This window comes from Podarcis cretensis, assembly GCF_951804945.1.
Source record: "Podarcis cretensis genome assembly, chromosome: 12".
Lineage (NCBI taxonomy): Eukaryota > Metazoa > Chordata > Lepidosauria > Squamata > Lacertidae > Podarcis > Podarcis cretensis.
In genome coordinates this window covers 4,253,656-4,323,187 of record NC_137181.1, presented here as the reverse complement: position 1 = coordinate 4,323,187, position 69,532 = coordinate 4,253,656, and the positions used below count along the sequence as shown (strand labels likewise).

At 46.8% G+C, this 69,532-nt stretch overlaps 4 protein-coding genes across 4 annotated transcripts; 1 reads left to right on the top strand and 3 right to left on the bottom strand.

Annotated features, from left to right (window-relative positions):
- Positions 1 to 4,827: 4,827 nt before the first annotated feature.
- LOC307199293 (cathelicidin-related peptide Oh-Cath-like) lies at positions 4,828 to 9,181 on the bottom strand. Its single transcript, XM_079947105.1, has 3 exons — positions 8,984 to 9,181; positions 7,329 to 7,436; positions 4,828 to 4,947 (listed from the first exon to the last, which is right to left on the bottom strand). The coding sequence occupies exons 1-3, from the start codon at positions 9,167 to 9,169 to the stop codon at positions 4,843 to 4,845; spliced, it is 399 nt and encodes a 132-aa protein (XP_079803231.1). The 5' UTR covers positions 9,170 to 9,181; the 3' UTR covers positions 4,828 to 4,842.
- An 8,527-nt stretch (positions 9,182 to 17,708) lies between these two features.
- Positions 17,709 to 37,700, top strand: LOC307199181 (cytochrome P450 2C25-like). Its single transcript, XM_079946919.1, has 9 exons — positions 17,709 to 17,929; positions 23,609 to 23,771; positions 25,940 to 26,089; positions 27,895 to 28,055; positions 30,493 to 30,669; positions 31,396 to 31,537; positions 32,339 to 32,526; positions 33,753 to 33,894; positions 36,533 to 37,700. The coding sequence occupies exons 1-9, from the start codon at positions 17,759 to 17,761 to the stop codon at positions 36,712 to 36,714; spliced, it is 1,476 nt and encodes a 491-aa protein (XP_079803045.1). The 5' UTR covers positions 17,709 to 17,758; the 3' UTR covers positions 36,715 to 37,700.
- Positions 37,701 to 39,558: 1,858 nt separating this feature from the next.
- On the bottom strand, positions 39,559 to 47,052 carry LOC307199289 (cathelicidin-2-like). Its single transcript, XM_079947101.1, has 4 exons — positions 46,600 to 47,052; positions 44,656 to 44,763; positions 41,881 to 41,964; positions 39,559 to 40,011 (listed from the first exon to the last, which is right to left on the bottom strand). Exons 1-4 carry the CDS (start codon positions 46,783 to 46,785, stop codon positions 39,904 to 39,906), a joined length of 486 nt encoding a protein of 161 aa, XP_079803227.1. The 5' UTR covers positions 46,786 to 47,052; the 3' UTR covers positions 39,559 to 39,903.
- Positions 47,053 to 53,166: 6,114 nt separating this feature from the next.
- LOC307199283 (cathelicidin-related peptide Oh-Cath-like) lies at positions 53,167 to 59,490 on the bottom strand. The gene is made up of 4 exons (XM_079947092.1): positions 59,239 to 59,490; positions 56,707 to 56,814; positions 55,501 to 55,584; positions 53,167 to 54,969 (listed from the first exon to the last, which is right to left on the bottom strand). The coding sequence occupies exons 1-4, from the start codon at positions 59,428 to 59,430 to the stop codon at positions 54,838 to 54,840; spliced, it is 516 nt and encodes a 171-aa protein (XP_079803218.1). The 5' UTR covers positions 59,431 to 59,490; the 3' UTR covers positions 53,167 to 54,837.
- Positions 59,491 to 69,532: the final 10,042 nt, after the last annotated feature.

The window sequence follows — 69,532 nt, the reverse complement described above, 5'->3', positions numbered from 1 at the left end:
GTCGTGTCCAACTCTTCATGACCCCAACTACCTTGTGGCAAACCAACACCAAACCCGTTGCCAGGATTAGTTAATAGTTAATCCAAGGGTTATGTGGTTTGCTTAGTTGAAATAAGAAATAATACCATTGCCCTATGTGTCAGTAATGATCCAAAACTGGGTCTGGCAACAAGCCAACATTTCATTGACCTGCTCAGTGGCAAAATGCAAACACAGCCGTCCCACAGATTCTTGCCACAATGGACTTCATCATCTGCACAATTTAAAATATTCAGTTTTGTTATATCTGTCATTGCTTAGGTGACTATGTTTTTAGAGCTTGTGTGTCAGGGACTCAGCGGGAGCGCAGGGAGGAGAGGAGATGGAGAGCGAGGGGGAGCAATCCGAGGGCAGCGTAGGAGAGGATGACAGCAGCCCGATAGATTCCGTTAGCCTCTCCAGCGAATCGGAAGATTCACAGAAGGGGGCGCCGATGGGCAGGGCAAGGGGGGACCCAAGGGGGACACCCCAGAAACAAGGGGCCAGCGGGGACTCCCAGAGCAGCAGTTGGAAATCAGGACCAGCTTCCCCACCAGAGCGTAGTGGGGGGGAGGAGTCCCAGGTATCAGAGACCACATATTCACCACAAGCGAGAGAAGATGAGTCAGGGGTGGCCATAACTACAGTCTAGCGTTGGTCCTCTGTGAGCTGGGACCTAGAGGCAGCTCTGACATTGTGAAACAATATCCCACAACCAGATGGTTGGTGTTCTTGCTGTGAAGTGTTTTGTAAGTACTATAAATACTTTGACAAATTCCACATGACTAGGGAGGCAGGGTAAAATTGGCCTGGCTACGTCAGGTGCACTGGTTATAAAATGAGCAAGTCTGCGGTTAAAATGCACACGGTCGACGGGACCCAAAGACCTATGGCAAAAAAAATTTCCCCATGACAATAAAATGTTGGGTTAAGCCCAAGAAAGATGTTAAATTATTTTTGTATGCCACAACAGCCACCCAAATATTACTTGCTAAAAACTGGAAAACACAAGAACTACCAACAGTGGAAGATTGGCAGATGAAGATGATGTATTTTTTTGGAGCTAGCTGACCTGACCGGAAGAATCCGCGACCAGAAAGAAGAGGCGTTTCAAGAGGACTGGAGGAAATTCAAGGACTATTTGAATAAATATTGTAATATAAAAAATTAGAAATTAATTAATAATAATTATTATTTAATTATTATTAACAGTTATTTAATTAATAATTAAATAAATGGGATTTAGAATGTTAAGAAAAGTGAATAAGATGGACTATAATTGGAAATTGTTTTAGTTTAATAATGATATTGGAACGCTGTTACTTTTAATTACAAGGAAACTCAGAAGGGAGGGATTTGAGGAAGTCAACCAAGATGTTTAAAAGGTTGGATTTGTGAAGAATTAAGTTATTGTTTATCTGTTTATTGTCCCCCCTTTTTTCTTTTTCCTCTTTCTTATTTTTTCTTTTTCCTGTTTTTGTGTATCATATTGCTTTGTGGTTTGTGTTATCATGGTGGGAAATCTTATAAAACTGTCAAACAGCTCTTACTGTCAGGAAGTTCTTCCTAATGTTTAGGTGGAATCTTCTTTCTTGTAGTTTGGAACCATTGCTCCGTGTCCGCTTCTCTGGAGCAGCAGAAAACAACCTTTCTCCCTCCTCCATCCTTTTATATATTTGAACATGGCTATCATATCACCCCTTAACCTCCTCTTCTCCAGGCTAAACATGCCCAGCTCCCTTAGCCGTTCCTCATAAGGCATCGTTTCCAGGCCTTTGACCATTACAGGGAAGGAGATTCCAACTCACCGCCAGTAAGAACTTTCTGATAGTAACGACAGTTCAATAGTGGAACAGAGTTCTTCAGGAGGTTGTGAGTTTTCCCCGACATTTCAGCTTACAAGGGCTGAAAACGGGCTGTGTCTGTGAATTTCCGAAAATACTGTAACCCTATTTTTAAGCAGAGGTTAGATGGCCATCTGCCATGGATGCTTTAGCTGAGATTCCTCCATTCCAAGGAGGCTGGACTAGATCATAGCTGTCAACTTTTCCCTTTTCTTGCGAGGAATCCTATTCGGAATAAGGGAATTTCCCTTAAAAAAAGCGAAATGTTGACAGCTATGGACTAGGTGACTTCCAACTCTACGATACTATGATATACCGTATTTTTCGCTCTATAAGACGCACCAGACAACAAGACGCACCTAGTTTTCGGAGGAGGAAAACAAGAAAAAAAAATATTCTGAATCTCAGAAGCCGGAACAGCAAGAGGGATCTCTGCGCAGTGAAAGCAGCAATCCCTCTTGCTGTTCTGGCTTCTGGGATAGCTGTGCAGCCTGCATTCACTCCATAAGACGGCACACACATTTCCCCTTACTTTTTAGGAGGGAAAAAGTGAGTCTTATAGAGCAAAAAATACGGTATATATTCTTTTTTGCAAAAGACAGGCCTGCTCTCGTGAAAATGAGTAGTGCGGAGGAACAGCAGGATTCAAACATCGCAATAATTTATTTTGAACATATAACAAGCAGGCGGGAAATCAAAGGCAGGATTTGAAAGGCCTGCTCAGCATTCAGCAGAAGAAACTGCTTTGCAGGTCGGATCCTGCCTTGCGTCTTCTCCCTTGGGCGGCAACATCCCTGTGGAGATTCAGAACTTACAGGGTTAAGATGTTCTGAGTGACGCCTCACATTCTGACGTCAGGTTTGGAAGAAGGGAGGAGTTTAATTCTCTGTCTTCTTTGTTCTCTGGAGGAGAAGGCAGCCATGAGTGCTAGCAGCCCAGGAGAATCTGAGAAATGTTGAGCTGTAATTATTCTGCTGTAATAAAGGCTAATAAATAAGCACACAAATGCCTGGTGTGTTTGCAAGGATCTGAAGCAACAGTTTTTTCCGCTGTGTTTTACTCTGCAAGGCGTGACGGAGCGAAGCAGATCGGCGCATCTGAGAGGGAAACGTGCCGGACCGCTATAAACTGCACCTAATTGGGGTCGTAAACCAATTAGTCACGCTTAATTATTCAACAATCCCCATCTTCTCATGCAATCCGTCCACGATGTCGCCAACCTCCCGCGTGGGCAATCACAGAGAAACTTCCCGGCAGATGCTTCCTGAACTTCTTCTTGACTTTCTTTACTAAATTACGAATCACACCCCTCCTGGCACGAATCCGCTAGAGGAAGAAGAGAAGCAGAGTTAGTACAGTGGTACCTTGGTATATATTATAAATTATTATTATTGGTTCTGAGAGATCTGCATTGGCTCCCAGTACGTTTCCAAGCACAATTCAAAGTGTTGGTGCTGACCTTTAGAGCTCTAAATGGCCTCGGTCCAGTATACCTGAAGGAGCGTCTCCACCCCCATCATTCTGCACGGACACTGAGGTCCAGCTCCGAGGGTCTTCTGGCAGTTCCCTCCCTATGAGAAGTGAGGTTACAGGGAACCAGACAGAGGGCCTTCTCGGTGGTGGCGCCTGCCCTGTGGAACGCCCTCCCTTCAGATGTGAAGGAAATAAGCAGCTCATATTAAAAAGCAGAGACATCACCTTGCCAACAAAGGTCCGTATAGTTAAAGCTATGGTTTTCCCAGTCGTGATGTATGGAAGTGAGAGCTGGACCATAAAGAAGGCTGATCGCCAAAGAATTGGTGCTTTTGAATTCTGGTGCTGGAGGAGACTCTTGAGAGTCCCATGGACTACAAGAAGATCAAACCTATCTATTCTGAAGGAAATCAGCCCTGAGTGCTCACTGGAAGGACAGATCCTGAAGCTGAGGCTCCAGTCCTTTGGCCACCTCATGAGAAGAGAAGACTCCCTGGAAAATACCCTAATGTTGGGAAAGAGAAGGGGAAGGGGACGACAGAGGACAAGATGGCTGGACAGTGTTCTCGAAGCTACCAGCATGAGTTTGACCAAACTGCGGGAGGCAGTGGAAGACAGGAGTGCCTGGCGTGCTCTGGTCCAGGGGGTCACGAAGAGTTGGACATGACTAAACAACAACAACAATTGAGTATTGATTTGCGAGTAGGGACCACTCCTACTATTGAAAGTTATATTAGCCAGAGTTCTTCGTGTGCTTTTTTCTTGGTATATTTAATAACAAGAACTCCAACTTATTTAAATTAAAAAGTAAGCCGCCTTTGGGCTGAGCCGAGCCAACGGTTGTCTGACCAGCTCAGAGCAGAGGATGCCCGGAGCCTGGAGAATATTCCAGAATCAAAGTGGCCGTTTTGATCTTAGTCACGCAACCTCTCTTCCTCTGCTTCAAGTGTACGGGGCGAGTTTCTCCTCTGAGAAAATCTCATTTATGTGGCATGTGGAGGATCGTCAAAGAGTGCCCTGGGAGACGGTGCCCTTGTCCCTGCTGTGAAACAAGCCTTGTCCACCTCTGCCACACTGCAAGACAGGTTTCGCTAACCTGAGGCCTGCCAGGTGTTGGACTACAACTCCCATCATGCAGTGACTGGCGCTGATGGGAGTTGTAGTCTAAAATATATTTGGGAGACAGGTTGGCAAAGGCGGCTTTCCCAGTATTGTGCTTCCTATCGACATCCATGCATAATCCTCATAGAACTCTAGCCCAATGGTTCCCATTAATTTGATTCTGAATTGATTTTAGAATGTATTCCAATTAATTGATTGTGATTTTATGTAAACTGTGTTACTTTTACTGTTGTTAGCCGCTCTGACCCCGGCTTCGGCTGGGGAGGGCAGGATATAAATAAAAATTATTATTATTATTATTATACAGATCTAAGGTTTTTTATCCATGCGCTAAATTTCCGGTTTCGTGCCTCTGGGCACTTAGGAGAGAAAATCAACTCCACATTTACTCCTGAGGTAAACTTGCCTTCTTCTGACCCACAGGGTCACAACTGAGCTGGACAGGAATCTGATGCTGGATGGAGAATGTTGCGGAACACTCCTTCACCACCTGTGGAAATTCAATAAATTCAATTAATAATAATAATAGGACAACAAACTGATTGGTTCAAAATTGGGAAAGGAGTACGACAAGACTGTATACTGTCCCCTGCTTAATTAACTTACATGCAGAATTCATCATGTGAAAGGCTGGGCTGGATGAATCCCTAGCCGGAATTAAGATTGCTGGAAGAAATATCAACAACCTCAGATATGCTGATAACACAACCTTGATGGCAGAAAGTGAGGAGGAATTAAAGAACCTTTTAATGAGGGTGAAAGAGGAGAGCGCAAAATATGGTCCGAAGCTCAACATCAAAAAAACGAAGATCATGGCCACTGGGCCCATCACCTCCTGGCAAATAGAAGGGGAAGAAATGGAGGCAGTGAGAGAATTTACTTTCTTGGGTTCCATGATCACTGCATATGGTGACAGCAGTCACAAAATTAAATGACGCCTGCTTCTTGGGAGAAAAGCAATGACAAACCTAGACAGCATCTTAAAAAGCAGAGATATCGCCTTGCCGACAAAGGTCCGTATAGATCAAGCTCTGGTTTTCCCAGTAGTGATGTATGGAAGTGAAAGCAGGACCATAAAGAAGGCTGATTGCTGAAGAATGGATGCTTTTGAATTCTGATGCTGGAGGAGACTCTTGAGAGTCCTATGGACTGCAAGAAGATCAAACGTATCCATTCTGAAGGAAATCAGCCCTGAGTGCTCACTGGAAGGACAGATCCTGAAGCTGAGGCTCCAAGACTTTGGCCACCTCAGGAGAAGAGAAGACTCCCTGGAAAAGACCCTGATGTTGGGAAAGATGGAGGGCACAAGGAGAAGGGGACGACAGAGGACGAGATGGTTGGACAGTGTTCTCGAAGCTACCAGCATGAGTTTGACCAAACTGCGGGAGGCAGTGGAAGACAGGAGTGCCTGGCATGCTCTGGTCCATGGGGTCACGAAGAGTCGGACACGACTAAACAACAACAACACATTTTGCATGGACTGGTTGCACGGCAACATGTGCAAATGGCTTTAGATACTTATTAGGTCCATAAATTACTATATAGCACAGGGGTTGGCAAGGTTTTACCTGCCTGGGCTGGTCAAGACCCGTAGAGATCTCTCTGTGGTCTGGATCGCGTGTGCGTGATTTCCGGCATCTGGGCATGTACAGACGCGATTTCCGGTGCCGTGGAAGTGAGTCCCTGAGCTGCACTACTTTAGCACAGCGTGTGGGGACTCGCCGAGTGGGTGGCTCAGTTTGGGGGCAGTTCAGGGGCTGGTTAAACTGTCCTCATGGGCCAGTTGCGGCCCATGGGCTGCAGGTTGCTGACCGCTGATATAGCATATATTCAACATAATAAACCAGGGGTCAGCAAACTTTTTCAGCAGGGGGCCGGGCCTCTGTCCCTCAGACCTTGTGGAGGGCTGGACTATATTTTTTTTGGGGGGGGGATGAATGAATTCCTATGCCCCACAAATAACCCAGAAATGCCTTTTAAATAAAAGGGCACATTCTACTCATGTGAAAACACCAGGCAGGCCCCCACAAATAACCCAGAGATGCATTTTAAATAAAAGGGCACATTCTACTCATGTAAAAACACACTGATTCCTGGAACGTCCGCGGGCTGGATTGAGAAGGCGATTGGGCTGGATCTGGGCCCCGAGCCTTAGTTTGCCTGTCCATGCATTAAACAGCGACAATTTGTTGTTGACAAAGGACAGCTGGACATAGAAAGGGCCCCATGACCTTCAGTAGCTTAGGGCCTCATCAAACCTAAATCCGGCCCTGGCCCTGATATGCCTGTTTGCCAACCTGGTGCCCTCCAGCTGTTTGGCACCACAACCTCCATCAGCCTCGGCCAACGTGGTTGCACGATGCTGGGGTCGATGGGAGTTGTGGTCCAATTGGGGAAGGCTCAACTATAGGGTTAGTGATGTATGGAAGTGAGAGCTGGACCATAAAGAAGGCTGATCGCCGAAGAATGGATGCTTTTGAATTATGGTGCTTCAGGAGACTCTTGAGAGTCCCATGGACTGCAAGAAGATCAAACCTCTCCATTCTGAAGGAAATCAGCCCTGAGTGCTCACTGGAAGGACAGATCCTGAAGCTGAGGCTCCAGTCCTTTGGCAGCCTCATGAGAAGAGAAGACTCCCTGGAAAAGACCCTAATGCTGGGAAAGATGGAGGGCACAAGGAGAAGGGGACGACAGAGGACGAGATGGTTGGACAGTGTTGTCGAAGCTACAAACATGAGTTTGACCAAACTGCGGGAGGCAGTGGAAGACAGGAGTGCCTGGCGTGCTCTGGTCCAGGGGGTCACAAAGAGGCAGACACGACTAAACGACTAAACAACAACAGCTATAGGGGAAATACGTGGGGCCGCTTACCCCATCTTCCTTGAAGTCGCAGTCGGCCGCAGTCAGCAGCTTAGCAGCTGAGCACATCGTCTCTTTCACAGTGAATTCCAGATCCTGAGGCTCTTCGCTCCGGGGGTCCTAAGAAGAAGGCGGACATTCCCAGGGAGATAACCGTGAATTCTGGGAACAGCTCCATCTTTCCAGTCCCTGGCGGGGATTAATTTCTGAGCATCACAGCCAGCCGCTCTGCTCAACAGCTCTTTGAAGCTCTTTTTAATTTTGGAGCTGAGTCGGTTCCAAGTGGAACAGCTCTTCTTCAGAACCACTGTGGGAATTGGCTTCCGATCAAACTTAGACAAGTGCCTTGCATTTTATTATTATTAATTGTTTGCATCGAGGCAGCTCGGTGCAAAGGACGTGCCCATTTTGACTCACGACAGCCCAGTCCAGAAATTTAAACTGCTGGTGTGTTTTGTAGTTTATGGCTGGTTTTTCCCCCAAAAAATAAAAAAAATAAAAAAAAAATTTAATGTTTTGCGGAATCGATCTTGCTGTTTTATCCTTTCTATAAACAGAACTGAGGTTTTCCACAGTTAGGCATGTTGAATGGTTTCTTTAAATGTAAAGGTTCATCATTGTTCCACCTGATGTGTATGTCTTTAAGGGGCCAGAGCAAAATAACGAGACAGCTTTACAGCTGTGAAACATAGCAGGTAATGCTCAGTTAAGCTGTGTCAGCAATTGGGTGTAGTATATAAGGAGCAGCGCCTAGCTCTCCCATCACCCTGAGGGATGGGTTGGTGGTTGGGCCTGGTTTGTTGTTGATGTATTTAGTGTAAATGGAGTTTTTGTTTTTGTAATTAAAACCTTGTTTAAGTACTTTTTGAGTCCCTTTTTAATGCATGGTCTCCCCAGCAAGCTCTCTGCAGCTTCTACACTGCAAATAGCCATCAGGGCAGTATATAAATTTTACGAAATGAAATAGAACAACTTTAGGTTGTATGCTATACAAAATTTGTGGGATTTGATGCCAGAGACTTACCTACCGGGGGGGTCGCTAGTTGGTTTTTTTGGGTCTTTTGGTCCTTTTTGATGCTATTAAAATCATACACACACACAGAAACGTATACATGAGCACTAGCGAGCATTGCAATAATCCAGTGTAGAATATACCAGAGGGACGCGGGTGGAGCTGTGGGTTAAACCACAGAGCCTAGGACTTGCCGATCAGAAGGTCGGCAGTTCAAATCCCCGCGACGGGGTGAGCTCCCGTTGCTCGGTCCCTGCTCCTGCCAACCTAGCAGTTCGAAAGCACACCAGTGCAAGTAGATAAATAGGTACTGCTCCGGCGGGAAGGTAAACGGCGTTTCCGTGCACTGCTCTGGTTCGCCAGAAGCGGCTTAGTCATGCTGGCCACATGACCCGGAAGCTGTACGCCGGCTCCCTCGGCCAATAAAGCGAGATGAGCGCCGCAACCCCAGAGTCGGCCACAACTGGACCTAATGGTCAGGGTCCCTTTACCTTTTTAGAATATACCAGAGTATAGTTAACGGGCCCATTTTACAGAAGAAAACCGAGGGAGGGAGGGAGGCACCGGTTGGCCCCAAATCACATAAGGTCCCAAGTCAAGCACTGTTCAGAGGACAGCACTCTGCACAGCACAGCAAATCCGGCCACTCACTTACCCAGTCTGGCTGTGGCTTGGCTTCCAGAAGCCGGAAGGCAAAAGCCACCTCTGCAGTTTGTCTGTAGAGTTCAGCGGTTAAGGAAACGGCTTCCTCGTAGCTCAGCTCCACTTGCTCAGGGGCCAGAGCAACGGCAGCTGCAGAAAAGCCAAAGATGAATAAGATTCTCCAAAGGCAGCTCATCATCTTGAGGGCAACTTGGCTCTCTGTTTTGGTCCCCAAAGAAGGTCCTTTTTAAATGCTACTTAAATGCTGAGGTTCTCTGGGTGGGGAGAGGGTTTCATAAGTCCCTGGGAAAGCCCTCGAGGGGACTTTCCCAACTGATACCACCACCCCCCCGGCCCTCTCGCAAGACATGCGTGCCAGTCAAGGCGTCACTGAGCCAGCAGAGCATCCTCAGAAGGAATTTCCCAATTTTCTCTTTCCTCTGCTCAAAAAGGAAATTGCAATAGTCCAGAAATTTTTTTGTGGGGGGATTTCTGCAACTTCAAAGGTGAAGCAATGCATTCCTTCCTGTCTAATGATTCCCACTGATGATTGTTCCTATTTCTTTTAGCTGCAGAACATAAAGAACACCAGCTGTGGGCCTTATTTTTTAAATTTTATTTTTTTAAAAAACAAACCACACAAACACTCAGTTGTGGGGCCGGCAAAACTACACAAAGTTCCCCGACCACAAAGCACTCAGGTGTAAGAGACCAGCAGCAGTTCAAGAGAAGAACCCCCATCTCCTGTTATCGGAATTTATGAGGGGGGGTGTTTCAAGTTAAACCCCCAGACCATGCCCCAAACTGACACCATTCAATTTTATAAATATCCCCATAACAAATGAAAATGATTTGTAAAAATGTTACATGGGGGGGGGGGACACATGATAGAGAGACACTTTTGTAAATCAACAAAATCTTTAATAAAAAATAATCTTTTTAAAAAATATCCCCATAAAACCCACCACAGTTTTGCTACATTGAATCTTGTTCAAGATTACATAGTATTTGCCTTCCCTTGTGGCAGAAAACCTTCAGAAATTCATATAAAATCAATCCAGTGTTGGATTTACGCCACTCCAATGCAGGTGGCGCTGTGGGTTAAAGCCTCAGCGCCTAGGGCTTGCCGATCGAAAGGTCGGCGGTTCGAATCCCTGCGGCGGGGTGCGCTCCCGCTGCTCGGTCCCAGCGCCTGCCAACCTAGCAGTTCGAAAGCACCTCCGGGTGCAAGTAGATAAATAGGGACCGCTTACCAGCGGGAAGGTAAACGGCGTTTCCGTGTGCGGCTCTGGCTCGCCAGAGCAGCGATGTCACGCTGGCCACGTGACCCGGAAGTGTCTCCGGACAGCGCTGGCCTCTGGCCTCTTAAGTGAGATGGGCGCACAACCCCAGAGTCTGTCAAGACTGGCCCGTACGGGCAGGGGTACCTTTACCTTTACCTTTTTAATGTTGTTCTGTTCAGAAAGGAAAAGGCTATCAAGGGGGGGGGGAGCTTGGGACAGCCATAGTCCCGAAAGCATGAGCCCACATACTCAGCAGCTCCTCTGCCTAGATGATAATCTCTGGCCACATATCCAACTCAATGGTGTAACGTTGGAAAATGTTGATCATTTCTCTTTCCACAGAGGCCGACATTGATGTTGAAATCCAGCATCGCCCGAGTTCTGAGAGTGTGGCTTTCTTCCGATTGAAGTGCAGAGTGTTTGAGGACCAGGACGTTCGCAGGGAAACCAAAAGGCTTTTTTACAAAGCTATTGTACTGGTTGGACAGTGTTCTTGAAGCTTCCAGCCTGAATTTGACCAAATTGCGGGAAGACAGAAGTGCCTGGCGTGCTCTGGTCCAGGGGGTCACGAAGAATCGGACACGACTAAATGACTAAACAACAACAACACAACTCCACTAGCATCTCCTGGTATTGTGAATAACACCAAACTCACCTTTTGTTGGTATCCTCATGAACTTATCTAAAAGACTGAATTAAGCCTTTGAAAAATCTATTGAAACCAGAAATTATAAATTCATTTCAGGTTGGGTAGCTCACAAGTCTCTGTTGCTTTGTTTAATGTTTTCTATTTTTCTCAGAAGGTTGATAAAGTATTGTTACGGTAAAATCTGGGTGCGAGGCTGCTCTGCCACCCAGCTCGTCGGACCAAATCCGCGGGTCCCTGCGGAGGAAAATGAGCTCAGCCGGAGACAGGAGCAAGCAGCAGAAGATCCAAGTTTATTGCGCAACAGGTTCAAGGCGAGATTGAACAGCGAGAAAGGGGTGACATGAGTTTTTGAAACTTCCCTCCATGTCCCAGAATACAGTGCAAAATACATCATAGTTACATCATGAATACATTAAAGAGAGGTTGGGTTACAGAGATTAACATACCGAGGAGGGAGGGGGAATATGCAGAGCTGGAGATATGCGCGGATAAGCGCTTCCTGAGTATCGGTGATGAGAGGACAATAGTCCAAATATGTAAAGTCTGCCACCTGGCATTGCCCGGAGGAAAGGTTGGCAGAGTGATTTGACAGGATTAGGGTCTTGACACCTTGCTTGAGGAATTATGGAGGACAGGGGAGGTGTCATGGAGTCCTAGAGAAATTGAGCAAATTGGCACGTTGAGTTTCTATGAATTTTATAGATTTTAGTTCCTTTCGACATTGACAGTTGGAAATAAATGGATATATTGTGAAGAAGACATGCCCCCCTCCTTCCGTATCAGTATGCATAATTATTGTTCTGTGTATTTTAATCACCAACGTGTTGCATGAGTCACACTACTTCTGTTAGCATCACAGATTGCATTTTTCTAGCATTCTGGAGACAATAGCAAACCCAGGTCAAGACAAGAGTGTGATTAAGTTGGCTGGGAAACAGGAACCTTGTATTACTTAATGGGTGTGAGGTGGAGGTCAAGAGAGGGACAGGGGAAAACCTGATACTCAGGTATCTGTCAGAAAACCCCTCCCGATTTGTGACATGGTTACGATGTATGTGTGATGTTTTATTCAGGGTGTTATGGGTAGTTTAAAGGTAAAGGTAAAGGGACCCCTGACCATTAGGTCCAGTCGTGGACGACTCTGGGGTTGCAGCGCTCATCTCGCTTTATTGGCCGAGGGAGCCGGTGTACAGCTTCCGGGTCATGTGGCCAGCATGACTAAGCCGTTTCTGGCGAACCAGAGCAACGCACGGAAACGCCGTTTACCTTCCCGCCAGAGCGGTACCTATTTATCTACTTGCACTTTGACATTCTTTCGAACTGCTAGGTTGGCAGGAGCAGGGACCGAGCAATGGGAGCTCACCCCGTAGCGGGTATTCGAGCCGCCGACCTTCTGATTGGCAAGTCCTAGGCTCTGTGGTTTAACCCACAGTGCCACCTGCGTCCCCATGGGTAGTTTAGGAAACTTATAAAAAGGGGAGCCATCCTTTGTTCTGGGCCTCTTCCTGATTCTTCCATGTTGTGGATGAAGATTAAGTCTACTGGCTGCTGTTTGGCTCCTATATTCTTGGCTGGTGTCTTTGTTTGGCAATCCCAGTGAGCCGAAGGATTATCCTATAACACCCCAAAACACCTTTAGCTTAATGGGGCACAATATTCGAGCAGAAAGTGACCTTGGAGGTTAGCTATTGGACACCCCCACACCCCCACATCAGAATGCAGGACCTGGAACGTAGAACCACGTTGCAAATCAGGTGCAAATCAGGTGCGACGCTCAGGTCACAAATCCAAAAGTTTCTTTTAGCATTCTTTACAGCTTTGCAACAGATCCTGGGCCAAAGGGTGGGGTGGAGACCTCTCAGATCTCAGTGCCCAACTATTGTTATTGTAATTAACTAATTAACTAATTAATTAATAACTTGATTGATTGTTAAATTTATTGCCCAAGGCAACTCAAAGCAACTTGCAAACAGTTCTTTGCCTCAGTCTGGCCAGACCTTTGGAAGTGCAAAGTTCCAAAAACCCCCGAACTAAGATCATGGCCACTGGGCCAGTCACCTCCTGGCAAATAGAAGGGGAAGAAATGGAGGCAGTGATAGATTTTACTTTCTTGGGCTCCATGATCACTGCAGATGGTGACAGCAGCCACGAAATTAAAAGACGCCTGCTTCTTGGGAGAAAGGCAATGACAAACCTAGACAGCATCTTAAAAAGCAGAGACATCACCTTGCCAACAAAGGTCCATATAGTTTAAGCTATGGTTTTCCCAGTAGTGATGAATGGAAGTGAGAGCTGGACCATAAAGAAGGCTGATCGCCGAAGAATGGATGCTTTTGAATTCTGGTGCTGGAGGAGACTCTTGAAAGTCCCATGGACTGCAAGAAGATCAAACCTCTCCATTCTGAAGGAAATCAGCCCTGAGTGCTCACTGGAAGGACAGATCCTGAAGCTGAGGCTCCAAGACTTTGGCCACCTCATGAGAAGAGAAGACTCCCTGGAAAAGACCCTGATGTTGGGAAAGATGGAGGGCACAAGGAGAAGGGGATGACAGAGGACAAGATGGTGGGACAGTGTTCTTGAAGCTACCAGCATGAGTTTGAGCAAACTGCGGGAGGCAGTGGAAGACAGGAGAGCCTGGCGTGTTCTGGTCCATGCGGTCCAGAAGAGTCGGACACGACTAAACAACAACAACAACAGGAATTCTAAGGTCTTATATATAAAAAATAAATGTTCATAAATGTACAAGGCAAAGACATACATAAGCATATAAACCACTTGTCTGAAATAGTACAGGAGAACAGTCCTAAAGCCATTTTGACTCTTTCAGTGACCTCAAATATTCCTCTGCGGTTTCGATGGAAATGGAAAAAGCCTCTCCATTGTCTCTGTGCTCGCAAATCCTGCTATTTGGGTATGAATAGAGTGAGCCTGTGACCTGGACTCAGGAATTAAGTATTTATCATCACAAAAGAATGGCCAGGCTGCCCAGGTAATCCATGGTTCAGCAAACTAAGGCCCAGGGGCTGGATCCGGCCCAATTTTTAGAGGGGGGGAATTATCCAAGCTTCAGATATATTCTTGCAACCATGAGGTTGCAAAACTGTTACGTTGGTCACATCTTTTAAATCACAATAAAAAGAAAACATTTAAACTTCCTTCAGCATACCTTTAGATTATTTTTGCAAGGAAGATCAAACTAGATAGCAGACAAATAGTAGAATGCTAATTGAAGCCCAAATAATAATAGTTTTAAAAAAACAAAATATTGTGTAAAGAAGCAAGCAAGTATTACATTAGTCATTGGGAAATTGTCAGTTTGGATTCCTCTCAAAACTGGAAGAAATAAGAGGAACTGAAAGTAATAGATGCGTAATAACTTAGTGACCTGTGTTCTTTTCTCCACATTTCCACATCTATTTGCACTTTTAAAAAAGTTCACCCCTTGCCACTGCCACAAGTGCGGCAGATCTGGAACTATATCTGATAACTGGATGCCATTAATGTTATTTACTTGGACTTTGTCATTTCAACCCAAGTGCAACTATTTCATAGTTTTCATCTTATAACCACAACCCTGAGATGAAGAGTCTCATGCTCTATGGACTGAGATAATAATAATAATAATAATAATAATAATAATAATAATAATTTTTAGCCGGGCCAGGGCAGCTAACACCAGTAAAATTACAGTAAAAACATAATACAGCGGTGCCTCGCAAGACGAAATTAATCCGTTCCGCAAGTCTCTTTGTCTAGCGGTTTTTTCGTCTTGCGAAGCAAGCCCATTGACGGCTTAGCGGATTAGCGCTATTAGCAGCTTTTAGCGGCTTAGCGGATAAGCAGATAAGCGGCTTAGCGGCTTAGAAAAAGGGGGGGGAGGGGAAAAAACCCGCAGGAACTCGCAAGACATTTTCGTCTTGCGAAGCAAGCCCATAGGGAAATTCGTTTTGCGAAGCGCCTCCAAAACGGAAAACCCTTTCGTCTAGCGGGTTTTCCGTCTTGCGAGGCATTCGTCTTGTGGGGCACCACTGTAGGGGGGAAAACCAATTTAAAATACAGGTTAAAAAGCAATTCAAAATGCAGCCTCATTTATCGCTCCTGTTCAGAGTCATTTTTCAACAATGCAGAGACAATGAAAGGTGGGATCATGGAATCATAGAGTTGAAAGGGACCTCTAGGGTCATCTAGTCAAACCCCCAGCAATGCAGGGGTCTCAAACGAAAGCACCCCTGACAGATGGCCATCCAGCCTCTGCTTAACAACCTTCAAGGAAGGAGAAGAAGAAGAAGAAGAGTTTGGATTTGATATCCCGCTTTATCACTACCCGAAGGAGTCTCAAAGCGGCTAACATTCTCCTTTCCCTTCCTCCCCCACAACAAACACTCCGTGAGGTGAGTGGGGCTGAGAGACTTCAGAGAAGTGTGACTGGCCCAAGGTCACCCAGCAGCTGCATGTGGAGGAGCGGGGAATCGAACCCAGTTCACCAGATTACGAGTCCACCGCTCTTAACCACTACACCACACTGGCTCTCAAGAATCCACAACATCCCATGGGAGACTGTTCCACCGGCAAACAGCTCTTACTTTCAGAAAGTTTCCCCCGTATGTTTAGATGGAATTTCCTTTCTTGCAACTGGGAGCCATTGCACTTTGAGAGCATACAGGCAAGGATGATGTAATGGTTCTAGGGGTTGCTTGTGCGTAAATCGGCGCCACACCTGGCTGGGTTGTCTGAGTGAAGCCTTTCTGTCCGGACAGCCACTCACCCGTGGCTGTCTCAATGGCTGGCAGAATCCGTCAGTGGGCGTTTCTTGAACTTCTTCCAGCAAAGAAGCTCTTTGACGCCAAGTCTACGCCTACTTTCCCTGCGCGGAAGTCTTCTGCGCAGGGAGGGTGTGGGCAGCGGAGGACCCGTGCTCTCCCCGCTGGTCTCCGGCGAGGAGTCATGGAGCCACCTCGCCGATTCCCCCATCTGCCTGCCTTCTCCACTAGTGTTACGCTGATTTCCTTCCCCAGAAGATGGGCTGCTTCTCTCCCTCCCGGTACGCTCTCCAGAATCCCTCTGGAGCCCTCCCTCTCCCTCTGGCTCCGATGGCAGTTCCCTGACAGATGATGATGATGATGACGATGATTTATTATTATTTATAACCCACCCATCTGGCTGGGTTTCCCCAGCCGCTCTGGCCAGTTCCCAACAGAATATTAAAAACACGATACAACATCAAAGATTTAAAACTTCCCTAAACAGGGCTGCCTTCAGATATCTTCTAAAAATCAGATAGTTTCCGCCCTCCCTTCCCTGCCAGGTGGGCTGGGTTTGTGGCACTGAGCTGGGCTGTCCCCTGGGCTGGTGCCACCCACCTGCTTGGGCCGGCCTTTGACCCACCCTCGGCCAGGGAGGACAATGGACGGCCGGCCAGGGGTGGGGTTAAGGCCAAAGAAAAGAGGCCTCTTTTGGTTTTCTTCCTTCCAGGATCACCCACCCACCCTCCCTCTAATTAATAATTTCTTGCCTCTATCATTTCATCTTAGGTCAACGATCTTCAGGTTAATGATTCTTTCCTTAAAGGTAAAGGTAAAGGTACCCCTGCCCGTACGGGCCAGTCTTGACAGACTCTGGGGTTGTGCGCCCATCTCACTCAAGAGGCCGGGGGCCAGCGCTGTCCGGAGACACTTCCGGGTCACGTGGCCAGCGTGACATCGCTGCTCTGGCGAGCCAGAGCCGCACACGGAAACGCCGTTTACCTTCCCGCTGGTAAGCGGTCCCTATTTATCTACTTGCACCCGGAGGTGCTTTCGAACTGCTAGGTTGGCAGGCGCTGGGACCGAGCAGCGGGAGCGCACCCCGCCGCAGGGATTCGAACCGCCGACCTTTCGATCGGCAAGTCCTAGGATTCTTTCCTTACAGGCTAATATTTTGCATTCCAGGTCAGCGGGCGCTGCTGCGGTCATAAGAAGGTTGCTGTGTTCTGAACTGGGAAAGAATTTTCCCTGCATTGGCAGGTTTCGCCTTCCCAGTAGCATTTCGTCACAACTTTGGCGGTTTTAGGCCTTGGCAAGGTATCCTTTAGTCTAACATCAAGTTGGGGGGGATGCACTCATGCTCCCTCCCCATGCGGCGGCGCTTGCAGGGCCCGTTAAAGGGCACAACCGGGAGTCCCTGGCCCTAGAGTGGTGGCATGTACGTCAAACTCCCGGGACGAGGTCGGTGGAAGGACAAGCTGTGTAAGTTTGCGCTTTGCAGTCCCCTCTCACTGAACCTCACCTGCCTGCATATCCTCAGCCAGGTGGGCTGAGAGGGTTGCCTGCCAAGGCCTGTGCCAAGTTTCCAACTTCTGAAGCTCAATAAAGTTGTGGCCAATTCGAACCCATGCTCTGGTCTCTTGTCTCATTATTTGGGGAAAGGGGTAGGCACCACAGACAGGGTTTAGCGAGTGTGCCCTCAATTGTTTATTTCCTTGACATCTGGTGGGAGGGCGTTCCACAGGGCAGGTGCCACCACCGAGAAGGCCCTCTGCCTGGTTCCCTGTAGCTTCACTTCTCGCAGGGAGGGAACCGCCAGAAGGCCCTCAGAGCTGGACCTCAGTGTCTGGGCAGAACGATGGGGGTGGAGACGCTTCCTTCCCTAGTTAACCCCAGAGAACAGCTTTCAGTAGAGACAAGTCCTGAAAAGCACAACATGTTTAGAGGGCTTATGTAACAACCTTTGGACAAACTGGCAGGGTTTGCAAACCGGCCTCCCGCCCTGTTGGCTCACGGCACTGGCTCTGATTCTGATGTTTGGAGAATATAATCTCTGGACTGTAGACTTTTCCTCGTCTGGAGATAGGAGCCTCCAGCTGTTACCTGCTGCAGCAATGGATCTACTGGGGAGCGCGACAATCTTCTTGGTCATCTGCCTGGTCTTCCTCTTGGTTTGGGGGACGAGACCTAAGGCGAAAAACTTGCCTCCGGGGCCAACACCTCTTCCGTTGGTCGGGAACCTCCTGCAGCTGAAGGTGCAGAACCTGGTTGGAAACTTCCGAGAGGTAAGGATTGGGGCCTCGTCTAAGCCGTATCCCAGGCTCCCTGACCCACTGGGAATTTAGGCAATCCTTGTCTCCGGGCTATCTGTTTAAGTCACCTGCATGCCTAGGAAAAAAATGTAAAAAAACCAGGTCAAACATATGTTGGAAATGTAAAGAAAAAGAAGGGACTTTTTATCACATGTGGTGGGAATGTAGAGAAGTTTTAAAAAATCGGAAAATGATATACAATGAATTGAAAAAATGTTTAAAATGACATTTGTAAAAAACAAAAAAACCAGAAGCATTTCTGTTAGGGATTGTAGGACAAGACCTGCCAAGAAAAACAAAGAACTTATTTATGTAAGCTACAGCAGGGATGGAAGAATGAGGAAACCCCGACAAAAGAACAGTAGCAAGAAAAACGGATGAACTATGCAGAGCTGGCTAAATTGACATATAAATTGCGGGACAAGGACAACTGCGACTTTAAGGAAGAATGGGAGCTTTTTACAAATTATCTAAAAAGACAACAAAATGAATTGGACTCCTTGGCAGGTTTTGAATAAACATACACAAATGTATTGGTTGATAACGTGGTAGATAGATAATGTAAGGACATGTATAATTTTATAACAGGCAGAGAATAATATGTGCTGAGAAATCAGAGAGTGGAGCTGCAGGAAGTCTCTGGGGGGGAGGTTGAAGGGGGGGAAGGGGGGAAATAATGAATATGATATGTTTTGATAATCTGTTATGTTGAAATTGCTAATAAAAGACATTTTTTTTAAAGTCACCTGCATGCCAGTTCCCCCAGGCCCAGCCTTCTCTGAGTGCTTTACAGCCATGTAGCTCAGAGCACGGTGAAATAATAATAATAATAATAATAATAATAATAATAATAATTTATTATTTATACCCCGCCCATCTGGCTGGGCCTCCCCAGCCACTCTGGGCGGCTTCCATAGAAACCAAAAATACAGTAAAATATCACACGTTAAAAACTTCCCTGAACAGGGCTGCCTTAAGATGTCTTCTGAATGTCAGGTAGTTGTTTATCGTTTTGACATCTGCTGGAAGGGCGTTCCACAGGGCGGGTGCCACCACCGAGAAGGCCCTCTGCCTGGTTCCCTGTAGCTTTGCTTCTAGCAATGAGGGAACCGCCAGAAGGCCCTCGGCGCTGGACCTCAGCGTCCGGGCAGAATGATGGGGGTGGAGACGCTCCTTCAGGTATACTGGGCCGAGGCCGTTTAGGGCTTTAAAGGTCAACACCAGCACTTTGAATTGTGCTCAGAAACGTACTGGGAGCCAATGTAGGTCTTTCAAGACCGGTGTTATATGGTCTCGGCGGCCGCCCCCAGTCACCAGTCTAGCTGCCGCATTCTGGATTAGTTGTAGTTTCTGAGTCACCTTCAAAGGTAGCCCCACGTAGAGTGCATTGCAGTAGTCCAAGCAGGAGATAACTAGAGCGTGCACCACTCCGGCAAGACAGTCCGCGGGCAGGTAGGGTCTCAGCCTACGTACCAGATGGAGCTGGTAAACAGCTGCCCTGGACACAGATTTGTCCTGTGCCTCCATGGACAGCTGTGAGTCCAAAATGACTCCCAAGCTGCACACCTGGTCCTTCAGGGGCACAGTTACCCCATTCAGGACCAGGGAATCCTCCACACCAGCCCGCCCCCTGTCCCCCAAAAACAGAAATAACATTTTGGAAACCTCCTCAGATGACGGAACAAGACTGCAAACAGCTGCAGGCAAGGATTCAGAAGGAGACATCTGGCAGCAGCTGGGGAGGCAGGCTGGGCCAGAGGGTGCCGTTTGGAGGATGAGAGAAAATGGTAGCATTTTTTTTTAAAAAAAAATTAATTTATTTAACATACAGTAATTGTTACAAAGGGGGACGCGGGTGGCACTGTGGGTTAAACCACAGAGCCTACGACTTGCCAATCTGAAGGTCGGTGGTTTGAATCCCTGCAACGGGGTGAGCTCCTGTTGCTCGGTCTCTGCTCCTGCCAACCTAGCAATTCGAAAGCACATCAAAGTGCAAGTAGATAAATAGGTACCACTCCGGCAGGAAGGTAAACGGCATTTCCGTGCACTGCTCTGTTTCGCCAGAAGCGGCTTAGTCATGCTGGCCACATGACCCGGAAGCTGTACGCCGGCTCCATCGGCCAGTAAAGCGAGATGAGCGCCACAACCTCAGAGTCGTTTGTGACTGGACCTAATGGTCAGGGGTCCCTTTACCTTTGCCTTTAATTGTTACAAAATATAAGCAAAATATTGCAAATACATACATACATATATATTTCAAATAAGCACATATATGAAAAAAGGAACAAAAGAGAAAAGAAGAAAAGAAAAAAGAAGAAAAAATAAAGAAGAAAAGTTGGAAGAATTTCTTCCAAGTTTATTCTACAAATATCTCAATATGAAAATAATAATAAAATTTCATTGATTGGCTTCCCTCGCTTATACTGCACTTCCTATATACATTTTAAACAAGATTGTATCTGTCGTTCCATATTTTCCCCATACAATCTGACACAAATATTCTAATCAATGTTTTCTAAATCTTTCATAAATCTGTTCTAAACGCAACCAATACCTTACATTTAATCCTTGTCTACATGGTTGCATTTTTTGAAAGGAAGAGAGTCCAGGTTCCTCGGCTAGGTGCCCTGGGACTACAACTCCCAAAAGCAATGGCCGGGGCTGGTGGGAGTTGTAGTTCGAAAACTCTGGTGCAGAGCACTAGGTTTGGGGAAGGAGCAAGAGCGAAGGAGCTGGGAAACAAAGAGGCTCTTTGTGGGGATAAACATGTTTTCATAACCAAAAGTCTCATGATCTGCCCTGTTCGTGACCCTCCTTTTTCTCTCTTTCCACACTCTGTGATTTGTTTGCATGGAGCTTATGCAACGGCAGATGTTTATCGAGCATCTATTCCAATGTGCGGCGAACAGATGGCACCGGGCCAATCAGTCGTCCCATATTCTCAGAGCATTGCCTCATCGCTTCTCTAAATGCAAAAAAAAGTCAAGTTTCATTTCCCCCCCAGATGGAACAAACTGCATCTCCATTGCTTAACCAACATGGGCTTGAACCCCACTGTTATGTACTGAGTTGAACAGGATCCAAAATGCAGCAGTCTGATTGGTCCTAGGACAATGGGATCCAGAATGCAGCAGTCTGATTGGTCCTAGAACAATGGGATTCAGAATGCAGCAGCCTGATTGGTCCTAGAACAATGGGATTCAGAATGCAGCAGTCTGATTGGTCCTAGAACAATAGGATTCAGAATGCAGCAGTCTGATTGGTCCTAGAACAATAGGATTCAGAATGCAGCAGTGGTCCTAGAACAATAGGATTCAGAATGCAGCAGTATGATTGGTCCTAGAACAAGAATGCAGCAGTCTGATTGGTCCTAGAACAATAGGATTCAGAAAGCAGCAGTCTGATTGGTCCTAGAACAATAGGATTCAGAATGCAGCAGTATGATTGGTCCACAGGAGCCACCCAATCCAGCTCCACGTGGAAGTGAATCCGCAACCTGATTGGCCTACAGGAGAATCCCGGAATCAGCCAATCACGCGGGGCCCATTGTGTAAATAATGTATATAAAGCAGACATTCTGGGGGAACTTCCATTCCTAATCACCACTATGAGCTGAATAAAGAGCATGAAATCCACGCTTGGCTTCGAGTATATTTCACCCACCTACAAATCTTGATGTGGTCGAAGCAACCTAACTCTCTTCCTCAAAGCTTGCACCTACTCTGAAAGCAAACCACCCCCCCGACCCCCGTTCAAAGGGTTGTGTACCACGACTGCATCCTCATACAACCCTCCAAGTATCCCGATTTTCCAGGATTAGTCCCATCCCGGTTTCCGATGTGATCCCGGAATGTCCCGATTTCCCCCTCCAGTGCCACTAGTCCAACCCCCTCCAATGCAGGAATCTTTGCCCGAGGTGGGACTCGAACCCACAACCCTGAAATTAAAAGTCTCATGCTGTTGGAAGAAAAGAATGTACGGTAATTAAGATCTGGCCTTAAAGGTACCCCTGACCATTAGGTCCAGTCGTGGCCGACTCTGGGGTTGCGGCGCTCATCTCACTTTACTGGCCGAGGGAGCCGACGTACAGCTTCCGGGTCATGTGGCCAGCATGACTAAGCCGCTTCTGGCGAACCAGAGCAGCGCACAGAAACACCGTTTACCTTCCCGCCGGAGCGGTACCTATTTATCTACTTGCACTTTGACGTGCTTTCGAACTGCTAAGTTGGCAGGAGCAGGGACCGGGCAACGGGAGCTCACCCTGTCGTGGGGATTCGAACTGCCGACCTTCCGATCAGCAAGTCCTAAGCTCTGTGGTTTATCCCACAGCGCCACCTGCGTCCCTAGTTCAGGCCTTATGAGGAACTAAAAGATAAATTATCAAGTTGGATGGAGTACCATCCAATGAATGACATTTCTCAAAAGACAAAAAAACCAAGAGGTTTTGAACAAACAAGATCAATAGTAGAAATTGCAGTACAATGGTACCTCGGGTTAAGAACTTAATTTGTTCTGGAGGTCTGTTCTTAACCTGAAACTGTTCTTAACCTGGGTACCACTTTAGCTAATGGGCCTCCTGCTGCCGCCGCACAATTTCTGTTCTCATCCTGAAGCAAAGTTCTTAACCCGAGGTACTATTTCTGGGTTAGCGGAGTCTGTAACCTGAAGCGTCTGTAACCTGAAGCGTCTGTAAGCCCGAGGTACCACTATACTGGAAAAGACAGTCCCGGTCTTCAGTTTTTACAATAATACAAAGACGCAACACAAAAGGGGAGCCGACTGGGAGGGAGGAGGAAAGAAGCAAACTCAGGTGTCTATAACCCGAGATACCACTGTACTACAAAACAACACAAAAACACTGTCTAAGGTCTATGGGTTTTTACTAGAATGGCGCACAAAAGATGAATTAAAAGTCTCATGCTCTACTGACTGAATCAGGGGTCAGCAACAAATTTTAGCCGCGGGCCAGTCCACTGTCCCTCAGATCTTGTGACCGGCCTGAGAAGCGGTACTTGGTGGGAGCTGCAAGAAGAGGTGAGGGGGGCAAGTCCAGAATGCGGCAGCTAGACTGGTGACTGGGAGTGGCTGCCAAGACCATATAACACCAGTCCTGAAAGACCTATATTGGCTCCCAGTACATTTCCAAGCACAATTCAAAGTGTTGGTGTTGACCTTTCAAGCCCTAAATGGCCTCGGCCCAGTATACCAGAAGGAGCGTCTCCACCCCCATCGTTCTGCCCGGACACTGAGGTCCAGCTCTGAGGGCCTTCTGGCGGTTCCCTCCCTGTGAGAAGCAAAGCTACAGGGAACCAGGCAGAGGGCCTTCTTGGTAGTGGCACCCGCCCTGTGGAACGCCCTCCCATCAGATGTCAAAGAGAAAAATAACTACCAGACTTTTAGAAGACATCTGAAGGCAGCCCTGTTTAGGGAAGCTTTTAATGTTTTATAGGTTATTGTATTTTAGTGTTTTGTTGGAAACCGCCCAGAGTGGCTGGAGAAACCCAGCCAGATGGGTGGGGTACAAATAATAAATTATTATTATTATTATTATTACACCCCAAAATCTAACCTATGGCCACCACTTCCGCTAGTCTTCTGCAATCACCAGCACCCTGATGCCTGCTCCCTCTCTTCCCTGCTTTGTCTTTGCAGATGAGCAAAAAATACGGGCCGATCTTCACCGTGTATTTTGGCTCAGACCAGGCTGTGGTTCTCTTTGGTTATGACTTGGTGAAGAAGGTCCTCGTTGATCGTGGAGATGAGTTTCTCGACCGAGGCAGCTTCCCGTCAGCAGATAAGACCAACAGAGGACTAGGTATTGCATCTGTTACATGAGGGGGGGCACCGTTAGCCTGGGTGGAAAAGTGGAAAGGGTCTCTGATCGGGAGGAATTTACTTCGTAGGAATCCGGGTCTGGCCGCCACGGCAAAGGCGGAGACCCACTAGAAATCACAGGCAGGTGAAGCCTGTGAACGTGGGATTCGGCTGGCACCTTTTGCGCCTCCCCTACTCATGGGGAAACCCAGTTTCGGGGATCCGGAGCGACATGGGGTGAGCGGCGCGGTGCTTCGAATTGACTGCTTCTTCCATGGAGCGAAGCTGCATAGCCGTTGCCGGAGAGCGCTGACTTTTTCCTGTGGACAATTTGATCTTAAAGCAACTACCCGTGAGTAGAGCGTAGAATTGGATTTTTAAACGTCTTAATTTGGTGCCGAAACGGGGAGGTCTAAAACAGGAAGTCCACCTTCCCCTTTTGTAAATAGATTGAAGCAATGAGGATGCAAGCTGAAGTCTCGGAAAACCTATTGTAAAGGACTAAATCTCCATCAGTAAAAAATACTAAACCCCCCTTGGTGGCAGGAGAAGAGGGGGGAAAGTTTTGGACTGAGTATACCTGCAGGAGAGAGCGAACAGAGTTAATATACCACCGCTCCGATCCTGGAAACGGGCTGCCAACAGGACTGACCGTAATTAGAACGTTCACTGACAGTTAGTTAAATAAGAGGAATACATTGTTTTCATGGTCTCCGTCTGCGTTTAAAAAGGAGTAAAAGTAACAGAAAATTGAAACTAACTTTATTGTTTGAATTGAGTTTAAAAGGACTAATACAAAAAGAAACTGTTTCCCTCTAGAGGAACTGTTTCCCTCTAGAGGAAGCTTTTGAAACTGTCACAAGAGTTGAGCTGGGGGAATTTCCAGCTGCAAGATAAAAACCTGTGAGATTCTGGGGACCTTGAATTGGTTAAGAATGTTAACAGAAGAGGCCTTAGTGGTTGTATTATGTAAGATAAGTGACTCACTGGAACAGCTTCACAAAAAGGTGGATGTGGTAACTACCAAAATTGACAATTTGGGACAAAAAGTGAACACCAATATAGAAACTATTCAGAAACTGACACAGGAATCTACTTTGACATGGCAAACTGCGGAGAAGGCTAGGGAGTAAGTTATTGCCGTTGAACGTAAAGTAACACAACTGGAGAGAGAGAGAGAGTCCCAGCCTTACAGATGCAATTTGATGACCATAAGTTGATGCCTGCTATGATTGAATTTAAAGAAAATCAGATTTCGAGGATCAGAGCCCTACCTGAACTGGAGAAGGAAAGTTTGATAGATTTTCTTACACAGGAATTTGATGACTTTTGGGACCGGGACTTGGGTCAAGAAGAGATTAAAACTGTGAGGGCTCTCGGACTTGGAAGAGGAGGAAAAAAAGAGAAGAACAAAATAAGAGACTATTGGAACTACCAGAGGAACTTAGAAGAACAACAGTCAAGAGTGGAAATTTTGAAAGACGTCCTGAAATACCTTTCGGATCTTAGATTTAACTACGGAGATTTGGTTGCCCTGTCGAGAAGGAATAAAATCATCTTTAGGTGGGAGTTTCCCCGAGATCTACTCTTTAGCCTCAAAGGAAGGAAAAGGAAAATAAGATCAGTGGAAGACAAAGTAAAGTTCATGTATAAATATGAAGAAGACTCGCAGAAGGGACTTGGAAAAGAGTTAAGAGCATCGGACAGAAGATCACCAGCTTGATGGACTATAGGGAATTGGCGGATATGACTGGCAGAATCCGGGACCAGGGAGAAGAGTCGGTGGAAGAAGATTGGAAAAAGTTTAAAGACTCTATGTGAAGGCAACTGGTACAAAGAAACAGGAAACCAGTAATAACGACATCCGTCTCCCGTGAGACTTCCAGCAGTCTGGAATCTCTGGAATGTAAACAGAGTCTTATGACTCCAAGCACTGCACAGTGGCACAAACAGAAACCTAACATAGACTACAGGGTGGCTCTAGACACAGGACAAAAACTCTATGAATAAGTCATAAATTAGATTGTTATAGCAAAAGAAAGAAATCCCTATAGGAAAGAGCGTTTTAAAATGTCCTGCTCTCTGGCACCATCTGGTGTTGCTTGTTTATAGCGCATTTGATTCGCCTTTTCTTTACTAATGTAGCCGAGTCCTATGTTTCTTCTGCAGGGATCATCATGTCCAATGGCGAGCGCTGGCTCCAGCTCCGCCGCTTCTCCCTCACCACCATGAGGAACTTTGGGATGGGGAAGAAGAACATTGAGGAGAAGATCCAGGAAGAGGCAGAGTACCTGATGAAGGAGCTCAGGGCCAAAAACGGTGAGTATGTGTGTAGGATGTGAAACACAAGAGCAGTCAAGTACAACATTCCTAGAGTGAACATGTTTGCACATGGGGAGGGATGTTTGTCCAGCCAGCAGGTAAACTTCCTGTTTCATTCTGGGCTGGGACAGACTTCCTCTGCATGTGACTAGAGGTGGGTGTGGCCTCACCTGTGCAGGTAACGACAAAAGCACAGGGCAGGGCAGCCATCTCTCTCTCTCTTTGACTACATGCATCGAAGAAGCAACATCTGCTTAGCCAAAGATGCTCTCTTGACCTCCAGCCAAGAGAGGACAAAGGGACTGTCTTCTTATGAGATAGATTCCAAGTGTATGTTACTTTTCTAAGCTAAGTCTGCCTTCTGGGATCTGATTGTGAACAGAATGTGAGTAAATTCTTTTTATACTTTTGTAGAAGACTGTGTCGTCTCTTATCCTTTGTGAGGGAATAAGGGGAAAATAGCAGAACAGTTATTATAGAGGCTTTAGCGAGCCTGAGCAAACGCAGCTGCTGCAAATTTAAAAGAAGGGAATGTTACTTTGCTGAAATTGTGGAACTTGTTAAGTTGGATAAGGATATAATCAGACAATATATCCTCTCCTGCATCCTTGAGCATTCCCACAACGTGCAAATAGGTTGCCCTTTGAAATCTCCGGGGGATGCATTTTTAATATATAAAAATCTAGACTAAGTAATACTGTGTTGGGGGGGGGGGACTTTGCTTCTTCGTCTTGTTTCTTGTAATAAAGATCACCTGCTCATTCTCTGTTACGATTACAGGTAACTAACGTCTTATTTCACGTATGCGATCACAGCTTTGCGTGGGCAGGAATAAATAAATGGGGAGCAAATGAAAGCCACTTTCTATTTCCCTCCTGTGCAAAGCTGTGATCGAGCTTCGGTGTGAGGGCTCTGCTAAGGCCCTGGAGCAGGCATAGGCAAACTCCGGCCCTTCAGATGTTTGGAACTACAATTCCCATCATCCCTGACCACTGGTCCTGTTAGCTACGGATGATGGGAATTGTAGTCCCAAACATCTGGAGGGGCGGAGTTTGCCTATGCCTGCCCTAGAGCTTTTCTTACCCTGCTGGATAAAGAATCAGGGAACAGCAACCTGGGAAGTAAGTTTAAATACTTACTTTACTTACTATCTTGTAATGGTTCACAGCAACAGTAGCAGTAAAAACTATGAAGGCAAAATACTTATGTAGTGAAGTTAGGAAATCTTTGTAGGTTAAACTTTGGTTCATGTAGGCATGAGGCATTGTGGGAGAGTTAAAACTGTGGATTTCTGGGAAATGGAGGTCTGGTCTCTTTAACTGTAGACTCCCTGTCTTTGGAGGTGTGGATCAAGTTGCCGCCTCTCTCTGGGCAGGAAGGAGATGTTATCTGAGTTGTAAATTCTGGCAGCTGGGAGGCTCGGATGTGGATTGGTGTGAAAAGGCTACCAGGCAATTTGCAACTCAAAAAGCCTGGTACTAGTCTGGGAACAAAAGGAGAGTCTTTGATCCCAAGGTCTCTGAGACTAAACAGAGTTCAGCTGTCCTAGTCTCCTGAAAATCAGGAGTTATTGTCTCCGCATACAGCCATTGGCAAATTGGTAATTAACCTGATAAACTGATTGGTCCCTAAACCCCTTCTCCACCTGGGATTCTCAAGAATAAAGGTTTGGGGAATTGAGATGCAAATTGCAGACCACATTGCCCTGGTGCTTTGCGCTTGACCAGCAAATAAATCTTAATGACTTGTGTTTTGAACTGTTACTTTGACACCATCCCTCCTGACTCCAATTCCTTTGCCAGGCCAGCCCTTCAACCCAACCGTCCTGTTCAGCTGCGCAACGGGCAACGTGGTCAGTCACATCCTCCTCGGAGAACGGTTCGATTACAATGACCCGGAGTACCGCCGAATTCTCAGCTTGCTGGTCGAAAGCTTCCGGTTGGAGAGTTCCACTGCAGGGCAGGTGAGGAGGACCCTGGGTAAAAGAGGAAGGAGTGTCTCCACCCCCATTGTTCAGCCTGGACACTGAGGTCCAGCTCCGAGGGCCTCCTGGCGCTTCCCTCCCTGCGAGAAGCCAAGTTACAGGCAACCAGGCAGAGGGCCTTCTCGGTGGTGGCGCCCACCCTGTGGAACACCCTCCTATCAGATGTCAAGGAAATAAACAACTATCCGACTTTTAGAATACATCTGAAGGCAGCCCTGTTTAGGAAAGTTTTTAATATTTGATGCTTTATTCTGTTTTTAATTTGTTGGGAGCTGCCCAGTGTGGCTGGGGAAACTTACCTTGATCTAAGAACAGAAGCCAAACGGTGGAAGGGCACCGGCAGCAGAAGGCCTGTTAGGGAAAGCGCTCCTCAGTTTAAGAACATTTAGAATAATAATAATAATAATAATAATAATTAATAAATAATTTTTATTTATACCCCGCCCTCCCTGGCCAGTGCCAGGCTCAGGGCGGCTAACACCAGTAAAATTACAGTAAAAACATAATAGGGGGGAAAACCCAATTTAAAATACAGATTAAATTGCAAGACTTCTGAATGCAGCCCTGTTTGGGGAAGTTTTTAATGCTGGATGTTTTGTTGTGTTTTTCATATTCTGTTGGGAACTGCTCAGAGCGGCTGGGGAAACCCAGCCAGATGGGTGGGGTATAAATTTATTTTTCTTATTCTTATTCTTATTCTTATTGAGGCAAATAGGAAGCGAGCCGACTGCTGGCACCACCCCAGCCGCTGCTGCTCCTCTGCACTGCCAAAGCCTTGCTTACTGGAACTGCGAGGGATCGACAAGATCTCTCCAGAAGCCGGAAGCTGCGGCCACTGTTGCTTGCTTCTCCGGTGGCGCTGAGTAGTGCGTGTGGAGTGAGAAGCGATGGCAGCGGCCGCAGCAGCAAGATCTTGAACGAGCTCTGTGAGTTTTCATGAAGTCTCTCTCCCCGGAAGTTGCTGCCGCTGTTTCACCTTGCTTCCGTGCGGGATTCTTGCACCCGAGGCAGCTGCCTCAATCTGCCTCCTTTGCAGGCAGACCCTGCTGGAAAACAGGACTTGAAACCAAGCTCTTTTTTTAAAAAAAGAATTATTTAATCATTTTTTCAATCATAGCTGTCAACCGTCCCTTATTTGGCTGGAAAGTCCCTTATCCCAGTGCCGTGTTCTGCTGCTGTCCCTTATTGATGATGTCCCTTAAATTTCCCGGGTTTCAAAGGAAGCAGCTCCTCTCCCTCCCTCCCTGCCGGCCAGGGAGGAGGGAGGCTCCAACTGTGTTGCTTGGCTGTGTTGCTCAACCAATAAGGAGCCTAAGAACGACTGGGGGGTGGAGCTTGCATGCCTTGGGCCAATCAAATCGGCCGCGTTGCCTGGGGACTCGCCTTTGCTCAGCGCTTCCCAGTGGAGAGGTGATGGTGGTTTTCCTTGCTGCATCCCCTTTGCCGGGTTGCTGCGCTGTGGGAACCACCGCTTGAGGCTTCGTTTGGCTGCTGGCTGGGCTTTTTGCCTTTGGCTCAGAGGGGCTCAGAAGTCGAACATACCTGTGCTCTGAAAATCCCTCATTTTGGCTGCTGATCCCTTATTTTCGAGGCTGCTGGTCTCTTATTTTCAAATCTGTAAGTTGATAGCTATGTTTTCAATACAAACAACTGCAAAAGACACGTACAACAAAAACCATAACAACACAATTTGACATTTCAGATTTGAATACACTGATACCTATGACTACACCTTTTTAACAATATTTCCCCACCTCTCTCTCCTCCCCCCACGTCCCCCCACTATACGCCTTATCGCTTAGATATTCCTTCCAGATTTCTTCATATTTATCCATTCTTAATTTGCATCGACATGCAATTCGTTCGTATGTAGCTAATCTGTCCATATTATCAACCCGTGTGCTCAATGGAATCCTTTTGCGGCTCTTCCAATTCATCAAAACAAGTTTTCTTGCGTCTAATATAGTACGGTACATCCATTTTTTTTTACTTGAAATCAAGCTTGCTCAACTCAGGAGCCAGCTGCAAATGATAGCATAGACACTCTGCAAGGTCTGCTCTCATAGAATCATAGAATCATAGAGTTGGAAGAGACCACAAGGGCCATCGAGTCCAACCCCCTGCCAAGCAGGAAACACCATCAGAGCACTCCTGACATATGGTTGTCTCTCGTCAGGTCTCCTCTCCCAATTAACCTCCGTCTCCAGGACCCAGCCCTGTGACATCACAGGGTCCTGGGTCTCAGGTTTGGGCCCTGGAATCTCAGGGTCTGGGGTGCTTCTGAGCTGTGTCACATGTCAGTTTCTGACGGTGCAATTTATTTTAGTTTGCTGAAGAGATTCCAACTCACCAAGGCTGATTCACCACTATGTCTGTACGAGTGTTTTTTTCTCCCCTCTCTCTCTCCTTCTCTCAGCTCTACAACATCTTCCCCAGGATCCTAGACTACTTGCCTGGTCCTCATCAAACTTTCTTTAAAAACCTCGGGGACATCCAGGTCTTCATAGCCCAGAAGGTGAAAGATCATGAGAGAAGTCTGGATCCCAATGCTCCCCGGGACTTCATAGACTCCTTCCTCCTCAAAATGGAGCAGGTGAGATATGGAGGAGTGGATTTATATGTCTGAAATTAAAGGTAAAGGGACCCCTGACCGTTAGGTCCAGTCACGGACGACTCTGGGGTTGCGGCGCTCATCTCGCTTTATTGGCCGAGGGAGCCGGCGTTTGTCCGCAGACAGCTTCCGGGTCATGTGGCCAGCACGACTAAGCCGCTTCCGGCGAACCAGAGCAGCGCACAGAAACGCCATTTACCTTCCCGCCAGAGCTGTACCTATTTATCTACTTGTACGTTGAGGTGCTTTCAAACTGCTAGGTTGGCAGGAGCAGGGACCAAGCAACGGGAGCTCATCCCATTGCGGGGATTTGAACCGCTGACCTTCTGATCGGCAAGCCCTAGGCTCTGTGGTTTAGACCACAGCGCCACCCGCATCCCTATGTCTGAAATTAGGCACCTGATAAAAACAATTTTGTTTAGATAAGCCTACCCACATATGTAGAATGTTGATATGTGCTTTAATCCGGTTTTGCTTCTCATCGATTTGATTTTTTAAAAATGTTTTAAATAGCTAATTTAACTGGCTTTACTAATAATGTGATTGTTTTGTTCTTTTTGAAAACTGTGCTGTGAGCTTTTGTTTTTTACAAAAGTGGTGTATAGATTTGGTAAAAAACAGTAGGATGCTGATTAAGTCTTGGTGAAACATCATATCAGGCTCCCGGTTTAGAGGATAATGTCGTCTGTGTTTTTTCCCCATTTCCAGGAGCAGCAGAACCCCAAGACTGAATTCACTAGAGAGAACTTGAACATGGCAGCTTATGACTTATTCATCGCTGGGACAGAAACAACAAGCACCACCCTGAGATATATCCTCATGATCCTGCTTGAGCACCCAGCCGTGCAAGGTTGACTAACCACTGAATTAACTGTGCTTGCACTTGTCCTTGCAGCTTGGGTGAATTACAATTTCTGTAGTTCAAAGGCTTTATTCAGGCAGGAACTATTTATAGGATGAGTGGAGATGAGTGAGGGAAAATAGCAGAATCTTGTCTCGAGAGAAAAGCAATCAATGTGGCTCTGCTTTTAGGGGTGGAGTTAACTTAAACAGAGAGCTACAAACAAGTATGAATTGCTGTATTTTAATATCTTGTTGGAAGCCGCCCAGAGTGATTGGGGAAACCCAGCCAGATGGGTGGGGTATAAATAATAAATTATTATTATTATTATTATTATTATTATTATTATTATTAGTGCTGGCTAGATTGCTACGCACAGTGCTCTCATATGGATTCCCTGATCAAGGGAAATCATAGTATATTTCTATTCTGTCTGGGTCAGATAAATTTTCTGAGACACCATTGATGGAATCTTTCGAGGAGTTGGAGGTGGCGTTTATAAGTGGCCCAAGTTCCCAAGCATGCAGTAAGATTGGTGGTACAATAGCTTTGTAAACAAGCCTTTTGGTTTCCCTGTGAATGTTCTGGTCCTCAAACACGCTGCACTTCAGTTGGGAGAAAGCCACACTCGCAGAGCTCAGGAGGTGCTGGATTTCGTGAATAGTTTGGCCATACTCTCCTGAGGGGAAACATTCTAGGGTGATGTTGCTAGGTTTCAGAACGGGGTAGCAAGAACTGGCTTTCTCCCCCCTCCTCCCCGTATCTGCTGTGATGTGACCTGGATGTTCTGCCTTTTGTGTCCACTTCCAGAAAAGATCCAAAAGGAAATAGACCAAGTGATAGGACAGGAGAGGCCGCCTGCCATGAAGGATCGCCTTGAGATGCCTTACACAGAAGCCGTCCTCCACGAAGCGCAGCGATTCTTGGATCTCGTCCCCTTAGGGTTCAGCCGTGTGGCGAAACACAACACCGAAATCGAAGGCTATTTCATCCCCAAGGTACCTGGAACGGCATCAGAGTCTGCTGACAGCTTCAGACCAGTGGCAGGCAACAAACAGGCAGAGGTTGATGGGCACATGGGACCGGCCCTACCGTTTTACAGTATAGAGAGAGGCAGCTGCTTCAAGTTGCTTAATTTTGGGTGTCAGGAAAGGGGAGGAAAGGGGTGGTGATTAAGATCATGATATTATCAGGAAGGTCGGCCTGTGGACTTGTCTGTCTCAGGTGGCAAATAATTCCACCTGCCTTTGGTACTATGGGTCTTGACTTGGGTTGGGGAGCACCATTTATTGCCTTGCCTCAGGCAGCAAAATGTGTTGGCTCACCATTGGTGTGATGTGTTATTGCACCGAGTTTTTCAGCTGACCTTGGAGAAACAACAATTGCCCTATTCTTGTTATCAACAGTTCAAATCAATCCTCATCTGCTCAACATATGACGTGGCAGGCCATGCGCTGTGTGCTGGTTGATGTTCATGAGCATGTCTTGACATGCGCACGTGCTAGAGACAAACTCAATCCCCCCCACCCTAATTAGAGCTTTTGCTTTTAGGACAAGGATGGGGAAATGTCTTACACCCAATGGCCATGTTGCCTCGTGGACAGACTTTTTTTGGGGGGGGGGCACGTCAAGTGAAGGACAGGCCCAAATGGAGAAGTGGGCCGAGCAATGAATGTGACTCTGAATTTTGTCTAAAAAAGGTAAAGGTAAAGGACCCCTGACAGTTAAGTCCAGTCGCGAATGACTCTGGGGTTGCGGCGCTCATCTCGCTTTACTGGCCGAGGGAGCCGACGTTTGTCTGCAGACAGTTTTTCCGGGTCATGCGGCCAGCATGACTAAGCCACTTCTGGCAAAACCAGAGCAGCGCACGGAAACACCGTTTACCTTCCCGCTGGAGTGGTACCTATTTATCTACATGCACTTTGACGTGCTTTTGAACTGCTAAGTTGGCAGGACATGGGACCGAGCAACGGGAGCTCACCCCGTCGCGGGCATTCGAACCGCTGACCTTCTGATTGGCAAGCCCAAGGCTCTGTGGTTTACACCGCAGTGCCACCCGCGCCCCTGAATTTTGTCTAGTTAGCTACATTAGAGAGGAGTTGCTTTCTGGGCCACCTCTGCTCCCTGGAAGCTTCCTGAATTATTAGCATCTTGGAAGAGAACCACAACGAGCTTTTCCAAAGTAGGGCTTGATGTATTTTGCCTTCTTGGCTTCCCCCACCAGGGTTCCTCCATCTTCCCTATCCTGAGTTCTGCACTGCACGACCCCAAGCAATACGACAAACCCTTCCAGTTCAACCCAGAACATTTCCTGGATGAAAAAGGGAATTTCAAGAAGAACGGAGCCGACATTCCCTTTTCCACAGGTGGGGATGTCTACCTTTTCCTTTCCCACAAAAAGCAGTGAGACAGACTCAATTGGGGCTGGGAGCATAGCTGTCAAGCGTCCCTTATTTGGCGGGACAGTCCCTTATCCCAGCGCCATGTCCTGCTGCTGTCCCTTATTGATGAGGTCCCTTAAATAAGCTACTGAAGGTAATGGGGCCCTTTCTATGTCCTGCTGTCCTTTGTCAACAACAAATTGTTGCTGTTTTTTTGTGTTGAATATCTGCTATATAGTAACATATGGACCTAATAGGTATCTAAAGGCATTTGCACGCAACAAAATATGTATTTTATCAAAGTAATTGTTGATCCCTTATTTTGGCTGCTGATCCCTTATTTCTGAGGCTGCTGGTTCCTTATTTTCAAATCTGTAAGTTGACAGCTATGGCTGGGAGACCATTTGCTTCACAAAGGGTCACAACGTCTTGTGGGGTCACATGTCAGCAGGGCCAGGGGGGGAGAGTCAATTTTACCTCTCTATCTTCTTTTTTAAAAAATTAATTTTTGCATATGTTTTCCAAACAAAGCTTCACATCACATTGCATCATCTTCATTTGGGCTATTATAGCCTGAGACTTCCATCAATCCTGTCTAGTGATTTTCAATTTTGCTATCTAATCTTGCATTTTATTATTATAATGAATGCTTTTAAACTTCATTTCCTAATTGTTTTCTTCCTGAATCATTTTACAATCATTTATATAGTGCCCCTTACAAAACGTCTTGTAAAACTACAAGCGATGTTACATTAATGCAATTGTCTTTCAAATAAGTCATATATTCCTTCCAATCCTTAAGGAAGTCCTGGTCTTTCTGGTTCGGAATTCTCCCAGTCAACTTTGCCAGTTCTGCATACTCCATCAGTTTTATTTGCCAATCCTCCTTCATTACTAATTCTTCCTGTTTCCATCATTGGGCTAGTAATACTCTCGCTGCTATAGTTGCATGTAAAAACAGATTTTTGTCCTGTCTGTTAATTTCAATACCTACAATGCCAAGTAAAACTGCTTCTGGTTTCCCCCGCAAATGTATACTTCAACATTTTCTTCATCTCATTATATATCATTTCCCCAAAGCATTTTACTTTAATACAATACCCCACCATGGGGGTATTCCGCTTTCTGGTTTTTTTTAACACATATTATTCTCTGCATGTTATAAAAAAATGTAAAAATCCCTAAATTATCCATCTATTATATTAACAAATAAATTTGTGTATGTTTATTCAAAACCTGCCAAGAAGTCCACTTCGTTTTGTTGTTTTTTTAAGTACTTTGTAAAAGGTTCCCATTCTTTTTTAAAGTCACAGTTGTCCTTGTCACGCACTTTGTACGTGAATTTTGCTAGTTCTGCATAGTTCATCCATTTTTCTTGCCACTGTTCTTTTGTCGGGGTTTCCTCATTCTTCCATCCTTGTGCTATTAAGACTCTTGCCGCCGTTGTCGCGTACATACCGTATTTTTCGCACCATAGGACGCACTTTTTCCCTCCTAAAAAGCAAGGGGAAATGTGTGTGCGTCCTATGGAGCGAATGCAGGCTTTCGCTGAAGCCTGGAGAGTGAGAGGGGTCGGTGCGCACCGACCCCTCTCGCTCTCCAGGCTTCAGGAAGCTATCCGCTAGCCGTGGGAGACCCAGCAAGGTCTCCGCTAGCCTCTAGACCTTGCCGGCACCCAGAAGCTTGGGGCGCGCTGAGCTCCGCACGCCCCAAGCTTCGGGAGTAGCGCTCCACTAACCGTGTCTAGGCTGCGGATAGCAGCCTGCTTCCCGGAGCGTCGGGCGCCCTGAAAGCAGAGCGCCCGGCGCTTTGGAAACATCCGCAGCGTGGGGAGCCTTGCAGGAGTTCCCCGCAGGGCTCCCCACGCTGCGGATAGCAGCCTGCCGCCCGGCACGAGGGGCGCCCTGAAGCAGAGCGCCCCTCGCGCCAGGCAGACATCCGCAGAGTGGGGAGCCCGCAGGAGTTCCCCACAGGGCTCCCCACACTGCGGATAGCAGCCTGCAGCCTGGCGGGTGGGGCCCGCTGAAGCAGAGCGCCCCACGCGCCAGGCAGACATCAGCCAGCCCCACAAGCTCGGGGGACAGCAGGGAGGCGCAGTGCCACTATCCCGCTGTTCCTCGACCTGGTTCGGTTTCCCTGACCTGCTTTTGGGGGGGAAATAAAGGGAAATTTTTTTTCCTTTATTTCCCCCCAAAAAAACTAGGTGCGTCCTATGGTCCGATGCGTCCAATCGTGCGAAAAATACGGTAAATATGTTCTTCATCTTCCTTCCTTTTCCTACCATCCCTAACAAAAATGATGCTGGTTTTTTTTTTGCAAATGTTAATTTAAACATTTTCTTCAACTCGTTATATATCATTTCCCAATATTTTTTTATTTCTCTGCAATGCCACCACATATGGTAGAAAGTCCCTTCTTTTTCCTTACATTTCCAACATATATTTGAGCCAGTTTTATACATGTTCGCTATCTGTAATGATGTTATATGCTTTCTATACATCATATTCCTGTAGTTTTCTTTCAGTAGAGAATATTCCTCTGTGAATATTTCTAATCTTTTTAAAAAGCCGGCTAGATTTGTGAAATACCTGGACTGCAGCTTCTCCTTTCTTCCTTCCCGCAGGGAAAAGAATCTGTCTGGGTGAAGGATTGGCCCGGATGCAGCTATTCCTGTATCTCACCACCATCCTGCAAAGTTTTCATCTCAGACACCCTCCGGGAGTCACCAAAATTGACCTCACCCCAGAGGTCAGCGGATTTGGGAACATCCCGCACCAAGTCTCCATCTGTTTTACTCCACGCTAAGCGGCACCCTCCACTTTGGTTATCCTCTTTGCCTGCTCACAAGGGTTCCTGGCTTCTGTGAGGATCAATTAATTGATTGATTGATTGATTAACCGTTACTATAGGAGTGAAATTGGGTGAGATGCTTCTCGGGTGCCATTTTGGGGGAGACAATCTCATTTTTATTATTTAAATTTGTTTTATTAAGTTTGCTTGACAACATTACATTGTTATACAGTGGTACCTCGGGTTACAGACGCTTCAGGTTACAGACTCCGCTATCCCAGAAATAGTACCTCGGGTTAAGAACTTTGCTTCAGGATGAGAACAGAAATCGTGCTGTGGCGGCAGCAGGAGGCCCCATTAGCTAAAGTGGTGCTTCAGGTTAAGAACAGTTTCAGGTTAAGAACGGACCTCCGGAACGAATTAAGTACACAACCAGAGGTACCACTGTATATGGTACAGTGGTACCTCGGGTTACATACGCTTCAGGTTACATGCGCTTCAGGTTACACACTCTGCTAACCTAGAAATAGTGCTTCAGGTTAAGAACTTTGCTTCAGGATAAGAACAGAAATCAGGCTCCGGCGGCGCGGCAGCAGCAGGAGGCCCCATTAGCTAAAGTGGTGCTTCAGGTTAAGAACAGTTTCAGGTTAGGTACGGACCTCCGGAACAAATTAAGTACTTAACCCAAGGTACCACTGTATTATGAAAAAAGAAAAAGAACACAAATCAAAAACTGTTCTATGCAATACAATTCACCACACCATACCTTTTTATGTTGTGTTTAGCTTTTCTATTTTCCAATTGTGTACATGGCCCTCACGTTATACTAATTATGTAACCTTAAAATTTATTACTACTTATGAAACCTTTTGCTTTAGTTTTATCTATCATGTATACAGAAATCATTCAAACGCTGTCATAGACGCCACACCACTATTGTATTTAATTAAATATTTCTTAATCACATCCAATTTTTGAATAAAGTTTTGATTTATATTGCCTCTCAGCCTATTTGTCATTTCAGCTGTCTCTGCAAATTCTACCAATTTATTCTGCCATTCTGTTTTAGTAGGAACCCTCTCCCTCTTCCAGTTCTGTGCATCCAACTTTCTCGCGGCCGCAGTTGTGTACAAAAAAAATATTTTGCATTTTTTGGTAACTCTCTGCCTACAATTCCAAGTAGGAAGGCCTCAGGTTTTTTTGAGAAAGTTATCCTTATAATTTTTTTCAGTTCATCGTATATAACATTCCAGAACTCTTTGATTTTTGGGCATGACCACCACATATGAATCAGGTTTCCTTCAGAGAGCCCACACCACCAGCATTTGTTTGAGATATTTTTATACATCTTAGATAGCTTTGATGGCGTCAAATACAAAAAAATGACAATCTCATTTTGATTGCGTGCAAAAGAAGCCAGATTATTTGCTTCCTCTGACTCACACTTGTGTGTATGAAAGAGTTAACTTGAGCTCTGAAGTTGCCACCATGGGTAGAGCAGGCTCCCAGAAGCCTTTGCTTCCCCCCTCCCACTTTCTCTCTCTCTCTACAGCTTTCCTCAAAGAAGGAGCCATGCAACTTGGCTCCCAGCTCAGCAAATGAAGAATCTCTCTGAAAGGAGATTTCTACAGCCTGCATCTTTGTTAATGGAAAGACTGTGTGATTCTTTTGTAAGATAACCAAGTTATTTCTTTTTAGGTCAGTTGAAAACATTTCTCCTTTATTTTACTGGCAGCAGATGGGGCCTTGTTTATTGTAATTTTCAGAAACTCTGTGAGTAAAGATCTAAGCTAAGTCTCTGTGATTTATTCTAACCTAAGTCTTTTCATTGAATTCTGGTGCTGGAGGAGACTCTTGAGAGTCCCATGGACTGCAAGAAGATCAAACCTCTCCATTCTGAAGGAAATTAGCCCTGAGGGCTCACTGGAAGGACAGATCCTGAAGCTGAGGCTCCAATACTTTGGCCACCTCATGAGAAGAGAAGACTCCCTGGAAAATACCCTGATGTTGGGAAAGATGGAGGGCATAAGGAGAAGGGGACGACAGAGGACGAGATGGTTGGACAGTGTTCTCGAAGCTACCAGCATGAGTTTGACCAAACTGCGGGAGGCAGTGGAAGACAGGAGTGCCTGGCATGCTCTGGTCCAGGGGGTCACGAAGAGTCGGACACGACTAAACGACTAAACAACAACAACAACAAGTCTTTTCATGGGGAAGGTTTCTTTAAAGGTGGATGAGGCTAGATGTAAAATCTAACCATGATTAAATGTGCTTGGAGCAATTGCCATTGTGCTAACTCTGCTGTGAGCTGTGCGGATGGAAGGAACAGTCAATTTCAGCTCTCAGCTTCTCATTTTTCCAATCTTAGATTCAATTCTCCGCACAGTTCTCTCCAGAGAGAGAACCGAAAGGGTCTTCACGTTTTATCATGACTGTACCTCACTGTACGATATTTGCACTAGGTTGCTGTCATGTCAGATGCCAAGAGCAGCGCCCTCTATCTGCCCGTTAGCACATTGTACCTCCACAATTAAGGGACGTGGGTGGCGCTGTGGGTTAAACCACAGAGCCTAGGACTTGCCAATCAGAAGGTCGGCAGTTCGAAACCCCGCAATGGGGTGAGCTTCCGTTGCTCAGTCCCTGCTCCTGCCAACCTAGCAGTTCGAAAGCACATCAAAGTGCAAATAGATAAATAGGTACCGCTCCGGTGGGAAGGTTCGCTGCTCTGGTTTGCCAGAAGCGGCTTAGTCATGCTGGCCACAGACCCAGAAGCTGTACGCCGGCTCCCTCGGCCAATAAAACGAGATGAGCGCCGCAACCCCAGAGTCGGTCATGACTGGACCTAATGGTCAGGGGTCCCTTTACCTTTATCTTTACCTCCACGTTTTTTTAAAAAAATAAGCAAATATGCTCAGGCCAACATCTGGTTTGCTCATGTGTCATTTGGACCTGCCTCGCATCAAAGTCTATACAGTACAGTTAACAAACACTTGGTTTTGGAGCAAAGAAGGTTTTTATTTTTATTTTTGCAGGGCATTTTATCATTATACACTGCAGCCTTGTGGAAGTTATCTGGGCTGAAAGAAGTGAGAGAGAAACAGTGTAAAAAGCAAAGCAGAACTTCTAGATCCCTTTAACGTGAGGCTGGTGCAGAGAGCACATTGGGACAGGGATCTTTTAAACTTCCTTTTCTTCCGGAGTTCTCTATCCAAACCGAAGCGCTGCTAAGGCAATTCTCACGCCGTGTCTCTTCACAAATCTTTTGGCTCCCCTCCAGAACCTTCTCCAGCGTCCTCTTGTTATACGACTCAGCTAGGTCAGAGATAAGAGAGATAAAGTAGTGAGTACAAGCGCTGAGTGTGCATTTGCAATACTCATTTATTACTCCACAAAGCTGATAGAACGTCCTCAAACTTAATCCGTTCCAGAAGTCTGTTCCAAAACCAAAGCGTTCCAAAACCAAGACGCACTTTCCCATAGAAAGTAATGCAAAACAGATTAATCCATCCCAGACTTTTAAAAACCACCCCTAAAACAGCAATTTAACATGAATTTTACTATTTAACGATAGTAAGATCATGGCCACACATCAACTCCTGGCAAATAGAAGGGGAAGAAATGGAGGCAGTGAGAGATTTTACTTTCTTGGGCTCCATGATCACTGCAGATGGTGACAGCAGTCACAAAATTAAAAGACGCCTGCTTCTTGGGAGGAAAGCAATGACAAACCTTAAAAAGCAGAGACAGCACCTTGCCAACAAAGGCCCATATAGTTAAAGCCGTGGTTTTCCTAGTAGTGATGTATGGAAGTGAGAGCTGGACCATAAAGAAGGCTGATCGCCGAAGAATGGATGCTTTTGAATTCTGGTGCTGGAGGAGACTCTTGAGAGTCCCAAGGACTGCAAGAAGATCAAACCTCTCCATTCTGAAGGAAATCAGCCCTGAGTGCTCACTGGAAGGACAGATCATGAAGCTGAACTTGGGCCACCTCATAAGAAGAGAAGACTCCCTGGAAAAGACCCTGATGTTGGGAAAGATGGAGGGCACAAGGAGAAGGGGACGACAGAGGACGAGATGGTTGGACAGTGTTCTCGAAGCTACCAGCATGAGTTTGACCAAACTGTGGGAGGCAGTGGAAGACAGGAGTGCCTGGCGTGCTCTGGTCCATGGGGTCATGAAGAGTCGGACACGACTAAAGGACTAAACAACAACAACAACAAGACTTCCAAAAATTTCAAAAACCAAGGTGCAGCTTCCGATTGCTGCAGGCACCCTGGAAACAATAGCCGACAGTCATGTCGGACGTTTGGCTTCCGAAAAACATTCGAAAACTGGAACACTTACTTTCAGATTTTTGGTGTTTGGGAACCAAGGCGTTTGAGTACCAAGGTACCACTGTACTGAGCTCTTAGGAAGCTTTCAAACTCTGAGTACTACCCCAGGGGCGGCGAACCTTTGGCCTTCCAGTTGTTGTGAAACCAACTCCCACCAGCCTCAGCATGTAGGGTCAGTGGCCAGGGTTGATGGGAGTTATAGTTCAGCTGCCCCAAAGTTTCCCCCATCTGCATTATCCAGCCATTGCTCCTCTACTGCAAGCTACACACAGAATTGTAATTTGCTTTTCACATTTCAGAACGGGACACATTTTTGGGCATGGGAAGAAAATTCACCTGAGCCCATCCATTTAAAACCAAGTTTTAAAAGCCGCTAGCATTCGTCTTAAAGCACTTCTTAAATTTAGTCACAGTCGTGTGAGTACAATAACATTGAGCACGAGAAACAGAGAAAGAGAGAGAGAGAGAAATGTGGGTGATTATTGCTATTTTCCTACTTTGTACATATATGATAAAGCAACCTAACCTTTTAAATTATTGTTGTTGTTATTATTATTATTACATATAAAAACAATTCCATTTACAAATTTTGTTTACAAAAAATAGAAAACCCGACCATCTACTTCCTATCACATTCTGCACATGCTCAAAAGCATTTTTCATCCCAGAATCCGGGGATGAAAAACACCGGGAACGCTGTGCAGATCGGAAGCTGCCTACTGAGTCAGGACATTAGCAGTTATTGGCTCTGACTGGCAGCTGCTCTCCAGGGCTTCAGACGGGGTCTCCACATATTGTACCCACCCCCACCCCGTCCCAAATTTCACCAGCGCCCGGTCTCTTTTACCTCTTGATCCACGTCCTCACACTGCACGATAATTAAAGGTGGACTTTGCTGGGTCGAATAGAAGCCAGAGCAGTCTTTGTCCAGCTGTTTGAGGAAAGAGGAAAGGAGTAAGTCATCAGCGCTAAAGAAAAGTTCTACGTCAAAGACCCACAGAAGAAGAGATATGGGCCACATCCACTCTAGGCATTCATTGATTTATTGATTCGGTTTATTTATTTCATAAAATGTCTACACCGCTTGAGTGCTAAACAAAGGGGGGAGAAACTTCAAAGAGGTTTGCGAAAAGAGAAAACAACAGAATAAAACATTGCAGCAATACTTTAAAACCTACAGAACAGCTCGGTTGGTTGGGGTATGACACTCATGATCTCAGGGTTGTGGGTTTGAGTCCCACGTGGGGTGAAAAATTCCTACATTGCAGGGGGCTGGACTGGATGATAATAGTAATAATAATAAATTATTTATATCCCGCCCTCCAGTGGCGTAGCGTGGGGGGTGCAGGGGGGCCCGGCCGCACCGGGCGCAACATCTAGGGGTTAGGGTTAGGGGGCGCAAATCCACGGGTTAGGGGGCGCAAATTACTTGCCTTGCCCCGGGTGCTGACAACCCACGCTACGCCACTGCCTCCCTCCCCAGCCGAAGCTGGGCTCAGAGAGGCTAACAACAGTAAAAGTAACACAGTTTACATAAAATCACAATCAATTAATTGAAATACATTCTAAAATCAAGTCATTCTAAAACCAATTCAGAATCAAATTAATGGCAATCATTGGGCTAGAGTTCTATGAAGATTGCAGAAGGAGAGAGGGGGTCAGGCTGTGCCTTGGCCAAAGGCCTGGTGTTACAGCTCTGTCTTGCAGGCCCTGTGGAAAGATGTCAAGTCCCGCAGGACCCTGGTCTCTTGTGATAGAGCGTTCCACCAGATCGGGGCCACGGCCGAAAAGGCCCTGGCTCTGCTTGAGGCCAGCCTAACCTCCCTGTGGCCTGGGACCTCCAAGATGTTTTTGTTTGAAGACCGTCAGGTCCTCCGTGGGACATACCAGGAGAGGCGGTCCCGTAGGTACGAGGGTCCTAGGCCGTATAGGGCTTTAAAGATTAAAACCAGCACGTTGAACCTGATCCTGTACTCCACTGGGAGCCAGTGCAGCTGGTATAGCACCGGGTGAATGTGATCCCACGGCAAGGACCCCGTAAGGAGTCTCGCCGTAGCTCCCTGCCATCCAAAAAAAGTTTTACACATGGGCAGAAATTAAATCATTTTGTTTGATTATATCACGTCATTTTAACCCAGGAGCTCAAAGTTGCGCTCAGTCGTTGTGCGTAATTCCCACAACGACCCTCTGAGGTAGGATAGGCTGAGTGTGAGTGACTGGCCCAAAGTCACCAAGAAAGCTTCATGACAGAGGGATTTGAAGGCTGGTCTCCCAGATCCTAGTCCCATGCTCTAACCACTATGCCACACTATTAAGATTTGGCTTCCAAAGCAACTACTCTACTCCAAACTTAAAAATGGAAAGCGTAATGCTGGTGGTCAACAAAAGAGGTTTAAAGACTGTCTCAAGGCAAATCTAAAAAAATGTAGTATAAACACCGACAACTGGGAAACACTGGCCTGCGAGCGCTCCAGTTGGAGAACAGCCTTTACCAAAGGTGTCATGGGAATGTACTCTACGTGGGGCTACCTTTGAAGGTGACCGGGAAACTACAACTAATCCAGAATGCAGCAGCCAGACTGGTGATTGGGAGCGGCCGCCGAGACCACATAACACCGGTCCTGAAAGACCTACATTGGCTCCCAGTACATTTCCGAGCACAATTCAAAGTGTTGGTGCTGACCTTGAAAGCCCTAAACGGCCTCGGTCCAGTATATCTGAAGGAGCGTCTCCACCCCCATCGTTCTGCCTGGACACTGAGGTCCAGCTCTGAGGGCCTTCTGGCGGTTCCCTCACTGCGAGAAGTGAGGCTACAGGGAACCAGGCAGAGGGCCTTCTCGGTGGTGGCACCCGCCCTGTGGAACACCCTCCTGTCAGATGTGAAGGAAATAAACAACTATCTGACTTTTAGAAGACATCTGAAGGCAACCCTGTTTAGGGAAGCTTTTCACGTTTGATGTTTTATTGTGTTTTTAATATTCTGTTGGGAGCCACCCAGAGTGGCTGGGGAAACCCAGGCAGATGGGTGGAGTATAAATAATAAATTATTATTATTATTATTATTATTATTATTATTATTATTATTATTAGCTTTGAAGACACTCGAACTCAGGACGCAAGGGAGAAACATGCTAAGAGGAAAGCATGCTTGGCAAATCCACACCGTGAACAGCTCCCCACTGTGGAAGGACGTGTGGATCCAGAATTGACCTCCACAGTCACTTCCGGACTCACTGTTAAATCCGTGTTTATGGAAGACAATCTTACTCGGCTACGAGGGATCGCCAAAGAAGACTATGTTTAGGGAAGCCTTTAATGTTTGATGCATTACTATATTTTAATATTTGGTTGGAAGCCGCCCAGAGTGGCTGGGGAGGCCCAGCCAGATGGGCGGGGTATAAATCATTATTATTATTATTATTATTATTATTATTATTATTATTATGCAACACTGACTAATAATGTCACCTGGATTCCCAGGCTTAAATGGGGGGGGGGGGCTTGGGAAAAGAAAGCTTATGTGGAGGAACTCTGCCACCTTGCTAATTTATTTGCAGACCCAGCTGCCGTTAAAGGCAGTGAAAAGTTGGCAATATCTTGCGGCGGGGGCACCCAGACTTACCCCATCCTCTTTGTAATCGCACTGGGAGACATTTTTCTTCTCTGACGTGGGGCAAACCGTCTCCTTGATAGAGAATTTTATAGGCTGGGTAGTTTCACCAGAAGCATCCTGTGAAGATATTGAGCGAAATGGATAGAAAAAAAATACATTTAAAGAGTTTTTTAATGTCCTTCTTCAGCCAGGCTCCCTGAGCAGTTGACAGATGCTGGAAAAGACAGTCCCGGTCTTCAGTTTTTACAATATTGAAAAAGGCACGACATAAAAAGGGGAATGGATTGGGAGGGAGGAGGAAAGAAGCAAACTCAGTTGCAAGATCTTTGCTACAAATTGAAATATACATTCTTAAAAAAACCAGAGGCATTTTTACTTGGTATTATAGGCCATTAATAGAAAACATTAATAGAAAACATGTCATACATGTCATACATTAATAGAAAACATGTCAAACTGTTCTTATATGCAACAACAGTGGCAAGAGTATTGTTAGCCCAGAAATGGAAGCAAGAAGAAATTCTGATGAAAGAAGAATGGCAGATGAAATTAATGGACTACGCAGAATTGGACAAAATGACAGGAAGGATTCGAAACCTGTAGGACCAGAGATTTACAGAAGATCGGAAGAAGTATAGGAACTATTTGAAAAGCAACTGTAATCGACAAATTACGCTAGTAGGACTACAAGGAGTTTTGTAATGAGAAATATACGAAGTGTTACAAAACAGAAAAAGACAGAGATATTGGTTATTAGTTTGAAATGTAACAGGGAAAATAAGAGTTGCATGCTGAGAGATTAGGCTGGAAAATTTTCAGACAGGACTGATGGAAGTCAAAAAAATTGAATAAAATGTAAAAGTGCAGTGGTACCTCTGGATGCGATCGGGATCCGTTCCGGAGCCCCGTTCGCATCCTGAATTGAACGCAACCCATTTCTGCGTATGTGCGGGTCGTGTTTTGCCGCTTCCGCGCATGCACGTGATGTCGTTTTGATCGTCTGCTCAAAAATGCTTAACCCGAGGCTACTTCAACCCAAGGTATGACTGTATGTTTAATTACTGTTAAAAATGATATGTTATAAAACTTTTACACACACACACACACACACACACACACACACATATATATATGGGACGCGGGTGGCGCTGTGGGTTAAACCACAGAGCCTAGGACTTGCCGATCAGAAGGTCGGCGGTTCGAATCCCGGCGACAGGGTGAGCTCCTGTTGCTCGGTCCCTGCTCCTGCCAACCTAGCAGTTCAAAAGCACGTCAAAGTGCAAGTAGATAAATAGGTACCACTCTGGCGGGAAGGTAAACAGCGTTTCCGTGCGCTGCTCTGGTTCGCTAGAAGCGGCTTAGTCATGCTGGCCACATGACCCGGAAGCTGTACGCCGGCTCCCTCGGCCAATAAAGCGAGATGAGCGCCACAACCCCAGAGTCGGCCACGACTGGACCTAATGGTCAGGGGTCCCTTTACCTTTACCTATACAGTGGTACCTCGGGTTATAGACGCTTCAGGTTACAGACTCCACTAACCCGGAAATAGTACCTCGCGTTAAGAACTTTGCTTCAGAATGAGAACAGAAATTGTGCGGCGGCGCAGTGGCAGCGGGAGGCCCCATTAGCTAAAGTGGTGCTTCAGGTTAAGAACAGTTTCAGGTTAAGAACGGACGTCCGGAACAAATTAAGGACTTAACCTGGAGGTCCGTTCTTAACCTGAAACTGTTCTTAACCTGAAGCACCACTTTAGCTAACGGGGCCTCCTGCTGCCGCCGCGCCACCGGAGCATGATTTCTGTTCCCATCCTGAAGCAAAGTTCTTAACCTGAAGCACTATTTCTGGGTTAGCAGAGTCTGTAACCTGAAGCGTATGTAACCCGAGATACCACTGTAAAAGGAATAGTTGCTGCCTGATAGAATAGATGATGTACGTAGCCACAGAACTACGTACCCAATCAGGCTGCGGCTCGGATTCCAGCAGTCGGAAGGCAAATTCCGGGTTTTGCTCCTGGTTGTAGGTGTCCACGGCCGCCGCAACCACCTGCTCGTAGCTGACGGGGGTGCGGGTTGTGGGGGCTGCCGCGACCACCCCGATGAGCAGCAGAAACAGCTTGCAGCTCTCCATCTTCTTCTCCATCCGTGTTCTCTCTCTTCAAGATATCCTCGGTTTGGTACCTTCCTTGGGCTTCAGTGGCTGAGCTCCCTTTTTTATAGCCCACGGCACCCCATGGCCCTTTAACCCCCCTCCCCTGTGGGCTAACGTCCTTCGGCTGAGGGTGCAAGTGTGGTTTCTCTTGCCCGCCCCCCAGGAGGAAGTGCCAGTTTATGTGGGTCCAACTGAAAGGTGCGTCGGCAGAGCGACTGCTGAAAAGCCTCCTTGCAAAACATCATGGAAGGGAGGGGGAAGGCCTTCTCTCGGATAGGAGATCGAATCCTTTTGCCACATCTTGCCACAATATAGATACCATAGACAGGAATGGGGGAGCCTGTTGATATTCCTGATTCTCAAAGGCTGTGTTCGTACTCCAGTCTTCTGAGCTCTTGCCGCATTTCCAACATTCAGTTTTCATTTATTTATTTTTTAATTCACCTTTATTGATTTAAAATATCATCTTACATATATACTACAGATTGTTGTTGTTGTTCAGTCGTGTCCGACTCTTCGTGACCCCCTGGACCAGAGCACGCCAGGCACTCCTGTCTTCCACTGCCTCCCGCAGTTTGGTCAAACTCAGGCTGGTAGCTTCGAGAACACTGTCCAACCATCTCGTCCTCTGTCGTCCTCTTCTCCTTGTGCCCTCCATCTTTCCCAACATCAGGGTCTTTTCCAGGGAGTCTTCTCTTCTCATGAGGTGGCCAAAGTCTTGGAGCCTCAGCTTCAGGATCTGTCCTTCCAGTGAGCACTCAGGGCTGATTTCCTTGAGAATGGAGAGGTTTGATCTTCTTGCAGTCCATGGGACTCTCAAGAGTCTCCTCCAGCACCATAATTCAAAAGCATCCATTCTTCGGCAATCAGCCTTCTTTATGGTCCAGCTCTCACTTCCATATTACAGATAGTTACATCAAAATCAAACACAAAAATATAATAGAGAAAAGATAAAGAAAATATAAAGCAAAAAAGAGCTAACGATAAGAAATGAATATTGGTTATAACATCCTGTCTTTTCTAATAAAGTCTTCTGAAAGAAACTTCGTTGTACTTTTTCTATTGTCTTAATTTTATCGCACAGTTTGTTTTTTAACTTTTCCTGTATATTCATCTAGTATATTTATTCCATTTGTTTATTAAATACAAGTATCATTCAGTTCTGCTAGGATAACGTCATTATTACAATATAATCTTATATATTCTTTGAATAGTCTCCATTCTCTGAATGTTTTTTGATTTGGGGCTCCTCTGACTTTTCCGGTCAGCTTCGCTAATTGAAAATACTCTAGCAGCAGTGATTGCCAATCTATTATTGTAGGTATTGTTTCATATTTTCAACTTCTGGCTATCAGTATTCTTGCAGCCATAATTGAATACATAAGCACTCGGTTTTCAATAATGTAATGACAGGCTACTGGATCTGGCCAAGGACCACCTAGTTTAAAAAAAAGGTAAAGGTGAATGACCCCTGGACGTCAAGTCAAAGGAGCTCATCTCGCTTTTCAGGCCGAGGGAGCGGGCATTTGTCCACAGACGGCTTTCCAGGTCATGTGGCCAGCAGGACTAAACTGCTTCCGGTGCAATGGGACACTAATGGAAGCCAGAGCACATGGAAATGGCGTTTACCTTCCCACTGCAGTGGTACCTATTTATCTACTTGCACCGGTGTGCTTTCGAACTTAAAATACTTAATTCCTGAGTCCAGGTCACCGGCTCACCCTAAAGGTAAAGGGACCCCTGACCATTAGGCCCAGTCGTGAACGACTTTGGGGTTGCAGTGCTCATCTCGCTTTACTGGCCGAGGGAGCCGGCGTACAGCTTCCGGGTCATGTGGCCAGCATGACTAAGCCGCTTCTGGCGAACCAGAGCAGCGCACGGAAACGCCATTTACCTTCCCGCCAGAGTGGTACCTATTTATCTACTTGCACTTTGACGTGCTTTCGAACTGCTAGGTTGGCAGGAGCAGGGACAGAGCAACGGGAGCTCACCCTGTCGCGGGGATTCAAACCGCCGACCTTCCAATCAGCAAGCCCAAGAGGCTCAGTGGTTTAGACCACAGCACCACCTGCGTCCCACCCAGCATGCTGTTCTCATAGTGGCCAACCAGATGTCTGTGTTATTCAGAAGAATTTTTACCTCAGACCGTGGAGGCCCGGCCCAGCCATCTAGGCAAGCAGCCATCAATTGCCCTCTCCTTCTCCATGAATTTGCCTAGTCCTCTTTTAAAGCCATCTAAGCTGGTGGCCATTCCTGCCTCAAGTGGGAGGGAGTTCCGTAGTTTAACTATGCGCTGGATGAATAAGTCCTTTCCTTTCTCTGCCCTGAATCTTCACACATTCATTGGATTCCATGGATTCTAGCATTATGAGAGGGAGAATGGCTTTTCTCTACCTGCTTTCTTGATGCCGCACATCATATTATAACCACCAATGGGTCGCCTTTTCTCTGCCTTTTCTCCAAACATAGAAGACCCAAACGCTGCAGAGCACCATTTGATCTCAGACTGGGGCTGAACTGGGGTGGGCAAGTGGGGCAGCATCTTTTTTAAAAAAAGTTTTTTATTAACAATTTCAACATGACAATTATCAAAACAAATAATCTTCATTATTTCCCCCTTTTTTCCTTCCCCCTCCCCTAAAAACCCTCCCCACAAGACCTCCCTCAGCTCCTCTCTCTGATTTCTCAACTCATGTTATTCTCTGCATACTGTAAAACTGTATACAGTGGTGCCTCGCAAGATGAAAAGAATCCGTTCCGCGATTCTCTTCGTCTAGCGGTTTTTTCGTCTTGCGAAGCAAGCCCATTGACGGCTTAGCGGATTAGCGCTATTAGCGGCTTAGCGGCTTTTAGCGGCTTTTAGCGGCTTATCAGCTTAGCGGATAAGCAGATAAGCGGCTTAGCGGCTTAGAAAAAGGGGGGGAAGGAAAAAAAAGTCGGAAAAACTCGCAAGACATTTCGTCTTGCGAAGCAAACCCATAGGGAAATTCGTTTTGCGAAGCGCCTCCAAAACGGAAAACCCTTTCGTCTAGCGGGGCATTCGTCTTGCGGGGCACCACTGTTTATCTTTTTATTATCTATCTCCATTAGTGATGTATGGAAGTGAGAGCTGGACCATAAAGAAGGCTGATCACCAAAAAATGGATGCTTTTGAATTCTGGTGCTGGAGGAGACTCTTGAGAGTCCCATGGACTGCAAGAAGATCAAACCTCTCCATTCTCAGGAAATCAGCCCTGAGTGCTCACTGGAAGGACAGATCCTGAAGCTGAGGCTCCAATACTTTGGCCACCTCATGAGAAGAGAAGACTCCCTGGAAAATACCCTGATGTTGGGAAAGATGGAGGGCACAAGGAGAAGGGGACGACAGAGGATGAGATGGTTGGACAGTGTTCTGGAAGCTACCAGCATGAGTTTGACCCAACTGCGGGAGGCAGTGGAAGGCAGGAGTGCCTGGCGTGATCTGGTCCAGGGGGTCACAAAGAGTCGGACACGACTAAACAACAACAATGAATTGGTGTCAAAACATGAAACAACAAGAACAATTATCTATCTACTATATTAACCCTCAATAAATTTGTGTATGTTTATTCAAAACCTGCCAAGGAGTCCACTTCATTTTGTTGTCTTTTTAGATAATTTGTAAAAGTTCCCATTCTTCTCTAAAGTCACAGTTGTCACAGTTGTCCTTGTCTCGCAATTTGTATGTCAGTTTTGCCAGTTCCGCATAGTTCATCAGTTTCTCTTGCCACTTGCCAGAACCCGGGAACCGCTGCTGTCAGTTCTCCTAGTTTCTCTGGCAGCAGTGACAACAGTAGGGCCCACATCCATGTCCATCAGATTCCACCACCTGAGGCAGTTGCCTCCATCTGCCCAATGGACAGGACGGCCAGGGAAGTTGGTTTCCAGCAATATTTAGAAGCTGCCACTTTGGCCACTCAGCATCTTAAAAAGTAGAGACATCACCTTGCCCACAAAGGTCCGTATAGTTAAAGCTATGGTTTTCCCAGTACAGTAGTGATGTATAGACGTGGGAGCTGGACCATAAAGATGGCGGATCGCCGAAGAATTGATGCTTTTGAATTATGATGCTGGAGGAGACTCTTGAGAGTCCCATGGACTGCAAGAAGATCAAACCTTTCCATTCTGAAGGAAATCAGCCCTGAGTGCTCACTGGAAGGACAGATCGGGAAGCTAAGGCTCCAATACTTGGGCCACCTCATGAGAAGAGAAGACTCCCTGATGTTGGGAAAGATGGAGGGCACAAGGAGAAGGGGACGACAGAGGACGAGATGGTGGGACAGTGTTCTCGAAGCTACCAGCATGAGTTTGACCAAACTGCGGGAGGCAGTGGAAGACAGGAGTGCCTGGCATGCTCTGGTCCAGGGGTCATGAAGAGTCAGACACGGCTGAACAACTAAACAACAACAACAAATTTTGGCCACTCTTGAAGTATGGCAACTTTTCAAGTGGAAAAAAACCGTCACTTGTGAACAGTTCCTTTTCCCACCCAAATTTTTATTTCTTTTTTAAAATCTGCAAGTATACCGTTGAAGAGATAATGCTCAGGAGCCATCAGGGAGGAGGAAATTTCAAGCGATCGTTTAAACCGTCAGGTGTGGCTTTTACCGCTGGCTTCAGAGTGGGTTGGCACACAGGGCTGGCACCAGGAGAGATGGCTGTTTGGGGTTTGGTTTGTGGCCTGGGTTTCTCTTTTCTTTTGGTAAAGAGTTGTGCAAACTGGGCTTCCAGTTGACTGAATCAGCATGAGTGTTGAGGAACCTTCCTGAGCAACCAGTTTCTTTGATGGACCTGATCTAACACTTAGGAAGCATTTCTAAATCCCTGGCTTAAAATCTCCAGTTTCTGTCCCCATCGCTCCTTGCCCTATCCTCACAGGACTGAGAAAGGGGACGATTTATTGTTTAAACTTTGTATTTTGTTGTTTTAAAAAACCTTTTCCTGTGCACCACCATGATAGTTCCAAATAGTGGCCGGTTTATAAATTCATTAAACAAACAAGGTGGAAGAATATCCTTCCTTGGAGGTTTTTAAGCAGATGTTGGATGCCAGGAATTTTTTAGCTGCAATTCCTGCATTATAGGGGGTTGAATTACAAGAGTACCTTCGTGGTCTCTTCCAACTCTACAATGTGTTGATTTTATGAAATAGATAATGTTTTCTCTCCCTCATTCTCAGAGCCCTGTACACGTATAGTCTCTGTACAGTCGTACCTTAGTTTTCAAACAACTTAGTTCACAAACAACTTGGAACTCGAACGCTGCAAACCTGGAAGTCGGTGTCCCAGTTTGCGAACTTTCCCTCGGAAGCCAAATGTCCGGTGTGGCTTCCGATTGGCTGCAGGGCGCTCCTGCAGCCAATCAGAACCTGCGCCTTAGTTTCTGAATGTTTTGGAAGTCGAACGGACTTCCGGAACGCATTCTGCTCGAAAACCAAGGTTTTGACTACAGAGCCTAGGGCTTGCCGATCAGAAGGTCGGCGGTTTGAATCCCCACGACGGGGTGAGCTCCTGCCAACCTAGCAGTTCGAAAGCACGTCAAAGTGCAAGTAGATAAATAGGTACCGCTCCGGCGGGAAGGTAAATGGCGTTTCCGTGCGCTGCTCTGGTTCACCAGAAGCGGCTTAGTCATGCTGGCCACATGACCCGGAAGCTGTCTGCGGACAAACACCGGCTCCCTTGGCCTATAGAACAAGATGAGCGCCGCAACCCCAGAGTCGTCCACAGCTGGACCTAACGGTCAGGGGTCCTTTACCTTTACCTTTTACCTATCTGGCTAGCTGGGGCTGGCTGGGGATTGTGGGAGGTGTAGTCATGGAATCATAGAATCATAGGCTCATCTAGTCCAACCAAGAAGAATCAATTTTTATTCATCTTATTGCTTCCAAATAATTATAACAGCAACAACACACCCACTGCGACCCCTCCTGACCCAAACAGAGGCAGTCCGGCACAGTGCCTTCTAGATGATGATGTCCTGTGGCTAGGAATTATGGGACTTGTAGTCCAACAACATTTGGATGGCACCCTGTCGGTTGCTCCAGGTTTTAGGGACATGACAGTTTTTTCTCAGCCGCTCTGGAGGAACTGCACATCAGGATTTAGCCGCGAACAGCACTGAAAGCATCACCAAGACTTCGTCTGCAGCAGCATCTTTGAATTTAATTTGTACACGTGTGCCAGGCAATGTACAGTTGCGCTCAAGCCGGCAGGGCTCTCATTGCGGGATTATAACTCTAAACAGGCAGGAAGTGACAGGAATAAGAGGGGGGGGGGAGAGCAGTTTCCCCACTCAAGAAAAAAAAGATTGGTGTGGTAAATGGGGAGAAGACAAAAATCAGAGCGGGAAACCAAAATAAGAGGGTTTTTTATGTCAAATCTTTTTTTTATTGAGTTTTACATTGCAAATTTAAATTCAGACCTTAAACATCAACATCATCGTTTAGAATTGTTTTCTCTGTTTTTAAAAAACACTCCATTTCTGCCATAGTTTTTCGTACATTGCAAGTATTACTCAAAGCGTTTTTATTTTATTTTTTGCATGCAAAATAAAGGGGTTTTTTTTAAGAAGAGGAAGGAAGAGGCTCGATCAGTCTGCACCAACCACCTCTTTTGAGCTATTAAAACTCCCATTAGCCTCTGCCAGCATAGCTGAACTGGGGCACACTAACCCTGGTAGGGTGGAAAGGGGGCTGGACAACAGGAGAGGAACCTGGTTAAATGGTCGAGGGAAAGGGCTGTAGCTCAGTGGAGGGGACCCAGCTGAAGATTCCAGGTTCAATTCCCCAGTGGAGCTCCCTGCCTGAGATTCTGGAGCGCTGCTGCCAGTCCGTGCAGGGAACACTGAACCAGATGGACCACTGGGTGCAATTCAAGACAGAGCAGCTTTCTGTGTTCCTAAACGACTGGTGGAGCTAGAGCGAAGGATGGTTGGAGCAGCCAATTCTAGTTTTGACTCTGTTGTAACAAAAATTGCCCTTTTCCCTTATGGGGTATCCAAGAGCCCATATAGTCCTTACATGGGTTCCCTATTGGTAGGAGAGAATAACAGAGGCCAACCAAAGAATATTGAGAAGCAAAGCAGCTAGTAAGCTTGATCTTTATTGATCTGTTGCAACAGGGTCCTCACTCACCACACGGAGGAGGGAGGAGGAACCCAGAACAATGGCGCGCAAGGCCTTATAAAGACTTTTGAAATTGCCACCCTGTAGATCAGGACCATCCCCAGAAACATCATACATACATCACAGAAGGGGTGGAACCTAAGACCACCCCAGAGATACATCACACTTACATCGCAGAAAAGGCCGTCTAAAACAGAAATTTGAATATTGTTTTTCTCCTGTTGTTGTTTATCTCCTGTCTGGCAGGTTACTTGATTGGATTTCCTGGGGAGCCTGGCCAGTCTTTCGTAGTGATAAATACTTAGTTCCTGGACCAGGTCACAGGCTCACACCCTATTCAAACACAGACATACCCTTAAGACAGGATTTGTGAAGGAAAAGACAATGGGGAGGGTTTTCCACTTTGACCTTGCAGAGAAAACATTTGCTCAGTTTGGGACAGCTTGGGAATCAAAATGGTTCCAGGTCGGTCTTCCTGCGCTGATCTATGTATGTGCGCTTATGAACATTACCATATATCTAAGACCTCAAAATTCCTATCACAACTCCATCCTTCCGGTGAGTTCGGCAACGGCAACACCGAGGATGGCAGGCAGGGAGGCCCCCTGGACTAGGTGGAACTAGGAAGGCGGAAAGGTGGAGGCCATCGGAGGACAAAATCGGGTTAGATGGGCAGTGCCTCATTTTCCCAAACGGACCAGCCATCGCCGCTGCGTGTCTCCTCCGGCATGGCTGGGGCTGATGGAAGTTCAGGTGGGCACCAGGTTGATGACCGCTGGCAAGCATTACCAAGGCAACAGGGGGTGGGCAAAAGGAAAATCTGAGGAAGGGTCGGAATGGGAGAAGGTGTGTGCGAAAGCGACAGAGAGGAGCTTTTCACACGTTCCTCGGGATTTCTCCATCTCAATAGCGAACGGTTCCTCCCACCATTATTCCCTTGCCCTTGAAGATTTTGCGGAAACCTTTCTTGACACCCTTCTTGATCTTCTTAAACTTCTTCTTCAGCCAAGACCGCTTCACCCGTTTGGGCTCAGGCTGCAGAGGAGAGAAGAAAAAGAGCTCTTTTTAGGACCTCGTCCCTCAGCGGGGGGACTGTGGACCACCAAAATGGGCGCCAGCTTGCCTGGTTCGACCTCTCTCTCTCTCCTCCCTCTCTTGACTGCTGTTTTGCTGCCAGGTCTCAGTCCTCCTGGCTGTGGGATAACTAGCCTCCTATAACCAGCTTGCTTAAGTCTAATTAACACATGAAGGGGTTAAGACCATAGAGTGAGCTGTCCTGCCAGGCTTAGCAATCTCCATTTCCTTGTGAGGAATTAGGTAATCAAGCCTTTGTTCCCTTTCAATCTATCTGATGAACTCAGCAACATTGAAGCTGAGCTGGGGTAGCTCAGCTGATAGAGCATGAGACTCTTAATCTCAGGGTTGTGTGTTCGAATCCCATGTCTGACCGTTTGGGAATTTGTTGAGATCCATGGGGAATTCCTTTCACACATGACAAATTGGTCAAAAGGACATTACGACGTCAACCCCTTCCACCTCAGAAGGAGCCCTGAAATACTGTCTTACCTCGTCCTCTACGGCTTCACAGGTGACAATGGCCACAGGTGGATTCTCAGCCAGGAAGTAAAAGCCGGAGCATTCCTTGACCACCTGCAAAGGGAGGAAATGGGAGGTAAAACCAAGGTTGGTGCCAGGAGAAGCCTCCCTCTTTAGGGGTAGGGCTTTGCATGCAGGTAGCCCCTGGTTTGAACCCTGGCACAGGGTTCACCAACGTGGTGCCCAGGGGCCTACCAGTGTGCTGTGTGTGTGTGTGTGTGAGAGAGAGAGAGAGAGAGAGAGAGAGAGAGCAGGAAGTATAGAAGTGTGTAATAATAATTTAATAATAATAATAATTTATTTATACCCCGCCCATCTGGTTGAGTTTCCCCAGCCACTCTGGGCGGCTCCCAATCAAGTGTTAAAATCAATACAGCATTTAAATATTAAAAACTTCCCTAAACAGGGCTGCCTTCAGATGTCTTTTAAAGATAAGATAGCTACTTATTTCCTTCACATCTGAAAGGAGGGCGTTCCACAGGGCTGGTGCCACTACCAAGAAGGCCCTCCCTTCAGATGTGACTTTGTACTGACATGACGGCAAGCATGGTAAGTCCACGCGCTGAATGTGTGCATTTGTTGTGGCAACTGTGAGTGTGGCACATGTGTGCAGTGCAAGGCTGGGTACGTCCACACATTGGCGCAAGACTAATGATGACTACGCTGGTGTCAGGGTGCTATCAGCAGATCCCGGCTGGTTGCCCAGGAAAGTACAGTATAAAGACAAGGAAAAGTTTCTTAATGTCCTTTTTCATTTCAGTCTTTACAGAGGGAGGCCATCAAATGCAGCTGAATCGTGGGAGGTTCAGAGCTGTAGCGATCAGGTGGGATTGCTATGAGGAATTATAAAAAAATAAGGAGCAAGCCATTTGTGTCAGCAATGGGAGCATGGTGTTGACTGGATTTGAGCCATTTTGAGAGGATTTCTAATCAGTCCACGCCTCTGCATCTCTGTCTTGATGCTTGAGAAAACCCTGTGGGATTATACCTCAAAATACCAGTTGCTGGGAATTTCAGAAAGGTAGGGTGCTGTGATGTTCAGATTGTGCTTATGGGCATCCCATAATAGCCACTGTGAGAATAGCCTGCTGGACGTGACCTCGAAAAAGCAGCCTGTGTGCAGATGCAAGTCGTGGGCTGAAACAGATTTCTCGCCCCCACTTTGCCCGGCCTTACCCCTCCGTCTCTGAAGCTGCATTCCTCCACGGGGCGTTCCTCCTCTGCCAGGCACTCGGTTTCTTGGATTGCGAAATTCAGCTCTTGGGCGCTTTCGGAACTCGCATCCTGAGACATACAAGAGCAACCAAATCAGAGCTGATAGTCCAAAAACCTCGTCTGTGACTAGTGGGGAGTGCGATTGATATCACCGAACCGGTTGTCCTGATTTGCATCAATCGTGCAAACATTTTGGGCAGGTGTGTTATGAGAATTATAAGGTCTATGATGTAAAATAAATGTTCATAAATGCACCAGGCAAACACATACATAAATATATAAACCACATGTCTGAAAACAGTACAGTCGTACCTCGGGTTACAGACGCTTTGGTTGCGTGATTTCGGGTGGCGCACTGCGCCGAACCCGAAAGTACTGGAACTGGTTACTTCCGGGTTTCGGCACTTGCGCATGCGAAGAAGCGCCGAATCATGCCCCTCGCATGTGAAGACACGGCACTGTGGGTTGCGAACGCTGCGGGTTGCGAATGTGCTTCCCGCACAGATCACGTTCGCAACCCGAGTGTCCACTGTACAGGAAAACAGTCCTAAATCATTTTTACTCTTTCAGTGACCTCAAATATTCCTCTGCAGTTTGGATGGAAATGGGAAAAGCCTCCGCATTGTCTCTGTGCTCACAAATCCTGCCTTAAGGGCACATTTGGGTATGAATAGGGTGAGCCTGTGACCTGGACTCAGGAATTAAATATTTATCATCACAAAAGAATGGTCAGGCTGCCCAGGTAAACCCATTAACAGGTTTCCTGCCAGATAAGATTCTGCTGTGATCTATGTATGATGTTTTGAGGGGTGGTCTTGAGTTACAACGGGACACGGGTGGCGCTGTGGGTTAAACCACAGAGCCTAGGACTTGCCAATCAGAAGGTCAGCAGTTTGAATCCCCATGACGGGGTGAGCTCCCATTTTTCGGTCCCTGCTCCTGCCAACCTAGCAGTTCGAAAGCATGTCAAAGTGCAAGTAGATGAATAGGTACCACTCCGGCGGGAAGGTAAACAGCCTTTCCGTGAGCTGCTCTGGTTTGCCAGAAGCGGCTTAGTCATGCTGCCACATGACCCAGAAGCTGTACACCGGCTCCCTCGGCGAATAAAGCGAGATGAGCTCTGCAACCCCAGAGTCGGCCACAACTGGACCTAATGGTCAGGGGTCCCTTTACCTTTACTTGATCTACAGGGTGGCAATTTCAAAAGTCTATATAAGGCCTTGCGTGCCATTGTTCTGGGTTCCTCCTCCCTCCTGCATTGTGGTGAGTGAGGACCCTGTTGCAACAGATCAATAAAGATCAGGCTTACTAGCTGCTTTGCTTCTCAATATTCTCTAGCTGGGTTATAGTGTTATTTTCTTCTACCGATGGAGAACCTACATAAGGACTCTATACGGGATCTTGGGTACCCCATAAGGGAAAAGGAGCAGTTTTTTCTTATAACAGTAATCACATTATATTATGATAAGGGCTGATCTGAAGTGTTAAGTGATTCTGATTAGTTCAGGATAATGACATTGGGTCGCAACCGCTATGATTGCAGTGATCCTTCGATTGGTGAATAGAAATGTATACAGTGGAACCTCGGTTTTAGAACTTAATCCGTTCCGGAAGACCGTTCAACTTCTGAAACGTTCGAAAACCAAGGATCAGTGGTCTGGCTGCAAAGTCATTGTGGGGGGAAATGAAAAATGAGCCTTGGAAGCCATTAGACTTTTGAGGCGCGTTCGAAAACAGAAGCAATTACTTCCAGGTTTTTGGCGTTTGGGTTCCGAATTATTCGGCTTCTGAGACGCTCAAAAAACAAAGTTCCACTGTAATCTGGAAGTGTATGAAAAACATTGCTTGGATGTTTGTTCTTTGCAGCCTTCTCCTTATTTTTGAGACTGTCCCTAGGCATTTGTCTTTCAATAAAGGCCTATATTTTCACCTGGAAAGTGCATCCTTTTCTTTTGGGTTTCTGTGAGGGATGCCTCGCCTCCAGCCTAGGAACTCCCTTTTAAATTTCTCCAGCAGTACCAGAATATGGGAGTCAGATACATTGGGCTCCTTCCTTCCTTCCTTCCTTCCTTCCTTCCTTCCTTCCTTCCTTCCCAGAGGGAGGGTGAAAACAGATGCACAGGTTGCCTTAGGCTAAATATACACCATACAATCAAAACACATGACCTCCCCACATAGAATCCTGGGAACTGTAGCTTACCGCTCTCAGAGAAACAACGCCCAGCACCCTTAACAAACCACAGTTCCCAGAATGCTTTGGTGGAAAGTCAATGTGCTTTCAATATATATAGTGCGTCCACACCCTTAGCATCTCAAACCTGCCTTCTGGTTTATAAAACCCCAGAACGTGCCGTGCACATTGACGGCGCATGCCAGCCTTCCCCAACCTGGTGCCCCCAGATGTTTGGGACTACATCTGTCCTGGAAAGCACAGCTGCAGCCTGAAACATGTCCTCTGGGACACCAGATTGTAGACACTGCAGGTGGACTTACCCAGTTTGGCTGAGGGGCGGCTTTCAGAAGCCGATAGGTGAAGTCTTCGTCTGCTTTTTGGTTGTACAGGTCGACAGCGAGCGCCGCGGCGTCCTCGTAGCTCAACGGTTCCTTTGCAGGAGGCAAGACGGTGGTTGCGGCAGCTGCCCCAACCAAGAGCAAGACTCTCCAGAAAGAGCTCTCCATCTTCATCGCCTCCGATCTATCCCTTCTGCCGGTGGCTTTTGGGAGCTGAGGTAGCCTGTTGGGTCCAGGAGTCTCCCTTTTTATGTGCGGTCAATTGCATGGATCGGGTGCTGATTGGTCAGCGGCCTGGGGTTTCCCCCGCAAACCGGTGACTCAGTTCCTATGTGCTCATGAGAAATTCCGGCGCCCAAAGTTAAGCAACATGGAAAAATATTTTGTGGGTGGGAGGGAGGGGGAAGGTGTCCTTTAATGTTCAGTCTGGGAACTGGGCTTGGCCTGAGAACTACATGAGGAAGTACATTTCATACAAGGAAGGGGTTTTTTTTAAATACAGGTTGCGCCTTTTCTCATTTGAACAGCTCTTTCGAAGTTAACCTGTAAGTGGAAAAATGCCTGCACTCCTCGGCTTGCGAGCTAATAGGCACTTGTGGGCAAGCTATGTGGCAGATGCTAGGAATGTAAGAACCTTCTGAATCCGGTCAATTCTGTGTCCAGGGCAGCTGTTTACCAGCTCCATCTGGTACGCAGGATGAGACCCTCCCTGCCCGCTGTCTGTCTCGCCAGAGTGGTGCATGCTCTGGTTATCTCCCGCTTGGACTACTGCAATGCGCTCTACGTGGGGCTACCTTTGAAGGTGACCCAGAAACTACAACTAATCCAGAATGTAGCAGCTAGACTGGTGACTGAAGGCGGCCGCCAAGACCACATAACACCGGTCTTGAAAGACCTACATTGGTTCCCAGTACGTTTCCGAGCACAATTCAAAGTGTTGGTGCTGACCTTTCAAGCCCTAAATGCCCTCGGCCCAGTAGACCTGAAGGAGCATCTCCACCTCCATCGTTCTGCCCGGACACTGAGGTCCAGCTCCGAGGGCCTTCTGGCGGTTCCCTCACTGCGAGAAGCCAAGTTACAGGGAACCAGGCAGAGGGCCTTCTCGGTAGTGGCACCCGCCCTGTGGAACGCCCTCACACCAGATGTCAAAGAGAACAACAACTACCAGACTTTTAGAAGACACCTGAAGGCAGCCCTGTTTAGGGAAGTTTTTAATGTTTAACAGACTACTGTATTTTAATACTTTGTTGGAAGCCGCCCAGAGTGGCTGGGGAAACCCAGCCAGATGGGTGGGGTATAAATAATAAATTATTATTATAATCAGGAGCTGAGCACAAAATCAGACCCTCCAAGTGCCCATATTTTCCAGGAACAGTTCCGGATTTACAGAAGCCGTCCCAATTTCTGATTTCACCCCAGAATGTTTTGTTTTCCTTAGGACATCCCTATTTCCATCGGAGAAATGTTGGAATGTATGGAGTTATGCGACCCCCCCCCCCCCCGAGCCAAGGAGGTAAGTAACTAGATAACCTTTAGAAGACACCTGAAGGCAGCCCTTTAAATGTTTTATTATGTTTTTATACATGTTGGAAGCTGCCCAGAGTGGCCGGGGCAACTCAGTGAGATGGCTGGGCTAGAAATAATAAAATTATTATTATTATGGAATAGGTTACAGGGGTCCGCAGACTTTTTCGGCAGGGGGCCGGTCCACTGTCCCTCAGACCTGGTGGGGGGCCAGACTATATTTCGAAGAAAAAAAATGAATGAATTCCTATGCCCCACAAATAACCCAGAGATGCATTTTAAACAAAAGCACACATTCTTCTCATGTAAAAACACTAGGCAGACCCCACAAATAACCCAGAGATGCATTTTAAATAAAAGGACACATTCTACTCATGTAAAAACTGTTGGGAATCATTCTGCAGAGAAATAGTAGGGATGTTTGTACAGTGGTACCTCGGGTTAGGTACTTAATTCGTTCCGGAGGTCAGTTCTTAACCTGAAACTGTTCTTAACCTGAAGCACCACTTTAGCTAATGGGGCCTCCTGCTGCCGCCGCGCCACTAGAGCACGATTTCTGTTCTCATCCTGAAGCAAAGTTCTTAACCTGAAGCAATATTTCTAGGTTAGTGGAGTCTGTAACCTGAAGCGTACGTAACCTGAAGCGTATGTAACCTGAGGTACCACTGTACCTTTAAGAACAGTTTCTGTGAGCTCTGGGCTGATTGGGTACAGCTGGCCATGACTACACAAGAGAAAAGCTGCAGTTTGAACTCTGCCTGCAGGAAAAACACCCACAAGCTTTGCTGTTTGTTGTTTTGAAACAAAACCTTTACTTAATTTGGTTTTACACTGGTCTCATGGTGTCATAGGGACGCAGGTGGCGCTGTGGGTTAAAGCCTCAGCACCTAGGGCTTGCCGATCGAAAGGTCGGCGGTTCGAATCCCTGCGGTGGGGTGCGCTCCCGCTGCTCGGTCCCAGCGCCTGCCAACCTAGCAGTTCGAAAGCACCTCCGGGTGCAAGTAGATAAATAGGGACCGCTTACCAGCGGGAAGGTAAACGGCGTTTCCGTGTGCGGCTCTGGCTCTGGCTCTGGCTCTGGCCAGAGCAGCGATGTCACGCTGGCCACGTGACCCGGAAGTGTCTGCGGACAGCGCTGGCCCCTGGCCTCTTAAGTGAGATGGGCGCACAACCCCAGAGTCTGTCAAGACTGGCCCGTACGGGCAGGGGTACCTTTACCTTTACCTTTACATGGTGTCATAGTCTCTGTCATCTGCCACCAGTGGAAAATCTCCCTCTAACAAAAACAAGCTGATTCCCGGACTGTCCGCAGGCTGGATTAAGAAGGCGATTGGGCCGGATCCGGCCCCCGGGCCTTAGTTTGCCTAACCATGGAATAGGACGTCCCAATCGGAGAAATGTTGGAGTGTATGCAATGGCAGTATCCCCTCCTGTTTTTCCCCAGCCATAGACATTCGGACCATAAAGAAGGCTGATCGCCGAAGAATGGATGCTTTTGAATTCTGGTGCTGGAGGAGACTGTTGAGAGTCCCATGGACTGCGAGAAGATCAAACCTCTCCATTCTGAAGGAAATCAGCCCTGAGTGCTCACTGGAAGGACAGATCCTGAAGCTGAGGCTCCAATACTTTGGCCACCACATGAGAAGAGAAGACTCCCTGGAGAAGACCCTGATGTTGGGAAAGATGGAGGGCACAAGGAGAAGGGGGCGACAGAGGACGAGATGGTTGGACAGTGTTCTCGAAGCTACCAGCATGAGTTTGACCAAACTGTGGGAGGCAGTAGAAGACAGGAGTGCCTGGCGTGCTCTGGTCCAGGGGGTCACCAAGAGTCGGACACGACTAAACGACTAAACAACAACACAGGCATTCAGAGGCACCAGGGCTCTGAATGTGGATAAAGCCCATATTCAGGGCCAGCCAATATATTTTGGCACCTGCGGCAGCTCCCAAAATAAAAATAATATTGCCTACCAATATTGCCTACCTTCGGGGTAACCCTACAGAGCAGTCCACTTCATCTATCTGTAACTATTCAATGAGTAGCCATTCTGATTTGTCTGTGGGGAAGTCAAAGCAAGTGTTAACCCCACAGCACATTTTCCAGTAACTTTCTTATTGCAAAGAGGCTGTCTTTTGGGGAAGTGAGTTTCTTGCACAAGACCTCCGTCCCAGCCAGCTTTAACTGTGCACCCTGAATTTGCCAATATGTGACTGAATCTCAGCCCCAAACAGTGGCAGCCTTGAAGTGCCCTGTGTGTCTTCCGAGTAACACACACTAAAATCTTAATAAGCGCCCAGCGCCTTGCTCTGCTTTCCTTTCAACCCCATCAGCGAGGCTGAGAAGGGGTCTTGTCATCTGGGCAACCTAGGACTTCCATGCACACTGCCCAGGCTTGTGCCCCAGAGAGGTCACTTTGGTGATGCTATCGCAGCGGTTTGACTTCACCGCTGGAGGCGCACGCCATTTTCTCTCAAGACAGACGGGTGCCAGCCACTCTCCAACAGTGGAGCCTCGCCCTCTTGGCTAGTAGCCTCGAGAGGTCCGGAGGGTGGCAACATGAGAACGGGGCCTTTCCTCAGTGGCTCCCCATCTGTGGAATGCTCTCCCCAGGGAAGAAGAAGAAGAAGAAGAAGAAGAAGAAGAAGAAGAAGAAGAAGAAGAAGAAGAAGAAGAAGAAGAAGAAGAATTTATTATTTATACCCCGCCCATCTGGCTGGGCTTCCCCAGCCACTCTGGGCATCTTCCAACAAAATATCAAAATACTGTAATGCATCAAACATTAAAAGCTTCCCTAAACAGGCTGCCTTCAGATGTCTTCTAAAAGCCAGAGCCAGAGAGTTATTTCCTTGACATCTGATGGGAGGGTGTTCCACAGGTCGGGTGCCACTACCAAGAAGGCCCTCTGCCTGGTTCCCTGTAACTTCGCTTCTCGCAGGGAGGGAACCGCCAGAAGTCCCTCGGATCTGGACCTCAGTGTCCAGGCTGAACGATGGGGGTGGAGACATTCCTTCAGGTCTACTGGGCTGAGGCCGTTTAGGGCTTTAAAGGTCAGCACCAACATTTTGAATTGTGCTCCCAGCCACCGGTCTAGCAATTTTAGTTTTGACAAATATACACAATTTTGCAATCATGTTTCCCTGATATGATGCATTTTTGTTAGTTATTTTCACCCATATCTTCTTTTTTATGCCCCAAATACAGAGCTTTCCAAACATTTCATATTTCACACTTTCCAGACATGCATCATTTCACAGCACAGAATTTCAGTTTTACTAACAAACCGGAGGTTAAAGTAACCCCTTTCCAGCTCTGGGAGGAGAGCGGGGAGCGTTCACAAGGCATACCTACACACTGCAGCTAACACACCAACGTGTCGTGACACACAGTTTGGAAAGCTCTGCCCTAATATATGCATTTCTGCATCTAGTGTTTGGTGGGATAATGGCACCGCAATAAGAGATGACTTTTGAAGGACAGCTGTGTTTCAGTTTGCATATTATTTTGGAAAGTCCAAATTCAATTAGAATTTAAATGTGTATCGAATTGAATTTGTCCTCTATTCCTCACTATGGTCGGTCCCTAAAGCTAATGAATAGCCATCAATTTGCTGAAGCTAAGCAAGTCTGAATCTGGTCAGAATCTAGATGGATGGATGAATGGAACCACCCAGGAATCACTTTGGGTTCCATGACAGAAGGAAAGCAAGATACAGTGGTACCTCGGTTTACGAACTTTATCAGTTCCTGAAGTCTGTTTTTAAACCAAATCCATTCTTAAACCGAGGTGTGCTTTCCCTGATGAGGCCTCCCGCTGCCGGTGCCCTTCCACTGTTCAGCTTCCGTTCGTAGACCAAGGTAACGTCGCAAACTGAAACACTAGTAGATGAAGGGAACGCAGTGGATGTAGCCTACCTTGATTTCAGCAAGGCATTTGACAAGGTGCCCCATGATATTCTTGTAAAGAAGCTGGTAAAATGTGGACTTGACTATGCTACCACTCAGTGGATTTGTAACTGGCTGACTGACCGAACCCAAAGGGTGCTCATCAATGGTTCCTCTTCATCCTGGAGAAGAGTGACTAGTGGGGTGCCACAGGGTTCTGTCTTGGGCCCGGTCTTATTCAACATCTTTATCAACGACTTGGATGATGGACTCAAGGGCATCCTGATCAAATTTGCAGATGACACCAAACTGGGAGGGGTGGCTAACACCCCAGAGGACAGGATCACACTTCAAAACGACCTTGACAGATTAGAGAACTGGGCCCAAACAAACAAGATGAATTTTAACAGGGAGAAATGTAAAGTATTGCACTTGGGCAAAAAAAAAAATGAGAGGCACAAATACAAGATGGGTGACACCTGGCTTGAGAGCAGTACATGTGAAAAGGATCTAGGAGTCTTGGTTGACCACAAACTTGACATGAGCCAACAGTGTGACACGGCAGCTAAAAAAGCCAATGCAATTCTGGGCTGCATTAATAGGAGTATAGCATCTAGATCAAGGGAAGTAATAGTGCCACTGTATTCTGCTCTGGTCAGACCTCACCTGGAGTACTGTGTCCAGTTCTGGGCACCACAGTTCAAGAAGGACGCTGACAAACTGGAACGTGTCCAGAGGAGGGCAACCAAAATGGTCAAAGGCCTGGAAACGATGCCTTATGAGGAACGGCTAAGGGAGCTGGGCATGTTTAGCCTGGAGAAGAGGAGGTTAAGGGGTGATATGCTAGCCATGTTCAAATATATAAAAGGATGTCGCATAGAGGAGGGAGAAAGGTTGTTTTCTGCTGCTCCAGAGAAGCGGACACGGAGCAATGGTTCCAAACTACAAGAAAGAAGATTCCACCTAAACATTAGGAAGAACTTCCTGACAGTAAGAGCTGTTTGACAGTGGAATTTGCTGCCAAGGAGTGTGGTGGAGTCTCCTTCTTTGGAGGTCTTTAAGCAGAGGCTTGACAACCATATGTCAGGAGTGCTCTGATGGTGTTTCCTGCTTGGCAGGTGGTTGGACTCGATGGCCCTTGTGGTCTTTTCCAACTCTATGATTCTATGATTCTATGATTCACTACTTCTGGTTTTGCAGAGTTCATAAACTGAATACTTCGTAGACAGGACTGTTTGTGAACCAAGGTAAAAAGGTAAAGGTAAAGGGACCCCTGACCATCAGGTCCAGTTGTGGCCAACTCTGGGGTTGCGGCACTCATCTCGCTTTATTGGCCAAGGGGGCCGGCGAACAGCTTCCGGGTCATGTGGCCAGCATGACTAAGCCGCTCCTGGCAAACCAGAGCAGTGCATGGAAACACCGTTTACCTTCCCGCCGGAGTGGTACCTATTTATCTACTTGCACTTTGACGTGCTTTTGAACTGCTAGGTTGGCAGGAGCAGGGACCGAGCAATGGGAGCTCACCCCGTCGCGGGGATTCGAACCGCTGACCTTATGATCAGCAAGTCCTAGGCTCTGTGGTTTAACCCACAGCGCCACCCACGTCCTTCAAATGTAAAGGATAAAGGTAAAGGGACCCCTGACTGTTAGGTCCAGTCGCAGATGACTCTGGGGTTGTGGCGCTCATCTCGCTTTACTGGCCGAGGGAGCAGGCGTTTTGTCCGCAGACAGGGTGACTAAGCCACTTCTTTCAAAACCAGAGCAGCCCACGGAAACGCCGTTTACCTGCCCGCCAGAGCAGTACCTATTTATCTACTTGCACTTTGACGTGCTTTCAAACTACTAGGTTGGCAGGAGCTGGGACCGAGCAACAGGAGCTCACCCCGTCACGAGGATTCGAACTGCCGACCTTCTGATCAGTAAGCCCTAGGCTCTGTGGTTTAGACCACAAAAATGCAAAATGATACAGAATTCCTACATGGCTCTCAGAGTCACCTTTAGGAACTTGCAATTTTCTCAAGGGGTTGATGGGAATTCACCCTATCCTTCAACCAGATTTGCATATTCCGCATATTTCACATGTAAACGTGGATTTGAGACCTTTCCCTCTTAGCCTGTGTTTATTTTCTGGAACTTTCCCAGAGCATGTTTGGCCTTTGCAAACCCCTCATGCATCATTTCATGGGCTGGGCTCTGCAATGCAGTCGAAATCATTCCACCCCCAGGAACACATTCTTCTCGCCAGAGGTGCTTGATGGCACGTGAACACAGTTACTACAGAATCTCTGGCAGGAGGAGTGCAATTTTTCAGCCCCTCGTGGGCTTTCCCCCAAGCCATCATTTCCCAAGTCCATACACATTATCACAATGACTTCCCCACCCCAAAAAATTCCACTTTTATATCAGAAAAACAAGCTGCTTTGTTGCCTAATCAGACGCTCTGTCCTTCCCCCTGTGCTGTGCATTCATGAGTGGTGTTTTCTCTTAAATCGTTGAGATTGAGTCAACAAGGAAGGCCAAGGCAGGGATTATCTGAGGCCACCTTTTTGTTTCATATCAGTCAATGCCTTTGTGGGCATTTTATTACCATCTTCACCTTGGAGGGAATGAGGAAGTTGGGGTTTCCACTGAAGAGAACTGATCCGTAGAAAGGACTTTATGATCTGAAAATAGAGACAATGCATATATTTGTGTAACCCAAGAAAATCTTTAATACAAACAATTTTTTAAATGAGAAGTTTCTCCCCCTCCCCTGAGAACCAAGAGTGAATATGGAGACTGCTATGCCATGTCATATGAACAAACCACAAGGCTTGCAGAGGAGAGAGACCAAGATGCTACCACTCAGTGGATTTGTAACTGGCTGACTGACCGAACCCAAAGGGTGCTCATCAATGGTTCCTCTTCATCCTGGAGAAGAGTGACTAGTGGGGTGCCACAGGGTTCTGTCTTGGGCCCGGTCTTATTCAACATCTTTATCAACGACTTGGATGATGGACTCAAGAGCATCCTGATCAAATTTGCAGATGACACCAAACTGGGAGGGGTGGCTAACACCCCAGAGGACAGGATCACACTTCAAAACGACCTTGACAGATTAGAGAACTGGGCCCAAACAAACAAGATGAATTTTAACAGGGAGAAATGTAAAGTATTGCACTTGGGCAAAAAAATGAGAGGCACAAATACAAGATGGGTGACACCTGGCTTGAGAGCAGTACATGTGAAAAGGATCTAGGAGTCTTGGTTGACCACAAACTTGACATGAGCCAACAGTGTGACGCGGCAGCTAAAAAAGCCAATGCAATTCTGGGCTGCATCAATAGGAGTATAGCATCTAGATCAAGGGAAGTAATAGTGCCACTGTATTCTGCTCTGGTCAGACCTCACCTGGAGTACTGTGTCCAGTTCTGGGCACCACAGTTCAAGAAGGACACTGACAAACTGGAACGTGTCCAGAGGAGGGCAACCCAAATGGTCAAAGGCCTGGAAACGATGCCTTATGAGGAACGGCTAAGGGAGCTGGGCATGTTTAGCCTGGAGAAGAGGAGGTTAAGGGGTGATATGATAGCCATGTTCAAATATATAAAAGGATGTCACATAGAGGAGGGAGAAAGGTTGTTTTCTGCTGCTCCAGATCTGAAAATAGAGACAATGCATATATTTGTGTAACCCAAGAAAATCTTTAATACAAACAATTTTTTAAATGAGAAGTTTCTCCCCCCTCCCCTGAGAACCAAGAGTGAATATGGAGACTGCTATGCCATGTCATATGAACAAACCACAAGGCTTGCAGAGGAGAGAGACCAAGATGCTACCACTCAGTGGATTTGTAACTGGCTGACTGACCGAACCCAAAGGGTGCTCATCAATGGTTCCTCTTCATCCTGGAGAAGAGTGACTAGTGGGGTGCCACAGGGTTCTGTCTTGGGCCCGGTCTTATTCAACATCTTTATCAACGACTTGGATGATGGACTCAAGAGCATCCTGATCAAATTTGCAGATGACACCAAACTGGGAGGGGTGGCTAACACCCCAGAGGACAGGATCACACTTCAAAACGACCTTGACAGATTAGAGAACTGGGCCCAAACAAACAAGATGAATTTTAACAGGGAGAAATGTAAAGTATTGCACTTGGGCAAAAAAATGAGAGGCACAAATACAAGATGGGTGACACCTGGCTTGAGAGCAGTACATGTGAAAAGGATCTAGGAGTCTTGGTTGACCACAAACTTGACATGAGCCAACAGTGTGACGCGGCAGCTAAAAAAGCCAATGCAATTCTGGGCTGCATCAATAGGAGTATAGCATCTAGATCAAGGGAAGTAATAGTGCCACTGTATTCTGCTCTGGTCAGACCTCACCTGGAGTACTGTGTCCAGTTCTGGGCACCACAGTTCAAGAAGGACACTGACAAACTGGAACGTGTCCAGAGGAGGGCAACCCAAATGGTCAAAGGCCTGGAAACGATGCCTTATGAGGAACGGCTAAGGGAGCTGGGCATGTTTAGCCTGGAGAAGAGGAGGTTAAGGGGTGATATGATAGCCATGTTCAAATATATAAAAGGATGTCACATAGAGGAGGGAGAAAGGTTGTTTTCTGCTGCTCCAGAGAAGCGGACACGGAGCAATGGTTCCAAACTACAAGAAAGAAGATTCCCCCTAAACATTAGGAAGAACTTCCTGACAGTAAGAGCTGTTCGACAGTGGAATTTGCTGCCAAGGAGTGTGGTGGAGTCTCCTTCTTTGGAGGTCTTTAAGCAGAGGCTTGACAACCACATGTCAGGAGTGCTCTGATGGTGTTTCCTGCTTGGCAGGGGGTTGGACTCGAAGGCCCTTGTGGTCTCTTCCAACTCTTCTATGATGCT

What these genes read in the sequence shown, in the direction of transcription:
- LOC307199293 (XM_079947105.1), bottom strand. Translation starts at nt 9,169, where the DNA reads ATGATGAGCTGCCTTTGGAGAATCTTATTCATCTTTGGCTTTTCTGCA. An exon ending in CCAAGCCACAGCCAGACTGG is followed by an intron (nt 7,437 to 8,983) that starts GTAAGTGAGTGG and finishes CCTTCTTCTTAG; the next exon opens with GACCCCCGGAGCGAAGAGCC. An exon ending in GCGACTTCAAGGAAGATGGG is followed by an intron (nt 4,948 to 7,328) that starts GTAAGCGGCCCC and finishes GAATTTCCACAG; the next exon opens with GTGGTGAAGGAGTGTTCCGC.
- LOC307199181 (XM_079946919.1), top strand. Translation starts at nt 17,759, where the DNA reads ATGGATCTACTGGGGAGCGCGACAATCTTCTTGGTCATCTGCCTGGTC. An exon ending in TCCTCCTCAAAATGGAGCAG is followed by an intron (nt 30,670 to 31,395) that starts GTGAGATATGGA and finishes CCCCATTTCCAG; the next exon opens with GAGCAGCAGAACCCCAAGAC. An exon ending in CGACATTCCCTTTTCCACAG is followed by an intron (nt 33,895 to 36,532) that starts GTGGGGATGTCT and finishes TCCTTCCCGCAG; the next exon opens with GGAAAAGAATCTGTCTGGGT.
- LOC307199289 (XM_079947101.1), bottom strand. Translation starts at nt 46,785, where the DNA reads ATGGAGAAGAAGATGGAGAGCTGCAAGCTGTTTCTGCTGCTCATCGGG. An exon ending in GCGATTACAAAGAGGATGGG is followed by an intron (nt 41,965 to 44,655) that starts GTAAGTCTGGGT and finishes TTCCTCAAACAG; the next exon opens with CTGGACAAAGACTGCTCTGG. An exon ending in GTGAGGACGTGGATCAAGAG is followed by an intron (nt 40,012 to 41,880) that starts GTAAAAGAGACC and finishes TCTCTGACCTAG; the next exon opens with CTGAGTCGTATAACAAGAGG.
- LOC307199283 (XM_079947092.1), bottom strand. Translation starts at nt 59,430, where the DNA reads ATGAAGATGGAGAGCTCTTTCTGGAGAGTCTTGCTCTTGGTTGGGGCA. An exon ending in CCGCCCCTCAGCCAAACTGG is followed by an intron (nt 56,815 to 59,238) that starts GTAAGTCCACCT and finishes TGTATGTCTCAG; the next exon opens with GATGCGAGTTCCGAAAGCGC. An exon ending in GTGAAGCCGTAGAGGACGAG is followed by an intron (nt 54,970 to 55,500) that starts GTAAGACAGTAT and finishes TCTCCTCTGCAG; the next exon opens with CCTGAGCCCAAACGGGTGAA.